The sequence below is a fragment of the Neofelis nebulosa genome, chromosome 8 (genome assembly GCF_028018385.1).
Source record: "Neofelis nebulosa isolate mNeoNeb1 chromosome 8, mNeoNeb1.pri, whole genome shotgun sequence".
Classification (NCBI taxonomy): Eukaryota; Metazoa; Chordata; class Mammalia; order Carnivora; family Felidae; genus Neofelis; species Neofelis nebulosa.
Window position 1 is genome coordinate 67,220,369 of NC_080789.1, and position 72,089 is coordinate 67,292,457.

Here is a 72,089-nt window from a genome sequence, read left to right on the forward strand (position 1 = left end):
ATGTATATTAACTAATTTAATGCTCTGAACAACACTATGAGATAGGTACTATTATTTTCCTCATTTTACAGACTTAGAAACTGATGCACAGAGAGGAAAAGTGACTTTCCAAAAGTCAGTGGGAGAGCTGGGATTTAAACCCAGGCAGTTTGGGTACAGAGTCTATGCTCACAACTGCAAGGCTATACTGCTTCTGGGATTTATTCCAAAGAACGTTTGTCAAATTCACTGTTTAGAGTTTTCTTATTGAAATGATTTCTACTAAGAGTCTCCTATTAGACTCGCTAGCCTAGCTGGTCTCTAGGTTTTATCTCTTGTCCCCTGCATCAAGCTGGTTAGGGTACTTGCTTAGCTTCTAGGAATTCTGCTTTCATTTCATTTGTGAGTTCTGAAGAACCAAAAATATCATCTCGGCAACCCATTAATTTTTTGTAATTTAGCATATTAATTATTTAAGATTGTGAGACAATTAATCAGCTATACTGTCAGAAATAGAAGTTACCTCCTCAGTCAACAGATCTTGATACTTTCCATGCCCACCAGGCTAACCCAATTTCTGACCCAGTCCTCTCCTGACTTCCAGACTTGTCATCAACATCTTGAGTATCTTATGCTTTATTAAGATACCTTGTTTTAAATAAAATATTTCAATAAAATATAACTGTATTATATTGAGCTATGACACTCATAGTAATTGTTTCAAAAATATAAATTTATCCTTTGGAGTCAGCTTCTAGTTTATTTTGGAGGTAGCAAACTGTCTGGATTCCTTCAGAGGAAAAGGGCCTTGGTAAAGAACATAACCAGTCATGTGTCTCATCTAGAATATCTGATTTCCCTAGAACTTCATCTTTAAGAAGCTGCCATCTGAGATATATTTAGAAAGTAGCGTTAAAAAACTTGGTAACCAATAAATCTGATGAATGAGGGAAAAACAAGAATCTTATTTCATTTGGTTTGGGTTAATATGAACGATTTCATAATTATGGAATAATTAGAATTTTTGTCAGGTTTTTCTATTGTAAATGATATTGTAACCAATATCTTTGTACCTAAACACTGGTTTTCATTTTAGGGTGTTTCATTAGGATAGATTTCCAATAGTAGATTTACTAGGTCAAACTGTATTAATGTGCCATCTTTATAGCTTCTGGCCATACCAGGGCTTGAAAGATGGAGTCATATAAACCATAACCAAAAGTATCTGGGGGAAGGAGGTTCACCTACTATTGAATGTTTGTTCCCTCCCTCATGACCTGCCTTTATGGGAAGCCCTAGGGGTATTTCTTGGCTCTCTAAGCAGGTCTTCTCAGTTCCCATAAACTGCCAAAAGCACTTGCATGGAAAGTATTGAAATGGCCCTACCTGCTAGGGCCAGTACCTGGACAGAATGGATCTTTTTGCAACATTCAGGATTCTGATCTAGGAAAATGAAATCTGTATGCACTGAGATTTTCTACTTAGGAAACAGGTGATTTTTCTTTTCTTTTCTTTTCTTTTCTTTTCTTTTCTTTTCTTTTCTTTTCAAGTTTATTTTGAGAGAGAAGGAGAGAGAGTGAGGGAGGGGCAGAGAGAGTGAGAGTGAGTGGGGTGGGGGGGGGGGAGAGAGAGAGAGAGAGAGAGAGGGAGAATCCCAAGCAGGCTCTGCACTGTCAGCACAGAGCCTGATGTGGGGCTCAATCTCATGAACTGTGAGATTGTGACCTGAGCCAAAATCAAGAGTCAGATGCTCAACCGACTGAACTACCCAGGCGCCCCAGTGATTTATCTTCATACTGATTCTATGTATTTCTTATCCAGGATTAGTCTCAGTTATTTTATTTTATTTTATTTTATTTTATTTTATTTTATTTTATTTTATTTTATTTTATTTTATTTCATTTTATTTTTATAGATAATGTAAACAAAATCTTTTTTTATTATGTCTTCTAAGTGATTACGACCAGCAAAGAGAATGTATAATAATGAAACTCATGACACGTACCACATACATGATATTTGTTATATACTGACAAGTAAACTTATGCTAATAGTCTTGGAAAAGCACACTGTGTTTTCTTTTACTCTCATACTCACAACACTTCATGGCCAGATGTGTGGGTTTTTTCCCACACCGACCAATTTTCTGCCACCAGCTGGGTGTGCAACTCAATTCAATTCTGATACTGGGGTTAGCACAAACCTGGTTGGTTAAAGGCTTGGTCCCACAAGACTATCCATGCCCTACAGCTTTAGACACCAATCACAAGTCCAATTGTCACTTGTGCTTCTGACCAACCCTCTATAAATTAGATGTTCCCACAATCCCCTCCTGGGGTTTGATAATTTTCAAGGGCAGCTCACAAAATTCAGGAAAACAATTTACTGACTAGATTACCAGTTTATTATAAAGGGACACAACTCAGGAACAGATAGATAGAAGAGATGTATAGGGCAAAGTATGTGAGAAGAGCTACTGAGCTTCAATGCCCATTTGGGGCCCACACTCCTGGCATCTCCACAAGTTTGCTAACCTGGAGGCTCTCCAAAGCCCATACTTTAGGCATTTTTATGGAAGCTTCATCACATAGACATAGTTGATTCACATATTTTCTAGCTCCTCTCCCCTCTCCAGAGGATGGGAGGTAGGACTCAAAGTTCCAAGTGTCTAATCACAGCTTTGTTTTTCTAGTAACCAGTCCCCATCTGGGGAAGCCCACCCAGAGTTGATGTGCCTGTCATTCCAGAAATTGTGAGGGACTTAGGGGTTCTGTGTTGGATGCTCTTATCACTCAAGAAATTACAAGGATTTAGGAGCTCTGTATCAGTAACTGGAGTCAAAGACCAAATACTAGCAACAACAAGGGGCAGAGACTAATATATATATTTATTATTTCACAAGTAGGTACCACACACACACACACACACATACACACACACACACACACACAGCATTGCTTCCCTAACTCAAAAAGTGTATATACTCTTTTAAATTAAAAAAAAAAAACTTCCAATATTATCAATATTCTCTTATATTGTTTTATTATAACATTAAAAAATGTTCACACAAGATGTAACTTCCTTACCTTTATGGCATATAATACACTGTGAAACCAAACCAGTCTTATGAATTAAACTTGCACAATATCACAAAACTTATAAAACTGAAATTAACTACATTAATGGGATAGATACTATCATTTCGTATACCAACATTATCTTTGTTTGGTTTAGTAATACAAAGCTGTATTTGTTTGCTTTATGTTTGGCCAATTTTATCCGTTTGATTCTGAGCATAATGAATTGTCATTTGAGTCACTGTAATTATCACTGTTGTTTATCTTTCTTTTTAACAACTGACTCTCTTTATCTACTATATGCTATTTTAATGAAATGGTCAATTTAATGCTTTTCAGTAAAATAATGAAAAAAACATTGCTTAATGAAAAGTCTTTCATTGATATTTAATAATGCAGATACTGGTGATTATCTTTATTTCTTTCACTGCACTTTGATGTCTTTCAGCCTCCACTTGGCCCAAGAAATGATTAGTCTTCAGTATTTTCTGTCATTTGCCTGTAACAATTAAAATGACCCATCACTGTGGAAAGATCTTTTAACTGTAAATTATCACTGCAAAAGAGAAATACATTCTAATTAGTAACTATTAAAATACTAAACATGAATAAAACAATAGAAGATAATTGTGGAATTTCTACATTAGAACTGCCAACCTAATAGCAGCCAGACAGCTTAACACATCAAATTTAACTTCCATTGTTATTTCTTCTCTGATCTACGGGTTATATGAAGGTACTGCTTATTTTCCAAACATTTAGGGATTGTCTAGCTATTTTGTATTGAAATACTGAAATAACGTTAAATCGACTGTTTCTACTTAACTTGGATAACATCATGTTCTATCTGATTTTGGTTTTTTAAAATGTAGTGAGATTTTTTAATGCCCTGGTATATGACAAACTTTAGAAAATGTTTCAGGTATGTATGAAAACAGTGAGCATTCTGCAGTTATTGGATACAGTGATTCATGTATGTCAGTGAAGTCAAAATACTACTTATGTTTTTCCAACCTTTCACATATTTGCTGATTTTTGGTCTGCTTTTTCTATCAGATTGTTATCAAGGGTGCGATTTGTCTATTTCTTCTTTTAGTTTAATTTTTTGCTTTATATATATATTGAAGCTTTGTTAGGTGCTCTATCAGTCAGCTATTGCTTCACAATAAACAACCACAAAAGTATTTAGTGGCAGCATAAACTGTTTAAGTTTATCATTTATAGGTGAGGTAGCTAAGTGTTAGGCTGAGATCTGCAGATTGGCTGAACTTGCTTCCTGGCTGTAGTCTGTTCCACGTGTCTCATTCTAGGTAGGCAATGCCTACCTGGGGCTATTATTCTCAGCATAGAGGTTAGAAACTCTCTGAAAGACAAATGGAAACATGCAATGCCTTTTAAAGCCTAGGCTTGCAGCTGGCAGTCTGCCACTTGTGCTTACATTCCATTGGCCAAAGCAATTTATTCACATAGCCATAGGGTTCGCAACTTCAATGGAATGGAGAAGTGTATTTCTCCATGAAAATGGTGGAGGAGGTTAGTGGATATTTGTTGAACAATGATCTAGTCTATATGTGCTTACAAATTTAGAATTGTTATGTTCTTGGGACACCTGGCTGGCTCAGTCGGTTAAACATCAGGCTCTTGATTTCGGCCCAGGTCATGATCTTGTGGTTCGTGGGTTCAGGCCCTGCGTCAGACTCTGTGCTAACAGTGTGGAGCCTGCTTGGGATTCGCTCACTCTCCTTCTCTCTCTGCCCCTCCCCTGTGCTCACTCTCTCTCTCTCTTTTTCTGTCTCAAAGTAAATAAATAAACTGAAAAAAAATTTAAAAATTGCTATGTTCTTGTTGGGTTGATTTTTCTATCATTATAAAATGTGTCTTATCTACAGTAATTTTTTTCCCTTAAAATTACTTTGATATTAGTATAGTTTCACAAACTTCTTTTGGTTAATGTTGCTTATATATCATTTTCCATCTTCTGTCATTCTGCAGTCTTTATATTTCAGATATGTCTCTTGTAAGTACCATACAGTTGGATTTTGTTTTTTCATCCAATACGATTATCTTTACCTTTTCACTGGGGTGTTGGGTCAATTTACATTTACTACAATTATTCATATAATGTGGCTTAAATTTACCATCTGACTGTTTTCTAAGTCCCAACTGTTCTGTTCCTTTTTCCTCTCCTCTCCTGCCTTCTTTTGAATTTACTAAGAATTATTATTCTATTTTTCCCTCCATTAACTTGTTTTACTTTTTTTTCACTATTTTTTTAATTTAAATTTTTGTTAGTTAACATACAGTACAGTATTGATTTCAGAAGTAGAATTCAGTGATTCATCACTTACATACAACACCCAGTGCTCATTACAACAAGTGCCCTTTTTAAAAAAAATTTTTTTAATGTGTATTTATTTTTGAGAGAGACAGAGTGTGAGCAGGGGAGGGGCAAACAGAGAGGGGGACACAGGATCTGAAGCAGAGTCCAGGCTCTAGGCTGGCAGCACAGAACCCAATGCAGGGCTCGAACCCATGGACTGTGAGATCATAACCCGAGCTAAAGTCAGATGCTCAACCTGCTGAATCACCCAGGTGCCCTCAAGTGCCCTTTTTAATACCCATCACCCATCTAGCCCATCTCCCACCCACTGCTCTCCATCAACCCTTAGTTTGTTCTCTATAGTTCAAAGTCTTGGTGGTTTGTTTCCTTCTATTCTCTTTATTTCCCCCCTTCTCATATGTTCATCTGTTTTGTTTCTTAAATTCCACATGAGTGAAATCATATGGTATTAGTCTTCCTCTGATTGACTTATTTCAGTTAGCATAATACATTCTAGCTCTATCCACGCCATTGTAATGGCAAGATTTCATTCTTTTTTGATGGCTTAGTACTATCCCATTGTGTGTGTGTGTGTGTGTGTGTGTGTGTGTGTGTGTGTGTGTACACCATATCTTCTTTATCCAGTCATCAGATGATGGACATTTGGGCTCTCTCAGTAGTTTGGCTATTGTTAATAATGCTGCTATAAACATTTGGGTGCATATAACCCTTCAAATCTGTGTTTTTGTAACTTTTGGGTAAATACCGACTAGTGCAATTCCTGGATCATCAGGTACTTCTATTTCTAGTTTTTTTGTTTTTTTTTTAATGTTTTTATTTTATTTTTGAGAGAGACAGAATGCAAATGGGAGCGGGGCAAGGAGACAGGCAGGCACAGAATCTAAAGCAGGCTCCAGGCTGAGTTGTCGGCGTAGAGCCTGACGTGGGGCTTGAACTCATGGACTGTGAGATCATGACCTGAGTTGAAGTCAGACATTTAACCAACTGAGCCACCCAGGCGCCCTGTATTTCTAGTTTTTTGAAGAACCTCTGTACTCGTCTCCAGAGTGGCTACTCCAGTTTGCATTCCCGCCAACAGTGCAAGAGGGTTCCCCTTTCTTCACCTCCTCCCGACACTGTTGTTTCTTATGTTGTTAATCTTAGCCATTCTGACAGGTGTGAGGTGGTATCTCATCATGGTTTTGATTTATATTTCTCTGATGTTGAGTGATACTGAGCATCTTTTCATGTGTCTGTTAGCTATCTGGATGTCTTGTTTGGAAAAGTGTCTATTCATGTCTTCTGCCCATTTCTTCATTGGATTATTTGTTTTATGGGTGTTGAGTTTGGTAAGTTCTTTATAGATTTTGGATACTAATCCTTTATCAGATATGTCATTTGCAAATATCTTCTCCTATTCTATAGGCTGCATTTTAGTTTTGTTGATTGTTTCTTTCACTGTGCAGAACCTTTTTATCTTGATGATGTTCCAATAGTTCCTGTTTGCTTTTGTTTCCCTTGTGTTTGGCGACATGCCTAGTAAGAAGTTGCTCCAGCCAAGGTCAAAGAGGTTGCTGCCTATGTCCTCCTCTAGGATTTTGATTGTTTCATGTCTTACATTTAGGTGTTTCATCCATTTTGAATTTATTTTTGTGTATGGTGTAAGAAAGTGGTTCAGTTTCATGCTTCTGTACGTCGCTGTCCAGTTTTCCCAGCACCATTTGTTGAAGAGACTGTCTTTTTTCCATTGGATAGTCTTTCCTGCTTGATCAAAGATTATTTGACCATACAGTTGTGGGCCCATTTCTGGGTTTTCTATTCTGTTCCATTGATCTATGTGTCTGTTTTTGTGCCAGTACCATATTGTCTTGATGACTACAACTTTGTAATATAGCTCTTTGGGTGAAAATATACAACTAAAAATTGTCATAAAGAAATACAGACATGTCCACTACACCAGAGAAGAATGCCAGATCTAGGAACTACTGAGGAATACTCCATATGAAATGGTGATTAAACAAGGTAATCAAACTCTCTTAGCTTGAGAAGGCTAAAGATAAGAGAACAGTCAGAGGCTCAAAATTAGAGGGATAATGTCCATGTGAAAAGTGGATGAAGATTGCCTCCAATCTGGAAGTACTCCAATTCCAATCCAACAAGCCCTCTTTTTCTTTCTTAAGCTGATCTGAGCTTCTCCTTGCTCCTAAATAATCCTAATAGGATATAAATCATATTTTTATCAAAATGGAAGTTGAGTATCCTTCTTTCTCATTCTTAAAACTTGCATTTATTACTCATATCTTTTAACATAAACTAATAATTTCATCATACAAAAGAGTATAGTTTGAGGGGCGCCTGGGTGGCTCAGTTGGTTAAGGATCTGACTTTGGCTCAGGTCATAATCTCATGGTTTGTGAGTTCCAGCCGCACATCAGCCTTGCTGCGGTCAGTGTGGAGCCTACTTCGGATCTTCTGTCCCCACTCGCTCTCTGCCCCTCCCCCACCCATGCTCACTCTCTCTCTCTGTCTCAAAAAATAAATATTTTTTAAAAAGTAATAGTTTGAGCAATCATTCTTGTTTTGTTCCTAATTTTAATAAAAATGAATCTGGCAATTCACTGTTATGACATTACATATCAGTTTATACTCCATATTTTTTTCACATTATAGCTATCTGTTTTAGTTTTAAAGAGATACTATCAAAATAGGTATCAAATTTTATAAAGTAGATTTTCAGAATTTATGGAGATTCTCATATATATCTTCTTATTGGAACAGTTATAAATTTTCCTAATATTAAACGATCATTACATTCATGAGAAAACCCACTCAAGGATACATCTTTTCAAATAACATTAAATTAAATTAACTTGTATTTGGGAAGTGTTCATATGTATTTTATAATTAATAGTGATTGATATTTAGCTTTCAGTATTTAGATTGTGTTATCTTATTGATTATATATTCAAATCTTGTACAATATTGTTGATTGATTCCCCCCATTTCATCTGTCAAAGACTAAAAATAGCTAGATAGATAGCTAGATAGTTAGATATCAGTTTGCCACCATAATTGTGCTTCTGGCTATATTTCCTTATATTTCCATGTTTTTGCTTTTTGAAATTTTTTCAAAATGTTTTCAAAATTCATTGTGAAATTGTACTATGTAGCATAAAAGATCCTGATAGCTTTGTCTTTATTGTGGATTATACATATTATAAAATGGAATTCTTTTTTGGCTTAATGTTTCTATTTGAATTCACTTTCTGTGATGTTAGTATTTCCACTTGTTCTTTCTATTTAATTTTTTTTTTATTTGGCTATAGTTGACACACAATGTTACATTTGCTTCAGGTGTAGAGCATAATGATTCAACAAGTTTATACATTATGCTATGTTCATTCCAAGTATAGCCATCTGTCCCAATACATAGTTACTGCAATATCATTGACTATATTACTTATGCTGTGCTTTTTATCCCTGTGACTTATGCATTCCATAACTGGAAGCCTGTATCTCCCACTCCCTTTCACCCATTTTGCCTTTCCCCTCACACCCCTCCCCTCTGGCAACCATCTGTTTGTTCTCTGATTCTGCTTTTTCTTTTATTCATTCGTGTTTGTTTTTTTTTTTTAAGATTCCGCATATGGTATTTATCTTTCTCAGTCTGACTTATTTCACTTAGCACATAACAGAAAGCTTGCTAGGGCACCCCCCACCCCACCCCATGCAGAGCACTCAGGAACCTCTCCGCTGACTGCTTCAGATCCAGCCAGCCTGCCAGGGTGCCCCCTGCATGGAGCACCCTGGGAACCCCAGGTCCATGCTTGCATCAGTTTCAGCCACCCTGCAAGGGCACCCCCTGTGCAGAGTACCCTGGAACACCCCCGCTTGTACCACCCTCAGCTCCAGTCAACCTAGCCAAGGCATCCCCTGTGCTGAACACCTTGGGGCACCCTGGCTTGCACCCAGTTCAGCTTCAGCTGTCCCTCAAGGTCACCCTTAGTGTGGAGAGCTTCAAGACAAGCTGGCTTGCAAACAGTTGTTCTTCCTTTCTATATATTTTCACTAATAGTGTCTTTGTCCATCATTTTAGTTTAAACAGTTCTGTATTATATTGTTATATGTACCTTATCTTTAGGCAGCATATCATTAGATTTTGTTTCTTAAATCTGTGCCTTTTTATGAGGATACTTAAAACTTTGTATTAAATATTACTGTGGTTTTTACACTTATGGTCGTAAATTATGGCTTACTTTATTTCTAATGTCTTATGAAATAATTTTTGTTGTAAGCTTCCTGTCTCTACTTTAATTTTTGCCATAAAAACAGACATAAGAGCTACCATTTATCAAGCTATTGGCCAGCACTGTTCTTGTATACTTTAAAGCAATCTTATGTATTCAGTATAGCAATCTTGTAAGGTAAAAGGTCCCTTTTTATAAATGAAAAAACTGGGGGTTGCCAAGGCCATGGACTTACCTGAGTTTACTTAGCCAGTGAGTGGTGGAGTCAGGATTGACACCCAGGAATTCTGCACTACAGAGTCCAAATTCATGACCATTCTGTTTCTCTCCTTCCCTCTTCCCCCTCCCTTTCTCCCTCTCTCCCTCTCTCCCTCTCTCCCCCTCTCCCCCTCTCCTTCCCTCCCTCCCTCCCTCCCACTATTATCTGCACTGAATTGAAAAATAAAAACTTTGAATTTCTGATGTATGTATGTATCTATGTATGTATGTGTGTTTTAAGTAGGCTGCATGCCCAGTGTGGGGCTTGAACTCATGATACTGGGATCAAAAGTCAGATACTCTATCAACTCAGGCAGCCAGGAACCCCTTGAGGTTTTTATTTTAAAAGGGTATACTGGGCACATGATGCAGCATTTCTTCCAAGAAACAAACTTTGGGAAAAAAAATAAAAGGGATTATTTGTAGTCTCTTTCTACCCCACTTAGAAGGAATACTCAGAAGTTTCATTATAGAAATAGTAATGTACTTGACTATGGGATACAACAGAGGTGTTATATACTATGGAGTATATTCCATATATATCTTTTCTGAAGGGTTGAGGCAATCTTAGAAATGGATTAAAATGTAGATGGGTGAGTAAAATTTTCACTAACTTGTACTTTCCTTGTGTCTCCATTGGAAAGGTATCTAAATCTTAGTGTTTTTACATGTAGAAGCCTTTAAAAGCAGTTGACTTGATTACTCATGGAAGGGCTCTAAACTCCATTATATTTTAAGGATACACACACACACACACACACACACACACACACATATATAGTTTATTTGTAAATAAACAATATATACTCATATATATATACACACATATATATACTCACATATATATACATATATATGTGAGTATATATATGTGTGTATATATATGAGTATATATATGAGTGTATATATATGAGTATATATATGTGTGTATATATATACATATATATGTGAGTATATATATGTGTGTATATATATATATATGAAATTTGTTTATTTATTTATTTGTTTATTTATTTTGAGAGAGAGAGAGCACAAGCAGGTAAGGGTCAGAGAGAAGGAGAGACAGAATCCCAAGCAGGCTCTGCACCATCCACACAGAGCCCTATGTGGATCTCAAATTCACAAGCTGTGAGATCACAACCTGAGCTGAGATCAAGAGTGAGTTGCTTAACTGACTGAACCACCCAGGCACCCCTTTAAGGCTTCTTATAGAAGAGAGGGTTACTAATTGTTCCTGTTCTATTTTAAATAAATAAACCTAAGCAGTTTCTTTGTATATACTGAGTGGAAAGGCTCCATGGAGGGAGAGACAATAGAAGAGAAAGAGCATGGTTGATTCATGGAGATGTTCAAAGAGAAGGGTCAGGCTAGGATCCATGGCAGAGAGAGGCACTGACCATAGATGAAAGAGGGCCTTCCCCTAAGGCTGAAGGGGAGAAAAGAAGAACTCCATGTGTGGAGATTAGGAAGTTAGAGGTCACCTGTAGCAAGAACAGAACATTTCCTCTGGAAATTATCAGCTGAGAGTTAGGAGTATAGGGTTAAAGGCATACATAGTTTCAGGAGAGTAATGAAACTATTGAACTAGTCACACTGGGAAAGGAAAGTATGTGTGCTTGGGTAGAGAGAGAGAGAGAGAGAAAGATGGGGTGTTCTCAGAATCCAGGACGAAACAAGTCCTCAGTAGAGTCTCATACACTAGAGTTCATCAGGTCCCCTGTTCCCCTCTTAGCAAAGCAGTTTGTAACCAGGAGCCTTCTGCACTCCTGTGTCTTCCTGAAGCCACAACAGTGGTAGCTTGTCCGTCTCCTGTCTCTCCTATGAGCAGTGAACAATTCCTGGCTCCCAGCAGTGCCTACTCAACATCCCTCTTCAGGGCCCACCTGGCACAAGATTAACAACAAAGTGTTGAGGAGAAACATATATAAGTCACATGAACTGGGCATGAGCTCTCCTCAACACCAAGGGAGACCAAAGAAGAGTAAAATAATAGATGGGTACCAGATTCTTTTAGGTGAGACCAAAAGACTCAAAAAAGCATCAACTGGATGTCTGAACACTTTAGCCTTTCCCTAGAAGTGATCTTGAAGTGAGCTGTTTTGAGTTTGAACTTGACTCCAGACCTAGCATTGATCAGGAACTAAGCCTGCTTTGTGATGAATCCATTTGGAACCCTCTGCAGAAGACCCCTACTGCTAAGGTTTCTTTGACATGTTAGAGCCCTACTTTGGAGGCAGTAGACAGCCTGGCTCAAAGTGCAGGGTGCATTTTGGACCCAGGACAGGCCTGCTCAATGAGTAGGTTAGTGAATGAGAAATACATCTAGCTAGAAGGATCTGAATGGACACTAGTTCTAAATTTTTATTAGAACTAGAAATTGAACCCAAGAAGAGGAAGATTATTCCTCAAGTCACAAAATGAAGTAGTAACTATTCTGCAAGTTTCAGCTCTTTACCTACTTGACTATTTGGAGTTTTCTGTTCTGTTTCTTCATGTCTGGAAGATAGATAGATAGATAGATAGATAGATAGATAGATAGATAAAAGCATTTTTAAGAAGGAGGATGGTTAGAGTCATGAATATGAAAACCAAAGAGGAAGTCTTTCTCCTACTTCTGTTCAAAGATTCCCTAATATATACCTCAGATAAATGAAGAGCCATAGTGATTATAGAACATGTAGGTGGGATGGGGGAAGGCCCACACACTGAGTAGCCTCTCAGTGCCTGTAGTGGCTCCTGTGGCCCTGAGGAAGCTCCATGGAGCCCAAAAAAAGACTCCAGAAAACTTGCACTATAGTCTAGAATCTTAGGAATTTCTAAGTTTCACTGAGGCCAGTATCTGGCTCCAGATGGGATCAAAACATAGCAAAAGTAACTTTTGCAAGAGTATAATGAAGAGCATGGAAGTTTTTTGTTTTGGGGTTTTTTTGGGTTCTTTTGGCTGCTATTTTTAGGAAAGAGGATCAGAGAATTCCTCTTTGCATGAATAAATCCTAATCTTTCATGTCTACCGTCACTTTTTAATTCACCGCCACCAGGACTTCTTCAGATGCTTCAGGTAGGGAAAAAGGAGAGGGAAAACTAGAAGGGTCATCTCTCATATGCTAATTCCCCCACCTCTGTAGAGTTCTGCTTTCAGCCATTAATTGCTCATAGTGCTCAATTCGGCTTTTCCTTTAGTTTTCTCTTCTTGGAATTTTCCCTGGCCCAGAAGTCCCCATTTCTGTTCCAAGAAATCATATCCCTGATACCTATATCTCTGTGAGCATTGAGACATCCTGGGTAAGGAGAAGTTCCAGACAGAGCCAGTGGCCCAAAATCCTAGGACCACCCAATTCCTGTCTGGGTTCCCAAGTTCCCCCAGGAGAAGGCATAGTTTCCAAACCAGGAAAGACTTACTCATAAGCAAACTTCTGTAGTGCTGCAAAGTAGGGAAAACATGGTAATGGGACTCAGAGAGCCTTGGGAGTGAGTCCCAATTCTACTACTTTGTAAGGTCTATGACTGAGTATGTCACTTAATCTTTCTGACCCACAGAAATGGGGTCAGTAATACCTATGTTACAAGATTTTATAAGGACTAAATGAGATCAAAAGCATATACAGACCTTGTTATGGTGCCTGGCGTAAATTATGCATTAAATAAATAATATTATCTTATAAGTAAAGTTTAAGTAGGGGAGGTTGGGATGGAGAATGTGTAAAATGAGATTTGGGGTAAGGAGGGAAAAAAGGAAGGGAATTAAGATTTTTCTCCATGGGGTACAATATAAAATACAAGTTGTAAGTTAGTGTATCCCAGCAGGAGAGGGAGAACATCTGGGGAGAACAAAAGATGAAAAAGTCTTAGAAATAGGTTGGGAGGGACTGGGAGCAAGGGTGCATGTATCCCTTTGAATTAGTGTTGTATTTTTGGGCAAAGAGCTAATAGTGCAATTACTGGATCACCTTGTACTTCTATTTTTAACTTTTTGAGAAACCTCCATACCATTTTCCACAGTAGCTGCACCAGTTTGTATTCCCACCAACAGTGCAAGAGTGTTCCCCTTTCTCCACCTCCTTGCCAACACCTCTTGTTTCCTATGTTGTTAATGTTAGCCATTCTGACAGGTGTGAGGTGGTATCTCATTGTGGTTTTGATTTGTATTTCCCTGAGGGGGATCTGTGATGTTACACATCTTTTCATGTGTCTGTTGGCCATCTGTATGTCTTCTTTGGAGAAACATCTATTCATGCCTTCTGCCCAATTTTTAATTTGGGTGTTGAGTTGTATAAGTTCTTTGTAGATTTATCAGATATGTCATTTGCAATTATCCTCCCCCATTCCATAGATTGCCTTTTTATTTTGTTGCTTCCTTCGCTGAGTAGATGCTTTTCATTTTGAAGAAGTCCCAATAGTTTATTTTTGCTTTTTGTTTCCCTCACCTCAGGAGACATATCTAGAAAGAAGTTGCTACAGTCAGTGTTAAAGAGGTTACTGCCTGTGTTCTCCTCTAGCATGTTGATGGTTTCAGGTCTCACTTTTAGGTATTTCATCCATTTTTAATTTATTTTTGTGTGTGGTGTAAGAGAGTGGTCCAGTTTCATTCTTTTGCATGTAGCTGTCCAGTTTTCCCAACACCGTTTATTGAAAAGACAGTCTTTTTCCCATTGGATAGTCTTTCCTGCTTTGTCAAAGACCAATTGATCAGATAGTTGTGGGTTCATTTCTGGGTTTTTTATTCTGTTCTATTGGTCTATGTGTCTATTTTTGTGTCAGTACCAAACTATTTTGATCACCACAGCTTTGTAATATAACTTCAAGTCTGGAATTGTGATGCCTTCGGCTTTGCTTTTCTTTTTCAAGGTTGCTTTGGCTATTCGGGGTCTTTTGTGGTTGCACACAAATTTCAAGATTGTTTGTTCTAGCTCTGTGAAAAATGCTGGGGGTGTTTTGATAGGGATTACATTAAATGTGTAAATTGCTTTGTGCAGCGTAGTTATAATGAGCACCAGGTGTTGTATGGAAGTGTTGAATCTCTATATTGTACACCTGAAATTATTATTATGTTGACTAACTGGAATTTAAATAAAAACTTTAAAAAAAAGAAAGTGTCTGGGGCGCCTGGGTGGCTCAGTCAGTTGAGCGTCCGACTTCGGCCCAGGTCATGATCTCACGTCCGTGAGTTCAAGCCCCGCGTCGGGCTCTGTGCTGACAGCTCAGAGCCTGGAGCCTGTTTCAGATTCTGTGTCTCCCTCTCTCTCTGCCCCTTCCCTGTTCATGCTCTGTCTCTCTCTGTCTCAAAAATAAATAAACGTTAAAAAAAATTAAAAAAAAATGTGTGACTTAGGTAGTCTTATAAAGATACATGAAACATAATTCCTCAAGATTTTATCATTGTTTCTCAGTTGCATAGATTTCATTTACTTCTTAAACATTCCATAAATCATATTAAATACAACCACAAAATCCAAAAAAATAAAAAATAAAAATAAAGGCTGCTCTATAAGTCTAGGTCTTGAAGTAAAGACTATGTAGTAAAAGAGCCACAGCTATCTTAACAGCCATGTAACATGATAAGTGAATTGTTATTGTTGGTAACCACTGAAATTTTGGGTCACTTATTATCACAGCATAATTGACCTAAGCTGACTGATACGTTAAACTTCCCCTTCTGTAGGTCCATTAGCCTCTCTTCATCTCTGAGCTGCCTCCACTCCTCCTTCATCCAGTATAGATCTTACTGTCAACAGTTAATATTTGTGAGGTCATTTCCATTTCTGGGCTTATAAACTATCTCTAAACCTCTTTTCCTAGTCCAGAAACATCCTAGGTATCCAGTCTTCTGGGGGCCAAGGCAAAGCCTTCACCTGAGTCCACAAATGCCTTAACGCCTCTCATGCACATCTGAATATAGTAGGTAAATTGTCCCTGGGGGCAATAGAGGAAACAGAGAGAGAGAGATTACAGTGGACCAAGAAGTGAATGAGGAAGAGACTACAGTATGGAGTATACTCCTTCCCCCTCAAAAAAAAATGTGGCTATAAAGAGAAGGAAAGACAAGGAAGTGGTTGGGAAATCCAGCAGCCTGGAGTCTGATATGCTTTCTTATATCCTCCAGTTAGTTAGCTTCTCTCTAGTCCCCTGTTACAGAGGAGTAACTTCTAGTTTGTAGAGGTAGACCAAAGTTTTGGTTTCACCTTTTCTTGTGTCTATACTCACCACATGTTTCCTTTTCAAAATAGGTCCTTTCCTGCCACAGTACTGGCCCTAGGAAAACCAGCTCCCTTGGAGGAGGAAGGGCTATCGATTCTGCCCCTACACTTTTAAATGGGAAAAACTTGAGCAACAACAAGTGCTGAGGACCAATAGAGAGCCATACAACAAAATTAGAAAAAGGAACATTTTCTCTGTGAAATAGGAGGCAAGAGCCTGAGCTGAAAGCTAGGGAAGCAAGGGTTGAGAAAGGAGTGTCTTCATAGGAGTAATGACCTTTGAAATTGTGTGGACCTGGCTGTGTGCGTGTGTGTGTGCATGTGCATATTCACATTAAAAACCGAAGCGCTACCAGAGACAAGACAGAAACTTCACAGAACCTCCTGAACCCCTTCTTCCTAATTAGTAAAGCAATTTGTGGCCAGGAGCTTTCTGCACTTGTATGCCCTCAGCCAGACCTCTTTTGGCAATAGCCATGTCAGTAGCCACTTTGTCCTAGGACCAGTGGCCCCTTTGGTTCGGGTTAATGCTGCCTCTCCCATGGGCAGTGAACAATTCTTGACTCTCTGGAGCCTCTCCTCCCCATTCCTCCCCAGGGCCGACCTGGCATAAGATCCGAGGGATTTAATGAAAGAAGAAATACAAGTCATACTAACTGGCCAGGAGCTCTCTTCAAGGATTAGGGAGTAGAAGGGGGAAAAAAAGAAGAGAAAAATCCAAGTCATAAGAGAGCCACCTCCAGAAAGACCTTCACCAGAACACTTTGGCTCTTAACCACTGCCTGTCTGTATCTGTCTCTACTCATATAATTGGCTGGAAAACAAAGTCCACTTTTCATGGGACCTGGCTCTCATCTCCAGCTGTTGGAGCCGCATCTCCTTCCTGCAGCAGTGTCCTGTGGCAGGCAGCCTGGCTAGAAAACCAGAAGACACATCAGACCAAAAGCAGTCCTGCTCAGTATGGTTGGTGAGAGCCTTAGAGGCACATTGATATATGTAACTGGGAAAGATTTGTAGAGACCTCCGACCCAAGCCCCTCTAGTTTACACTGGACCCAGATTAGGGAAGTCACTTTCTCAAGTCAGACATTGCTACTTCCAGTCAGATAATAGTTGAGCTGGAAGATTAAGTCTTCTGCCGTTTGTCCATGTGGGGTCTTCCTATTGTTTCTTTTCTTTTTTTTAAAAAAAATTTTCTTTACCGTTTATTTATTTTTTGAGAGACAGAGAGAGACAGAGCATGAACAAGGGAGGGACAGAGAGAGAGGACAAGTCACAGAATCCGAAGCAGGCTCCAGGCTCCAAGCTGTCAGCACAGAACCCGATGCAGGGCTTGAACCCATGATCTGTGAGATCAGACCCGAACTGGGGTCAGACACTTAACCGACTGAGCCACCAGGGTGCCCCCTTCCTATTGTTTCTTTATGTATCTGGTTCTGGACACACACAAAAAAGTGAGGCTTTTATTTTAAATGGGAATGTGTTATTGGCCACAAAGCCAGATGAAGAGTAGGAAGGAGATTTCCTGGGGCATTGAAAATGAAAAAGACGAAGAACAGAGAGAGATTCGTAGTCCTTTTGGCAATGGAATCCCTAGTTCACTGGGTTTTAGAAAGTTTTTATTAATGAAACCCTTTGCTTCAATGAAATTCTACCACCAAATCAAGTATGACAAATAGATGTAAGAAGAGCTGAGGCAATTGAGATGGATGTGAGGGCCCAAAGACTCCTCTGACTCCTCACTCCCTCACCATTTAGAGTGGTCCCTAAAGCACTACAGCAGAATATATAAGGTTCCATTCAACACACTTTGAAAACACAGCCCTGGTAGTGTTCTGGAATCCTAGGTATGAGGGATTTCAAAAGGGCACCAGTCTTATGTAGCCACATAGAACCAAACTACTGAGATGCCCAATGGTGTTGGGGAAGAGACCACAAAAGAACATTCTTTTTAGGAGTTCAGCTTCCTTTGCCCTGGGGCTTTTCTCTCACTTCAATCCAATTTTCCCTTTGCCTTTCTCTCTGGAGAAAACAAAGCTAGACTGAGAGTTTCCTGAAAGTCTCCAAGTCATTTCTTTATTTAAAAAAAAAAAAAAAAAAAAAGGGAAGTAATCAATGGAAAAATAATTTTACAACATTAGAGAAACTGTTTACAAGAAAAAAATGCCCATAAACCTACTGCCCAATAGAGAAATTATTTCTATTTTCAATATTCTATGTCAATCTTTCTTCATACATACAAAAATTTGATTTTTGCACAGCATATTATGAGCCCTCTGGTTTATAAAAGTATTTGTTTAATTTACCCAATTTTACAGATTAATAAGGTAAGGCTTAAGGAAACTGAGTGACTTTTACCAAATGATACCATTAGAATGTTTGAACTAAGACTCAAGGTTACTACTGTACTCTAAGACTAGTTCTCTTTCCACTTCAATAGCAGCTGACACAGAACTGTAGATACCACTGGTTAAGTATCAGAGCCAAGGAATATTAAAATACAATTTAAGTGAACTCCCTACTAGCAAAGTTCCTTGTGATGCCAAAACCACACAAAATTCAGCTTCTAATAATCAATTCAAAACCACAAGTGTGGTGCACTAGCATATCAGATGAGTTGGAACATCTGGTTTAGTCCCAACCTCAACATCACTTTGCTATGAGAACTTAGGCAATGCATTATCCTCATTTGTTTTGTTTTATTTTTTTAATGTTTATTTATTATTGAGAGACAGAGAGAGACAGAGCATGAGCATGGTTGGGGCAGAGAGGAGGAGACACAGAATCCGAAGCAGGCTCCAGGCTCCAAGCTGTCAGCAGGGAGCCCAACACGGGTCTGGAACTCACAAACCACGAGATCATGACCTGAGCCGAAGTCAGATGCCCAACCCACTGAGCCACCCAGGCGCCCCTATCCTTATTTGTAAAATGAAGGGTTTAAAGTCCACTATGACACCATCCTTAGTTACTGCGAGTCTATGACCTTACTATTCTGAGAAGGAATCACTTGTGCATGGGCTTCCTAGCCCTTAACCATAAAAGGTTTTCTAGGCTTAGCCACTGGGCTCTTTTCCCTTCTTTTGATTCCAGGATGTACCTGACTTGCATGTGCATGGTATTTTTATTTAAAAAAAAGTCATGTAGGGTGAAGGTATAGAGATCATGACAAGATAGTGCTAGTAGTTAGAAAAGAAGGACAAGTGAAGAGATTGTATCTGAGAAGACACTTCCTTATCCTGAGTTTCCTGTTTTGGTCTATAGGTAAGGAGATATATTGTCTGCGAGTAGAAAACTCCTGTTCGCTGAGAAAGACTCAGATCAATGCCTTATCAAGTGGAAAAATCATTCATTCCTTTTGAGGGACAGAATCTCTAAGCAACCATGAAAAATGTCAGTATGATTACTGAGTTTGTCCTCCTGGGATTATCCAGTGACCCCCAGATCCAGACCATGCTCTTTGTGCTGTTCCTGGGGATTTACCTCCTGACCCTGGTGGGGAATCTGGTGATGATCCTGGTGATCAGGGTTGATCCCCGCCTCCACACACCCATGTACTTCTTCCTTGGACACTTATCCTTCCTGGATCTCAGTTTCTCCTCAGTCACTGTGCCCAAGATGCTACAGAACTTCTTATCTCAGAATAAAAGCATCTCAATGTGGGGATGCATCACTCAGAGCTTCTTTTTCACTCTTTCTGGGGGAACAGAAGCTTGTCTGCTCTCTGCCATGGCCTATGACCGCTATGCTGCTATCTGCCACCCTCTGGTCTACACCATGGTCATAAACAGACCTCTCTGTATTGTGATTGTGAGCATAGCATGGACAGTGGGATTTCTGATTTCCTTGCTGAATAGTGTCTTCATCCACAAGTTGTATTTCTGTAGGTCCAACATCATCCTCCACTTCAGCTGTGAGCTACCTCCTCTCTTTCCTCTGTCCTGTACCGATCCCATTGTCAATGAGATTCTTCTTGCGGTGTCCTGTGCATTTCTAGGGCTGCTGACGCTTCCCCTGATCCTCTTCTCTTACTCCAGAATCATTTCTGCCATTCTCAACATCCGCTCCTCTGAGGGCCAAGCCAAAGCCTTCTCTACCTGCTCCTCCCACCTCACCGTGGTGCTCTTGTTCTATGGGACGGCTCTATTCAGGTACATCAGCCCTGCCTCAGGCTCAGTGTTGGAGCGTGTGGTCTCCATTCAGTACAGTGTGATCACATCCTTGCTGAACCCCCTCATCTACAGCCTCAAGAACCAGGAGGTGAAGGCTGCTCTGCAGAGGATGCTGAAGCAACAAAAGTGTGCCTCATGGTAAAATAAAAGCTGCGTGATTCTGCTCAGGAAATAGAAAAAAATTATCTCTAAAGAAGAAAGATTTTTATGGGCATAGAGCACTTGGGGAAATTTCATTTCAATTAAGTTCAAGTATTTGGGGGTGCCAAGGCAGCTCGGTTGGTTGAGGGTCTGACTCTTGATTTCAGCTCAGGTCGTGATCTCATGGTTCATGAGATGGATCCCCACATCAGGCTCCATACTGACAACGCAGAGCCTGCTTGGGAGTTTCTCTGCCCGTCCCCCATTTGCACTCCCTCTCAAAATAAATAAATAAAAACTTAAAAAAAAAAAATAAGAAAATGATAAATGTGAGCTCACCCTATGTCCTTAAAAAAATTCAAGTATTTGTCTGGACTTCAAAGCAAATAAACTATCAAAAAAATGGAGGGTGGGGAAAGAGTTTGATATATAGGCTCCTATCTAGCAGCCCTTTGCAAAATAATCTGAGAGGGATCTTGGCTCCACTGAGAAGATAGCAGGGCTGACACAGATAAAGCGTATTTGGAGCAGAGCAGGGTGTCTGGCCAAATTGATTATTTCTGGATGTGTCTTTGATGATGTTTCCAGATGAATTTGAATCAATGAACTGAGTAAAGATTACCCTCACCAATGTGGGGCATTGTTGAAGGCCCAACCTTCAACAATCGGTTGAGGGCCCAAATAGAACAAAACTGCAGTGGTAGGGAAAATTTGCATTCTCTGAGCTGGAACATCCATCTTCTCTTGACCTCAGACACTAGGGCTCCTTGTTCTTGGGCCTTCAGACTCAGATGGGAATTTACACTACTGACTCCCCTGGTTCTTAGGCTTTTGAGTTTGGATGGAATTACACCACTGGCTTTTCTGGGACTCCAGCTTGCAGACAGCAATCATGGGATTTCTCAGCCTCCATAATCATGCCAGTCAATCCCTCATAACAAATCTCTTTTCCTACACTTGTCTTAGCCAAAAGGCCAAGAAGCAATGTATATCTCTTTTTCTATTCCATTCTATTCTGTTCATTCTATTTTTCTGGAAAAGTGTGACCAATACAGCAGGGAAAAGTAAAAATAATAATTAATCAATTGTCAGAATGAAAATCAGTATATTGTGCCTATTTTATTTTTCTTAAACTCTCTCACCTTGAGGTCTCACATTTAAAAATACAGAATGTGCATTTGATCTAAATATATATTGTATACCAGTATATGGAGTGGAGAATAGACATGATCATTATAGAAACAAAATTAAAAGATTAACAAAGTACCCTTTGGATATACTTAATTAATAAACATAAATATATAACAGCAGCCTACTGAGAAGAATTAAAGAAGACCTAAATAAATGGAGAGTAATATACCATGCTTATGAATTGGTAGCCTGGTTATTGTAAAGATGCCAGTTGTTCCCAAATTGATATATATATTCAGAGTAATGTCAATCAAAAATTCAGAATACTTTTTTTTTTAATTTAAAAAGTTGATTCTAAAATTTATGTTGGGATGAGCACTGGGTGTTGTATGGAAACCAATTTGACAATAAATTTTATATTAAAAAATAGATGCTGGTTCAACATTTGCAAATCAATCAATGTGATACATCACATTAATAAAAGAAAAGATAAGAACCATATGATCCTGTCAATCGATGCAGAAAAGGCCTTTGACAAAATTCAGCAACCTTTCTTAATAAAAACCCTCAAGAAAGTCGGGATAGAAGGAACATACTTAAACATCATAAAAGCCATTTATGAAAAGCCCACAGCTAACATCATCCTCAATGGGGAAAAACTGAGAGCTTTTTCCCTGAGATCAGGAACACGACAGGGATGTCCACTCTCACCACTGTTGTTTAACATGGTGTTGGAAGTTCTAGCATCAGCACTCAGACAACAAAAGGAAATCAAAGGCATCAAAATTGGCAAAGATGAAGTTAAGCTTTCGCTTTTTGCAGATGACATGATATTATACATGGAAAATCCGATAGACTCCACCAGAAGTCTGCTAGAACTGGTACATGAATTTAGCAAAGTTGCAGGATACAAAATCAATGTACAGAAATCAGTTGCATTCTTATACACTAATAATGAAGCAACAGAAAGACAAATAAAGAAACTGATCCCATTCACAATTGTACCAAGAAGCATAAGATACCTAGGAATAAATCTAACCAAAGATGTACAAGATCTGTATGCTGAAAACTATAGAAAGCTTATGAAGGAAATTGAAGAAGATATAAAGAAATGGAAAAACATTCCGTGCTCATGGATTGGAAGAATAAATATTGTCAAAATGTCAATACTGCCCAAAGCTATCTACACATTCAATGCAATCCCAATCAAAATTGCACCAGCATTCTTTTTGAAACTAGAACAAGCAATCCTAAAATTCATATGGAACCACAAAAGGCCCCGAATAGCCAAAGTAATTTTGAAGAAGAAGACCAAAGCAGGAGGCATCACAATCCCAGACTTTAGCCTTTACTACAAAACTATAATCATCAAGACAGCATGGTATTGGCACAAAAACAGACACATAGACCAATGGAATAGAATAGAAACCCAGAACTAGACCCACAAACGTATGGCCAACTCATCTTTGACAAAGCAGGAAAGAACATCCAATGGAAAAAAGACAGTCTCTTTAACAAATGGTGCTGGGAGAACTGGACAGCAACATGCAGAAGGTTGAAACTAGACCACTTTCTCACACCATTCACAAAAATAAACTCAAAATGGGTAAAGGACCTGAATGTGAGACAGGAAACCATCAAAACCCTAGAGGAGAAAGCAGGAAAAGACCTCTCTGACCTCAGCCATAGCAATTTCTTACTTGACACATCCCCAAAGGCAAGGGAATTACAAGCAAAAATGAACTACTGGGACCTTATGAAGATAAAAAGCTTCTGCAAAGCAAAGGAAACAACCAACAAAACTAAAAGGCAACCAACAGAATGGGAAAAGATATTTGCAAATGACATATCAGACAAAGGGCTAGTATCCAAAATCTATAAAGAGCTCACCAAACTCCACACCCGAAAAACAAATAATCCAGTGAAGAAATGGGGAGAAAACATGAATACACACTTCTCTAAAGAAGACATCCAGATGGCCAACAGGCACATGAAAAGATGCTCAACGTCGCTCCTCATCAGGGAAATACAAATCAAAACCACACTCAGATATCACCTCATGCCAGAGTGGCCAAAATGAACAAATCAGGAGAGTATAGATGCTGGAGAGGATGTGGAGAAATGGGAACCCTCTTGCACTGTTGGTGGGAATGCAAATTGGTGCAGCCACTCTGGAAAACAGTGTGGAGGTTCCTCAAAAAATTAAAAATAGACCTACCCTATGACCCAGCAATAGCACTGCTAGTAATTTACCCAAGGGACACAGGAGTACTGATGCATAGGGGCACTTGTACCCCAATGTTTATAGCAGCACTCTCAATAGCCAAATTATGGAAAGAGCCTAAATGTCCATCAACTGATGAATGGATAAAGAAATTGTGGTTTATATACACAATGGAATACTACGTGGCAATGAGAAAGAATGAAATATGGCCCTTTGTAGCAACATGGGTGGAACTGGAGAGTGTTATGCTAAGTGAAATAAGCCATACAGAGAAAGACAGATACCATATGTTTTCACTCTTATGTGGATCCTGAGAAATTTAACAGAAACCCATGGGGGAGGGGAAGGAAAAAAAAAGAGGTTAGAGTGGAAGAGAGCCAAAGCATAAGAGACTCTTAAAAACTGAGAACAAACTGAGGGTTGATGGGGGGTGGGAGGGAGGGGAGGGTGGGTGATGGGTGTTGAGGAGGGCACCTTTTGGGATGAGCACTGGGTGTTGTATGGAAACCAATTTGACAATAAACTTCATATATTGAAAAAATAAAATGTATGAGAAAAAAATAAAAAAGAAAAAATAGATAAATAAATATATAAAAACTAAAAAAAGATAAAAAATAAAATAAAATTTATGTGGAAGCAAAATGGTCCAAAAAATGCCAAGCTACCCTTGAAGCTAAAAATAACAAGGTAGGGGCACTTGTGTGGTTGAGTTGGTTAAGCGTCTGACTTTGGCTCAGGTCATGATCTCACGGTTTGTGGGTTGGAGCCCCACGTCTGGCCTTGTGCTGACAGCTGGACCCTGGAACCTGCTAAGGATTCTGTGTCTCCCTCTCTCTCTGCCCCTTCCCCTGCTCTCTCTCTCTCTCTCTCTCTCTCTCTCAAAATAAATAAACATTAAAAAAAGAGCAAGGTAAATGATCTTGTTTCACCAGACATCAAGATTTATTATAAAACTGTAACTAAGATTTTCTATTACTAACACAGAGACAAACAAATACACCAATGGACAAGGAAAGAGAACTCAGAAATGGGCCTGAAATACAGAAATGGATACTGAGATCATAAGACATATCAATTCATTCAGGATAGACTTTTCAGTCAGTAGGGCTGGGATGATTAGTTATCCATGTAGAAAATTAATGAAATCTTATCCTCACCCACCATATGCAAAAACCAATTCCCATTAGACTGAACTACTAAATGTGAAAGGCAAAACTATAAATCTTTTATAAAATAGTACAGGACAATGTATTGATGATAGAGAAGGATTTTTAAAAACAAGATATGAAAAGCACTAAGTATAAAAAGTTGATAAATACAATTATATTAAAATTATGAACTTTATCAAAACTCTCTTAGGAATGAAAAGACAAGCCACAAAGTGGGAAAAATATTTGCCACACATATGAATACCAAAAATCCTAATATCCTACATTATAAAAAGAAAAAAAATCATTCTGATAGAAAAATGAGCAAAAAGAACAGGAACTTGATAGAAGAGGAAGTCTAAATCTTTAAGTTTCTCAGCCTTAATAGTAGTCATGCAAATTAAAGCCACAATGAAAAGGACCATTAAACAGGTATCAGAATGGGAAAAATTAAGGAGTCCAATAAAATGAAGTATTGGCAATAATGTGGAACAATGAGGACTCTCATTTTAGGAAAAGTTTCAGTGACCCATTATATGGTAAAGTTAATTCAGCCCAGAATTCCACTAGGTATTTATCCTAGAGAAACTCATACTCATTGCACCAAAATAAATGTACAAGAATGTTCATAGTAGCACTGTTTGTAATAACCAAAATCAGAAAATAACTCAAATGGCCATGTATAATAGAAATAGATAAATTTTGATATATCCATACTGTGAAGTGAATATAATCAATGAAAATTAACAAACTATAGTCATATGGAATAGCATGAATGAATCTTGAATATAATATTGAACGAAATTATATGTAATACATTATCCTATTCATATAAAATTCAAGTAAAGGCAAACAGGACTATTTTATTTAGAGATGCATTATAAATGGTAATACCATAAAGTAAGCAAGGAAATCAGGAAGAATGTTAGGGCAGCTTGGGTTATCATAAGAGGGGAAGGAACAAGGTTCATATAATGGAGTGGTATACATTCCCAGTGCTGATAATCTAAAAAAATGTTAATTTTTTCTTATAGTGTTCACATAGATCTTTGCTTTATAATTATTTGTTAAACTATACATATATGTTACATGTACTTAAATCTTAAAAAATCTTATATAGTGTTTACATAGATCTTTACTTTGTAATTATTTGCTAAACTATACATATATGTTACATATACTATTCAGGATGTATGGCATATTTCAAAATTCCTTAAAAACTGTAAACATCAAAATAAATGGTGAAATACTGAAGTAATTACTATTAAAAGCAGAAATTGGGCAGAGATGCCTGTTTTCTCCACTATTTCCTAATATTGTTTTGAAGATTATAACTAAGGTAATAAGACATGATGATGAAATACTTAGAATGATCGTAGAAAACCAGTTACTTATTCTTATATGCAGATAATGTGATTATATTCATAGATAATTCAATAGGGTGGGGTGAAAAGTATGAGAAGTAATAAGAGAAACTAAGTTGGCAACACACAAAATAAATACAAAAAAAAATAGCCTTTTACTATCCTGTCAGTAACCAATTTGAACTGGAAATGGAAAAAAAATCATTCATTCACATTAGCAACAAAATCACAAAATAACTTATAGTAAACTTAACCAAAAAAAAAGTACAAGGGCACCTGGGTGGCTCAGTCGGTTAAGTGGCCAACTTTGGCTCAGGTCATTATCTCGCAGTTCGTGAGTTCAAGCCCTGCATCGGGCTCTGTCTGACAGCTCAGAGCCTGGAGCCCACTTCTGATTTCTGTGTCCTCCTCTCTCTGCCCCTCCCCTGCTTGTGCTCTCTCTCACTCTCTAAAATAAATAATAAAATGTTAAAAAAAAAAAAAGGTACAGAATTTGTATGAATAAAACTATACTGAGTGACATGAAACAAGCTCTGAATAAATGGAAAGACATACCACATGGCTGTCCTCAGCAAAATATTAATAATTAATAATAATAACAATAATAGAATATATTTGAAGGAAATTGAGCATCTCAAGAAATCAAATAGAAGGCTGAAGATCCAAACTTCGGGCAGGTCAGGAGTTAGAGTACCTGTGGAGATCTAAGTCATGGAAATTAATGAATAATCTCTTCAGATTATCCCCCTATTGGACAACCATAACCTTTGATAATGAAAATGCCTGAGTGAAAGGGTCCAACTGGCCTAGATTAAGTCACCTTGTGCTTGAGAAAGGGCATATAATGCCATTTTCCTATCTAACCCAACTTTTTAACCTGCCCTTTAAAAGGATCTACAACTCAGCAGTCACAAGAAAGACAACAGCACTCCTGTTTTAGTGAGCATGTGGTTGGCTCAATATATAAACTTGGTTTGGCACCTGAGTCACAAGGTCAGACAGATATGTCCATAAATTATTAAAGCACAGTCCTATGGTGTATAAGTACTTTTCCTTAGCTTTAAGGCTTATTTCTACATCATTGCTTTGATTCTTATTGGCGATATATATTGACCTATTTTTCTCAGCCTGCCTGGGTAGTCACTTTTCTTGAAGTGATCCTGATGGAAGCCTCCTTGAGTGGCCAGGACAGGCCACCTTCACCTTTCACTGTATCCTGACTTTGAGCTCTGAACCATTCTGAAGGTTCTCTTGGCCTTTCCCCTACTCTCCAGGATTAGGCTTCCTTAGCAGGCCACCCTCCTCACTTCCTACTGGTGCATTTATTGTGTTAGTCCTACTACTTGCATGGGCTCAGCAATCTTTGAACTCTCGTTGGCACAAAGGCAGTCAATGAGCCAAACTCTGCAGCCTTCTTCTTGCCCAAATTCAAGATCCCTTCTCTGTCTTGAGACTCATGTGCCTCTAAATGGTATGATCTGATGACAGAGTTAGCCTTCCCAGCCCAGGTATGACCAAATGTGATGCACCCTATTGTAGCCCAAACTGTGATTTTTTTTGCTTCACCTCTGATCTTTTTCTTTTCTCTAATACCCTGCATCCCTAAGCCATGTGTTCAAATTTGGATTCTTATATCTCCTTTTACCTGATACAGGCTTAAAAGTTCTTTTGTATTTTTCTAGAAATGAAAATACCATTTTCTGGTGAAGCAAACATGAAAAATCAAGCTTGGGTGATTGATTGTGATTGTGATTGTGATCTACTCTTCCACAAACTATTGCCTTGTATCCAAAGTTTTTGCTAAACAGAGATGAGGTCTGGAAAATTAAGACCTTAACCCATGGACCTCTGGAGCCCTATGAGGGTTAGAAGGCATTAATAGATGAAGAACTTGAACTGAACTGGGCAGCTAGACAGGCTATGCAGGTTGAGTCAGCCCTGGCTACCAATTTTGCTACATAATCACCATATACCATTGAAAAGTGAAGTTAAAAGGTTTCATATAGTATGGGTCAGTTCTGATAGAATTTGGGCCTTGGAATTGGTGAGTTAACTAGATGGTGACTTTGTGAAAGTTATTGGACCCATGTGATCCTATATTCTTATATGTAAAATTAACTTAATAAAGGATCATTTTACTTTTGCTTTCATTCTCTCAACAGTTTTATGTTAAACATCTGCCATTTACAGATGGGAAAACTGAGGCTCAGAGGGGTTATTTAATAGCTTATTCCTACAGAGCAGAACTAGGTCTAGGTATTTTGATCTCAATACCTGTGTTTATCCTGACTTCACCACACTTCCATTTCCAAGGCCCTGATCATCCCAAAGCACCTATTGCTTAGATAGAATTCTGGATAATCTTTTTATTTAAAAAATACATCTTCCTATTGTTATTTTGGTGATATTGTAATAAGTAAAATTTGGGGGTAGTTGAAAACAAGAAAGAGAAGGAAGGAAGGAAGGAAGGAAGGAAGGAAGGAAGGAAGGAAGGAAGGAAGGAAGGAAGGAAGGAAGGAAGAAAAAGGTAAAACGGAAGGGAGGAAGGAAGGAAAAAGGTGTGGGTGTGGGGAAAGAGGGAGGAAAGGAGGAAGGAAGGAAAGAACTGCCCCTAGAAGAGTAGGTATTATATTTCCCATATTTAAAGAAAATAAATGTTATAAAATAGTATTAATTAACAATATGATAAAATATATTTGAAATTCATATTTTATATTTGTTTTTCATCCCAATTATCAGTACTTATTTTATTAAAAAAACATTTAATGTCTAATGTTTTGGACCAAGAACAGGGAATAAGGAGCAAGATGATTGGCATATACCTTAGGGAGATTTCCACTTTCAAGGATCTTCATTCAACATTCAGTGGGCCTGATGTATTAAGTATTCAATACTCAGTGCTTGGTTTCTGGGATAAAGGTTGGGTTGGTTAATATAGTTACTCCCATAAATATTTTACCATCTGCCTTAGTTTTCTAGGGCTACCATTAATAAAGTACCACAAGTTGTGTGGCTTAAAACAACAAAAAGCTATTGTCTCACAATTCTGGAAGTTGTTAATTTTGTGTCTCCAAAGTTGGTTCCTTCTGAGTGCTGTAAGAGAGAATTGTTCTAGGCCTCCTCCCATCTTCAGTAGCCTTGGACATTCCTTAGACCCTGTCTTCCCATTGCCATCACTCTAATTCTCTGTCCTCACATGGCATTCTCCCTGTGTCTTCATATTATAATCTTCCTTCTATCCATGTCTGGCTCTGTGTCCAAATTGCCCCTTTTCCTAAGGATACCAGTCATATTAGGTTAGGGACCACCCTAATTATTAACTTGATTGCCTCTGTAAAGACCTTATTTCCAAATAAGATTGTATTCTGAAGTGCAGGATATTAAGACTTCAACATATCTTTTTTTGAGAGACACAATTGCAATTCCACCCATAACACCTTCTATCTTTCCTTTTTTTCCTGTAAAGTTTGACAAATTAGTTGCAAACCAAGTGACTGCTCCAGTTTATTCTGATCAATATGATTTTTCATATTGCCACTATGCTATAATGAAAACTCATTTTTTTCTTTTATTATACATTTAAGAAATGCCTAGAAAAGTAAATTCAAGTAGAGGTTATACAAAGATGAAGAAAAATAGAGTATTCCTAGAAATAAAAGTATCAGCTTTGTAAAATATGAAAAAATGAAGACAAGATATTACAAAGAGTTAAGTTGTATCTGCTCTAAGGAAAGTCCTCCAGATGGTGAGATTCCAAAACCATCATCCATGGGCTGCTGGATTGCCATATTGACTGTCATCATATTCTACTCAGTTTTGCTTCTTTTTTGGGGGGTGGGAGGGGGCAGAGCGCAAGCAAGGGAAAGGCAGAGAGAGAGAAAGGGACAGAGGATCCAAAGCAAGCTCTGTACTGACAGCATAGAGCCCGATGTGGGTCTCAAACTCATGAACCATGAGATCACAGCCTGAGCCAAAGTTGGACACTCAACTGACTGAGCCACTCAGGTGTCCCTACATAGTCTTGATTCTAATCAGAGAGTTCATTTTCCAGAAAAAAATTATGAGCAGTGTGCTCATGCCAATGGAATTTATTGGTTTTACCATATTCTCCATCACCCTGACGCTGCCATTATAAAATGGAAGAATGGCCTTTTGAAATCTCATTTATCATGGCAGCTGAGTGACAACACTTTGTGGGATTGAAGCAGTGTCCTACTGTAGCAGTTCTCAAATTATTTGGTATCAGAATCCCTATTACACCATACACAAAAATAAACTCAAAATGGATGAAAGACCTAAATGTGAGACAGAAAAACATCAAAACTCTACAGGAGAAAGCAGGCAGCAGCCTCTTTGACCTCAGCTGCAGCAATTTCTTGCTGACACATCCCCAAATGCAAGGGAATTGAAAGCAAAATGAGCTATTGGGACCTCATCAAGATAAAAAGCTTCTGCACTGCAAAGGAAACAATCAACAAAACTTAAAGGCAACTGATGGAATGAGAAAAGATAGTTGCAAATGACATATCAGATAAAGGGTTAATATCCAAAATCTATAAAGAACTTCCCAAACTCAACCCCCAAAGAACAAATAGTCCAGTGAAGAAATGGGCAGAAGACATGAATACACACTTTTCCAATGAAGACATCCAGATGGCCAACAGACACATGAAAAGATGCTCAACGTCACTCATCATCAGGGAAATATAAATCAAAGCCACACTGAGATACCACCTCACACTGGTCTGAGTGGCTAAAATGAACAACTCAAGCAACAACAGATGCTGGTGAGGATGTGGAGAAATGGGAACCCTCTTGCCCTGTTGGTGGGAATGCAAACTGGTGCAGCTGCTCTGGAAAACAGAGTGGAGATTCCTCAAAAATAGAACTACCCTATTACCCAGCAATAGCATTACTAGGAATTTATCCAAAGGATACAGGAGTACTGATTCATAGGGGCACATTTACCCCAATGTTTTTAGCAGTGCTTTCAACATAGCCGAATTATGGAAAGAGTCTAAATGTCCACCAACTGATGAATGGATAAAGAAGATGTGGTTTGAATATACAATGGAATACTACTTGGCAATGAGAAAGAATGAAATCATGCCATTTGCAGCAATGTGAATGGAACTGGAAGGAATTATGCTGAGTGAAATAAATCAGAGAAAGATACCATATGTTTTCACTCATATGTGGATCTTGAGAAATTGAACAGAAGACCATGGAGGAAGGGAAGGGGAAAAAAAATAGTTACAGAGAGGGAGGGAGGCAAACCATAAGAGATTCTTAAATACAGAGAACAAACTGAGGGCTAATGGGGGGAGGGGGAGAGAGGAAAATGGGTGATGGGCATTGAGGAGGGCACTTGTTGGGATGAGTACTAGGTGTTGTATGTAAGCGATGAACCACGGGGATCTACCCCAAAAACCAAGAGCACACTTTACACACTGTATGTTAGCCAATTTGACAATAAATTATATTTTTTAAAAAAGAATCCCTGTTATATTCTTAAAACTTATTGAAGACTCCAAAGGTATCTTTTTAATGTGGGTTATACCTATTGATATTTACTGTTTTATAAATTAAAACTGAGAGGGGCACCTGGATGGCTCAGTCAGTTCAGGGTCCAACTCTTGATTTTGGTTCAGGTCATGATCTCACCATAATGAGATGGAGCCCTGAGTTGGGCTCCATGTTGGACATAGAACCTGCTTAAGACTCTCTCTCTCCCTCTTCCTCTGCCCCTCCCCCACTCACACTCTCAAAAAATTTTAATTAAAACTGAGAATTTAAAAAATGTTTTTCAATTCATCTAAAAATAACACTAATAAATCCATTATGTGTTAACATAAGTAGCATTTGTTAATGTTTTATTTTTATTTATTTTGAGAGAGAGAGAGAGAGAGCGAGCACAAGCAGAGGAGGGGTAGAGAGAGAGAAGGAGAGAGAATCCCAAGCAGGCTCCATGCTGTCAGTGCAGAGCCCGACTCGGAGCCTGATCTCATCAACCATGAGATCATGACCTGAACCAAAATCGAGAGTCAGAGGCTTAACCAACTGAGCCACCGAGGTGTCCCAACATAAGTATCATTGTCACTAAAATAATTATATTTTCTGAAACAAAAAGATGAGAAGAGTAGCATTGTTATACATTTTTGCAAATCTTTTTAATGTCTGACTTAATGAAGATAGCTGAACCTGTTTTTTCTGAAGTATATGAAGAATATCCTGCCTCAGACAGATAGATACATTATTGAAAAGGGAGGAGCATTTTCAGATCTGAAACTATATCAATGATTGTTTCATACTCTGTTAAAATACATTGGTCTATATTGCATTTTGAGTAGAACTTTCATCCAGGCATGATTTTTAAAATACCATGCATTGGTCATATGAGAAATACTGGTTCCCTGATGTTCCAAATATGTATTATACAGATGTTCCAAATATTAACTTAGTTACTTAGATAATATAAAAAATCACATCCAAAAATATCATCACCAATCTCAGAATGTTACCACTAGCAACAAATAATGTCAGTTTTATTTTTCTCTGTCATGCTTATTTATGTTGATTTTAAGAAAAAGTCTGGCAAATATTTTTTTTAATTTAAATTTTAGTTAACATACAGTGCAATATTGGTTTCAGGAGTAGAATTCAGTGATTCATCACTTACATACAACATCCAGTGCTCATCACAACAAGTGCGCCCTTCTTAATAACCATCACCCATCTAGCCAATCCCCCATCCACTTTCCTCCATCAACCTTCAGTTTACTCTTGTGGTTTGTTTCCCTCTCTCATTTTCCCCCCAATTCCCATATGTTCATCTATTTTGTTTCTTAGAGTCTACATATGAGTTGAATCATATGGTATTTGTCTTTCTCTGATTGACTTATTTCACTAGCATAATACATTCTAGCTCCATCCATGTTACTGCAAATGGTAAGATTGCATTCTTTTTGATGGCTGAGTAACATTTCATTGTATATATGTGCCACATCTTCTTTATCCATTCATCAGTCAATGGACTTTTGGGCTCTCTCCATAGTTTGACTATTGTTTATAATGCTACCATAAACGTCAGGGTGCATGTACCCCTTTGAATCTGTATTTTTGTATCTTTTGGGTAAATACCAAGTAGTGCAATTGCTAGATCATAGGGTAGTTCTATTTTTACCTTTCTGAGGAACCTCCATGATGCTCTCCAGAGTGGGTGCACCAGTTTGCATTACCACCAACAGTGCAGAAGGGTTCCCCTTTCTCCTCATCCTTGCCAACACCTGTTGTTTCTTGTGTTGTTAATTTTAGCCATTTCTGACAGGTGTGAGGTAGTATCTCATTGTGGTTTTGATTTGTATTTCCTGATGATGAATGATGTTGAGCATTTTTTCATATGTCTGTTAGCCATCTGGATGTCTTCTTTGTAACAGTGTCTGTTCATCTCTTCTGACCATTTTTTAACTGGTTTATTTGTTTTTTGGGTGTGGAGCTTGATAATTTCTTTATAGATTTTGAATACTAACCCTTTATCAGATATGCAAATATCTTCTCCCATTCCGTACATTGCCTTTTAGTTTTGTTGATTGTTTCCTTTGCTGTGCAGAAGCTTTCTATCTTGATGAAGTCCCAATAGTTCATTTTTGCTTTTGTTTCTCTTGCCTTCTGCAATGTGTTTAGTAGGAAGTTGCTGCAGCTGAGGTCAAAGAGGTTGCTGCCTGTGTTCTCCTCTAGGATTTTAATACTTTCCTATCTCAATTTAGGTCTTTCATCCATTTTGAATACATTCTCTCAAGTAAAAGTGCTATTCTATTTTTTTCAAAAAGTAATTACTTCAGTTCACAACTGAAATTACAGATGCTTTATCTTAAGACAACCATCCTGCTTTGTTTTTCAGCACAAGAGATTTATGCATACTTCCCATTTTGTTACACAGAAAAGTAAAAAGATGTATACTCAAGTGTCAAGATTTAATAAAATTAACATTTTTTGTTGTTTCACCAAAATGTTCTCAGTGTTGCAAAGCTATTCTCCTATGTTTTTTTCTAAAGACACTAAGGAACAATTTGGAGATAACATATCTTAATAATAGTGAATCTTTCAATCCATGAACATGGTGTATCTCTCCATGTATTTAAACTTCTTCAATTTCTGTCTGCAGTGTTTTCTGGTTTTCAGTATACAAATCTTACACATCTTTTGTTAAACTTATCTCTGAGTATATCATATTTTAAATATCATAAATTGAATTGCTTTACTTTTATTTTCCCACTGTTTGTTGCTTATTTATAAAAATATAATTGATTTCTGTATTTACCTTGTATCAGGTGACCTTCTTGAATTCACTTATAGTCTAGTAACTTCTTTGTAGATTCCTCTAAATTTTCTATGTACATGACAAGGTTACTTTTCTTTTCTAAACTATGTGGATTTTATTTTTTATTTTTGCCCTTTTTTGCACTTATTAGGGCCTCCAGTACAATGTTGAAAAGAAACAGTGAGAGCAGACACCCTTGTCTTGTTTCCAATATTAAGAAAATTTTTTTAGTATTAGGATAATTATAGCCTCCTTAAATGAGTGAGGAATTGTCCCCTTCTCTCTTTTCTTTGTAGGTAGTTTTCTTTGTAGGATTAGTATACTTTTGTTTAAGTTTGGTCAGATTCACCAGTAAAACTATGTGGACCTTGAAATTCCTTCTGATTTATGATTACAAATCTAATTTCTTTAGTTGATATATTTAGATTTTTATATTTTCTTATAATTTGATAATTCTTTCAAAGAACTTGTCCAGTTCATCTAATTGTCCAAGTCATTGGCATAAAATTGTTCATAACAGTCTTTTATTAGCTTTTATTAACTTTTGAGTCTATGAAGAATCTGTAGTGATGCACTTTTTTTATTCCTGATATTGGTAACTCATTTTTTCTTTTTGTCTAGTGGAGGTTTATTAACTTTATTTATTTTTTTAAAAAGCTTTGCGACAACTTTTGCAATTTGGCATTATCTAATAAAGATGAATATTCACATGTTCAGCAATTCTAATCCTAGGGAAACTGTTGAACAAGTACACCAGAAGTAATTTACAAGGTGCTCACAGTAGCTTTGTTCAAGGAGGCAAAAAAAAAAAAAAGTAAATAATTCATTTCCATGTACAAGGAAAAAAAAAATAAGTGTAGTGCCTATGCATGCACAATCATAAAAATGAAAAGTGGGATACATAGTGTATTCATTTTCTATTGTTGCATAAAAAATTACCGCAAATTTAGTAGCCAAAAACAACACAAATTTATTATCTCACAGTTTCTGTGGGTCAGAAGTCCAGGCATGGATCACTTTGGTACTCTGCTCAGGGTCTCATCAGGCTAAAATCAAACTGCAAGCCATGCTATGATCTCACCTGAGACTCAGTGGTCTACTTCCAAGATCACATGGTTGTTAGAATCCAATTTCTTGTGGCTGTAGGGCTGAGGTCCCCACTTGCTTGCTAACTGACAGCCAGGGAATACTCTTAGCTTCTATGGGCTGCCTTCAGTTCCTAGCCACATGGCCCCCTCACAGTATGGCAGCTTTCTGACTTTAGGAAGTGCCCACTCCTATGGGCTTACCCCCTTAGATCAGGGATACTCAAGATGATCTCCATTTTGATTAACTCAAAGCCAACTGATCAGTAGATAATCATGGAAATGAAATTCTGTTGCCATGCACAGAACAAGAAGTTCTCAGACACCAGACTGAGCGGACGTGCAGGACTGCCTCTGCGAGAGAGCAGTAAAAGCAGGAGACTTTTGGGCTATAAAGACATAGCCTTTATTTCATATTTTATCAGATATAAGTATCCAAGAGTATCAAAGTATGGAAAGAGAACACAAAGGATTTTCAGACATACATCTGGTGACAACGTGAAGGCATGCAGGGAGTATGTACAGTTCCAAGGAGTGTCAGGAAATTGCGGTGGGTTCTGTTTCTTAACTGTCCTTGGGGGGGATCATGGGGCTTTGTATCTCATAATGCTATCGCGTTCAACAGCCTGAGACCAGAACACTGCTGACGTTTCAGCTATTGCCCCATTCACCCTCCAGGGCTCACAATACATTCTCTAGTAATAACTCCACAAAAATTCTACCATATTCACAAGTCCCATCCATATTCAAGAGGAAGGGACTACAGAGGACATATATGAGGGGGTTATAATGTTAGGAGACATCTTAAAATTATTTTAGCACAGCCACATGATAGGCGAATAACTCTAATCTGAGGGAAAACAACTTTGAGCCTGTATTATCCCAGCCATTATATGCTATAGGCATTTATAATCTCAGAAGAACTTTTAAAGTCTAACTCTTTCTGCCATGGGGTATTAGATGATGCCAGGTATTTCTCTAAAATGATTCAGAAATCTGGCCTACTTAAAATATAAATTAAGAGGTAGAGATAATAGAATTAAAGATTAGGTTTTCAGTAACTTATAAATAAAATGTGTTGTAAATAAACAGATAAATTAAGAAACTATACTATATCAATGAGAAGTCTGCTTTGAGTAAGCTTTTGTACTATAAAAAAAAAAAAATGACAGTTTGAGATTACACCATTCCAAAGCTGTCCCAGTGTAATATGATATTTCACAAGTGCCATGTTGACCCAGTCTTGATGTCATGGCTAATACTCTCAATTCTCCTTCACTGGCAACTTATCAACCCCCACCCCAAACTACTTCCCTTATCAGGCTCTAACACTCCTGGGTTACAATATACACATATCCAACTGCCAGAGGCCCCCAGATACCTACACTCAGGAACAGCTACTTCTTTCTTAGGCCCATTGAATTATTTAAAATATCTGATCCCCAGGAAGCCTGCCTGGGAAACCTACCTAACTCTAGCCTGTTTGCCATACATAAGCACCTTCCTACAGTTTCAGCTTACTGTTACCCTGTCCTCAAGTGTAACCTGCTATGCATCCCTGCACGACAGACTTCTCTCTTTGGAGCTGTAATTAACAAAGAGTTCTGCCTTTTTATCTATCTGAGTTGTGTCCCACCATCAAAAATCTCCTTAAATTTTATAAAACATCTAGTCTTACCCTAATTGTAACACCAGCTGTCACTAACTGACAGCTGCCTGCACTTGGTCCACTATTTGCACTGACTACAAATTATTTCTGCCAAGTAATACTCATTGCCAACATCTTGCTTTTGAATAGTGCTTTATAAATGTTACACCATATGCCTATATTTTTACTTAATTTATTCCTCACAACAGCTTTTAAGGAAAGGAAGAACAACATTATACTAATTTGATAGATGAGGTTAAGGCTCTGATCTGTCACCCAGAGGCACAGCCAGAATTAAAAAACAAATCTTTTGGTTCTTAATTTAGCACTATTTCTAGCATACCCTTGTGCCCACTATTTAATTTAGCACTGTCTTTTTAATTAACATGTTTCTACTTCAAGAGTACGTGAAACTATTAGCTTCTATTAAGGCCACTCCTTCCCTCCCTCTCAATATCAAGGACAGTAGGATTTGAGTGTAAGCCACAAAACTTCTTAGGCTTTGATACGACTACCACTCATTGCCAAGTGTGGTTTAGGGGATCCTCACAGGCCTGGAACTTCTGGAAAGACAATCCCTCTAGCCTTAACTCTGTCCAAAACAGAACTGAAAGAGAGTCCACAGAGCCCAGCACACTCCTTGGTGAGACCTCACACACCTCAAGATGAGGCACACACACCTCATCTTACTCAACCCCAACCAATCTTTATACCTCACCCCTCTACTGACAAACTGACTAAGGGACCAGTCCCAAGAAGGAGGCTATAATTAGAACTGATTATCCACCCCTCCCCCTCGCCTGAGAGAACTAATCCCATCATGCCCTATATCTCTGCTTACAACACTCACCTTAAGAATCCTCAGCCTCGGGGCGCCTGGGTGGCGCAGTCGGTTAAGCGTCCGACTTCAGCCAGGTCACGATCTCGCGGTCCGTGAGTTCGAGCCCCGCGTCAGGCTCTGGGCTGATGGCTCGGAGCCTGGAGCCTGTTTCCGATTCTGTGTCTCCCTCTCTCTCTGCCCCTCCCCCGTTCATGCTCTGTCTCTCTCTGTCCCAAAAATAAAAAATAAAAAATGTTGAAAAAAAAAAAATTAAAAAAAAAAAAAAAAAAGAATCCTCAGCCTCCAGATCATCTCTCGAAATAGAGGTTCTCACCCTATTACGGTCCTCTACATTGCCTAATTTGAATCAGACTCCAACTCCCAAAACAACCTCTAAATCCTTCCATTGTGACCTTTGGTATTCAGGGTCTTTCATCAACAAAACCCCCTTTCTATAGACTGAATGTTTGTATCTCCCCAAAGTTCACGTGTTGAAATCTAATCTCCAATGTGATGGTATTTAGACGTGGGGCCTTTGGGAGGTGATTAGGTCATGAGGACAGATGGCTCATGAATGGGGTTAGTGGCCTTATAAAAGAGGCCTCAGAAGAGAGCTCCCTTACCTCTTCCACAGTGAGAAGACATCAGAAAGCAAGTTCTCACTAGACACTGATCTTAGACTCCTCAGCCTCCAGGACTATGAGAAATAAATGTTCAGTGTTTATAAGCTACCCAGTCTACAGTATTTTGTTACAGCAGCCCAAACGGACCAAGACACCCCTATATCCTTCAACGTCTTTGATAGACGTCTCTTTATTTTCTTTATCTAGTCAAAACCTGGCTGTCCCTTAACAAAGCACGCTTCCTATGCAGTCCTCTGGAGAGGTGGCTATGTTTGCGCCTACCACTTACATACCAATGCATTTCAAATGATAAACTGCAATCCATTAGTGAGTTGTGAAACTAATTTAGTGGGTAGTAAATGGAAAACTTTTTAAAATAAAGTAATAGAATAGAAACCAACAGCATACATTGCATGTGGTTAGGGTGAGTATTGTTTCATGAAAGTTTTGTTTCAGCTATATGAATGATGGCTTTACACTATCTACGGCCAGAAGTAAAATGTTCTCTTTGCTTTTCATGCTGCCTCAAGTACCATTTCCCTCCTTCCTTCATAAATAATGTCCTGTATCTTTGAAGCACTTGCCATCAAACCATCTTACGCAGCACGCTTCCTTGTTATTATGACCTAACATATCCTGGTCATTCTCCTTTTTTCATCAAAGCCTCCCTCAACCGGCTTGCTGTCCCACGCTCCATAACACCATCATCATTCCTGGCGACCCCGATATCCATGTGGACAATTCCATCTTATGCCCTGGGTTAGATTGCACAAGTGTGATTATTAAAATACTGAAATATTTTCATAGTCGCTGGTGCCTCCAGGACCAACGCTATAGGCTACATCCATTTTGATGGATCCATGTCCATGCTAGTATTGGTAGTTAAATACTTTGAATACTATTCCTGCTGACACCCTAGCCTCTCAGCTCCTTGGCTTTCTCTTACCTGAAATGACTTTGTCCACCACTTTGGCCATTCACTTTCACAGTCGTATCCTATACCTAGTTACTACCAACGACTGCAACCCCCCCCATCTCCAATTCAAGCTCCCCACTCTACCACCTGCACCTTCAGCTCATTACATTCTAACCAATTTGTCTACTTCACTAAGACTCTGGAATAAAACTGATCTTTCATCTTATGTTTTCCCTATCCATCACCTTACTAAAGTCCTCTTTTCAGTCATTATGCAGCTTCAATTCTTAGGTCTTACCATTTATTGCATTCTTACTATGCATTCAGTTGTTTATCTACGTCATCTCATCCTTCACAGCAACCCCACCAAGAAGGGGTTCATTTTGGCATTCATAATGGCATTCATTTTATTGATTAGTAAACAGTTTTATTTACATAAATCTGCCCAAGAATATAGAAAGTGGAGGTTCTACAGTTTAAATGTCTGAACCACTATTTCCTTAACCATAGACTAGGAATAACTTATCCCTCTGAGTTGTGAAGATCACATATACAAAAAGTACTTTGTAAAATGTAAAGTGTGCTACAAATGTTAGTTATAATTATTAATTACTGGTTAGGAGACCCTTAACCTTTCTCTACATAGGAGCCCTAATCTGAAACTTCCCTCAACCCTTCTCTCTTGTTTATAGTCATGGACATAGAGGAAGTAAACATCCCCACTGACCTGTTGGTAGAAAATTCATCTCTGACACTAGTCTTCAAAACTTTGGATGGAAGAAAAGCAGTGTCATAAGTGGTGGTTAGGTTCTAGTTAGCAACAGAAGGTAGGGCTTCATAATGGCCGAATAGGCTTTTATAAGCCAAGCTGATAATTCATTACAATCAACTGACTGATAAAAGAACTCTTATAACACAGTCTTGAACTGGTAAATACCTGCATTGTACTTTCTTATTCAAACCACAGCAGAACAGGATTTCAGAAGTGAAGAAGCCAAGACTGATAGGAAGAGACTGAGTCTTTTAAGGTCTTTCAAAGTCTATAGAGAACTTGAAACCGTAAGTGCCTGGGAACTCTCCCTGAGGCTCAGAAAGAACACTGCTGTGTCCTAAGGAACTCTATATTCCACACACTAGAATCTGGCTATGGGCCCACTTCATCCCATTCTGAGGTTCTGAACTCTATCAATAGGGCAGCCACAGGCCACCACATTTCCTTAGAATGACATGATTAGACCCATCAGGTATATTGCTTTCTTGTAATACTAAATATAATGACTCTTTATTACTTGACATGGCAAATAAAAAACCCCACATTCTCATCTTTCTATCAATTTCCTCATCTCAATTCTCCTCTACTCTAGATAGACACCCCCACATCTGTATTCTTCATCCCACAGCATGCCACACAGCAAGTCCATTTGTGTCTTCTGATTCTATCCAAGCTGTTCTTCCTACATTTTGCCATCAAGACTGATCTTGAAACTTTTCCACCAGAACGTTTTTAAAAGATGGAATTATCTACCTGAAACTCACTGCATATTTAATTATTCCACCTTGTAACATTATATAGGCATTTGGATTTGTCCATATATTACTGTGAAAGCTAAGGTCTACTCTGGTGTACCAGGGTATAAGTCTAAGCCCAGGGCTCAATTTCTAATTTTGCCTTTTGGCTCACTTAATACCCCAAACCCATGCTGAGATGATATCTACACTTCACAGTTTGCTGATTGATAGGTAAAGAGATGGCACATCAAAGCATAATATAGAGGTGTTTTACATTTTTCCCTGTGATGTTTAAGACAAGGTTCTGACATAAAGTATATGTTTACTAATTATTAATGGCCCACTATCATGCCATTGGGCCAGAGCCTATTTTGCCTCCTCCCCCCTTTTTTTTAAAGCATACAATCTTACACTGGTTTGTTTCCCAAAGAAGAGAGGAGAATCTGGGCTGCCTCTTCTATCTATCTATCTATCTATCTATCTATCTATCTATCTATCTATCATCTATCATCTATCTATCTTCTAGCTCTCCCCAAATATCCCTTTTAAGTAAAGTCAGGTCTAGGTGCCTGGTTATGTTCATTTTGTGTGGCAGAGGCAATATAAGTGTCCATTAAACCCCATTTCCTTTTCTACTAGGCACAAGCATTTTACTTCCCAGCCACCCCTGCAGTCAGGTGGGACCATGTGACTACACACCTGAATTCAGTCTAAGGAATGGGGTGAAAATGACGTACTTCACTTCCAGGCTGGCCCCGGATATCTCCAACAGGTCCACCACAGTTCTCCCTTATCTGAGGCCCATAGATTGGACAATTACAAGGCAACTGGTGATGGTGGAGCCACAAGATACAAGCCATGTCCTTCCATGATTTCAAGGAGCAGATAGCCCACCCACTGGCCCCAACCAACCCACTACACCTGACTTATATGAAACATAAGTCTTTATTATGTTAAATCACTGAGATAGTGGTTTTATTAGCCTACCCGATTAACACACCTTATATTTATCAACAGTGGTAACATAATGAAAAGAACCCCTGGACTTAGTTCCAGAACTCCAAGATACAAATCTTGGCTTGACCACTCCCCCCACATACCCGGTGATTGGCTCTAGAGTATACTCTATACCCTTTCCCAATTGCAGGTCTATCACATTCTCTTCTTCCTCATTATGGAGCCCTCTCTACTCTTCTGTGCCTCAAGACTTCTGTGAGGCATTCTCTGACTTCCCTCCCATACATATTTATTTCTTTGTTCCTAATGTGGAGTATACTCCTCCATTTTAGCATCTATTACATTTAACTGCAAATATTTGTTGACCTATGTTTCCAAAGACTGAGTTCTTGAAACACAAACAATTCCTTTGGGATCGCTGACTGCCAGCAGTTAGTTTTAGTGCCTGGCACATAGCAAAAACTAAATATATATTAAAGGAATGATTGTCACTCATGACCTTAAAGTGAGTCATTTATTTTTTAAGTCTATAAAATTGTACAGAATTGTTGTGATAATGAAATAATGTGATTTGTAGATTATAAATAGGTTCTAATGGTAACATAGTTTATTCCTTCTCATCTTTCTCAAATTCATCTTAACGCTTCGAGGTAGCTCTGTCCAATACAAAAATAAGCAAGCCACATATATAATTTAATAATTTTAGTAGCCATATTTAAAAGTGAAAAAAAGTAGGTGAAATTAATTTTAATAATGTATTTAACCCTATAGGGTTACCTGGGTGGCTCTGTCAGTTAAGCCACCGACTTCACCTCAGATCATGATCTTCCGGTTTGTGAGTTTGAGCCCCCATCAGGCTCTGCACTGACAGTTCGGAGCCTGGAGCCTGCTTCAGATTGTGTCTCCTTCTCTCAGCCCTTCCTCCGCTCACAGTCTGTCTCTCTCTCTCAAAAATAAAAACATTAAAAAAAAATTTAAGAACAAAGTAATGTATTTAGTCCTATATATACCAAATGCTGCTTATTAGCTATTTGACATTTTGTTAATTCAGTCTTCCAAACCTGGTGTGTGTGTGTGTGTGTGTGTGTGTGTGTGTGTGTGTGTGTGTGTTACAACACATCTCTATTTGGACTAGTCACATACAGAGAGTTCAGCAGCCACATATGGCTAGTGGCTCCCGCAAATTGGACAATGCGGCTGCAAGGCCTACTTCAGATAGCACCTTGTCCTTGAAGTCAACCTGACCATCTCTCAAGCAGCATTAGTGACTCCTCCTCAATGCCCTCTCAAGCCCCCTATCCATGCTACCTTGAAACCTACAAGTCAAGCTCCTTGACGAATTCCAGATTGTTGCCTGAGAATTTGCTCTCACAGTGATTGTCTGGCGTACAACGATCGGTTATTAAATGTCGGGGTAATTAATGAACCCGTTGTGCAAAGAACCCCGTGGGAGGCCGAAGGCCGGGACCGAAAATGGTCAGTCAGGGAGCGGGCGCGGGTGGGCGGCCACCGTAGGCTGGATCCGGCGTCCCGGGGCGGCGGGCGCGGAGGTCCCCGGCTCTACCCGCCTGAGCGATGGGGGGCGTGGGGGCCACGGTCCACCCCCTCCCCCTCCCCCTCCCCCTTGCCGCCGCCGCCGCCGAGCCCCGGAAGCGGGCGGGGATTTCCTGTGCCCGCCCCACCCGCGCCCGCCCGGCAGCCGTCTCCGCCCGTCGCTGGCTCAGCAGCCGGCGGCTCCGACGAAGCGGAGGGCGGAGGGGAGGGGCCGGCGGCGCCCAGGAGGGAGGCACGGGCCGCAGGCCAAGCCGACCGGGGTGAGTGGGGCCGAGCCGCAGTTAGTCGCGGCTGGAGGGAGGGACGCCCGGCTTCCCGGGAAGGCGGGTGGGGGCCCAGTCACCCACGGGGCGGGGAGGAGGATCGACGCGGCCTCCGGTCGCTGCCTTAACCGGGGGGTTGGCCCCACTGACATTCGGTGTCCGGCCTTCGCTCAGGCTTCCCCGTCCCCAGCGTCGCTGTCAGGCCCCGCGGTTCCCGCCGCTGTCACTCGGGCACAGGTTACCCCGTGGCTCCTTTCTCTTGACTTGCTCTTGCCCCAGTTCACGGGAAACCTGTTTTCTGACCTCACTTCCCCTGCCCCGGCTCAGCCTCTCGGATTCTCTGAAATCTGACCCTCTCCAGGGGCACTGTGACAAGAAGAAGGGAAGAAGCAACCTTACTCCGGAGCAGGCGCCCGTCCCGCCCATGCCCCACCCGGGGCGGAGGGCAGGGTTCTCTGACAGAACGGGAGAGACACGTCCTCGTGCCCTTGGGCCACTCATTTTGATACACCGCCTTTTCCCTATTCAACAGCGCCCGCTGCAAAAACTTCTGCAGGTGGCTTGAGCCCCGGATATATGAGGAAAAGTGAGAAATGCAAGCCCTAGAACCCAGACTCCAGCAGGCCTGGGAACATCCTGGAGCCAGGAGAAACCTGGTTAGGGCTGACACCTTAACTGCCCAGGTGCTGTCTCTGAGAGAGTGAACATGTAGGAAATGCAGTGTGAGGATAAGTAGCCACCCCCTTGCTGCTGAGATTTTTGCCAGCACTTCCACAGGTTTTCTGTGGAAAGTAGTCTCCAGTAGTCTGGAGAGGCTCACAGCTAGCCCAGCAAGCTCTGCAGAAGGAGGCTTCCCATCAAGGGACTGTGCTGCTGGGGGGATGGAGAAATGAGTTTGAGACAGGTGTTCAGATAGTAGCTGTAGGTAAAGCCCTGAGGGAGGATGTTCAAAAGGAGCTTGAGAAACAAGGAAGACCTCCAGTGAAGGGAGGGAATTCGCACCTTATATGTTAAAAACGAGGCAAATACAGGGGCTGGAATTCAGAAGAGAAAGCTAAAATGGAAGTTTCCCTTTATTGCTTTATGGGGAATTTTCCTTTCTCATGAGAAGTCTCTGAAAAGGAAACCTCCTAAGCTGGGAATCAGTCCAGGATGCTCCCATGAGGCCCTGAGACTCCTTTGGACTTCTGAGATGAAAGGATAATTTGTTCCCTTCCTGTGCATTGGGCTTAGGGTTGTCACCTACCTCTTCTGTCAAAGACAAATAGGCAAGAAAATAAATGACTTGACATCTGTCATTACCTATCCTGGGCTTCTGGGTTCTTGCAAATGTCATTGAATGGGTATGAGTGAGCCAGGATAGTTCACCAAGGTTCTGACCTGTTTTTGGAAGCCTTTCATTGGCTCTGACGGCTTCGGTACTGAATAAAAATCACACCACACACACACACACACACACACACACTGATGTTGCCAAGTAGAAGGGCTCTCTGTGCCATCTCATAGACTGTTTATCTGCGAGGAGGCAGGGAATCCCTTGTCAACAACACGTGAGGGGTCAGGACCCCTAAGATGTCCAGAGAGGAGAAAAGCCCACAGCCTGGTCCTACGCACCACAGGATTATTATTAAGAATATTTGTTATCTAACTCAAATCTCTTCTCTTGGCAATCAAGAGAATAGACCTGTACACAGAGATAGAAACCACTTCTGTTTTCTCCCAGACAGGAGAAAACTATATCTGTTGCTTTTAACTTTTTCCCAATGGCCATATTTCCCATCTCTTTCTCCACTTTTGTTTCTTCTGATGGAACATACTCTGGCTTCTTCACACCCTTCTTTGAAATTGAATATATTTTTCTAATGAGATCTGACTGGATCTTTCCTGTCTCAGGTTCTTTCTTATGTTTCAACTCATAGGACTTTGAATTCACCGCGAGGTCATATTAGCAGCAACTATTTCCCCTTTATCCACTTTTGGTTCAAACACTTTCTCTTCTTTTTTACTTTTCTCCATCAGACATCGACTCCCCGTTGACTAACAATTTCTCCTATCTGTCAGGGTTGCTTGGGAGTTTTACCCCTGCTTTCTGAGTTATTGGTCTTTGTACCACATTTATTACCAGTTCTCATTTTCTGCATCAGAGAGGTTGTGTCCCTTTGTTGAGGCTTAAGTGAGGTGTCATTTGGTTTAGTCTCATAAGGGAGGTGTGTGCTCCTGACACACACATACCTTTGCCTGGGACTGCCACCTATAGTAGTCATTTCATTCTGAACCAATTGATGAGAATGGATTTGTGGCAGAAAATCTTACATGTGATTATATCCATTTTTGTTGAGTGGAAGTCAGTGCATATTCTTTCCTGCATGTGTCCAGATTGCTTACTTTATTGTATTTTCAGTGGTTGAAATTAAATGAATAGCTTTTGAATTTCCAGGATTGTTCTTTTTTTTTTTTTTTTTCAAATGAAGTTCTTACAGCCATCAGGGATATTCTGTATCTACCATGAGGTCCCCAAAATAACTGTTAGTGACTTTGCTATTTAGCACCTGCTCATTTCTTAATTTCTCCAAGAAGCCCGGCCCAGGCTTAGTTGATTGGAACACACCAAGCTTTTAAAATTCATCTTCCATCAAGCTTCTCGTACCCAGTTTCATCTTTTATCCCTAGGGCTGTTTTCCATAACTCCCTTGGGAGTATTACCCCTTTACATTTTTAATGGGCACAGCTGATAATGAATTTGTTTCAGGTCACAATTTGGGTTTGCAGCAAAGATGCTTTCAGAACAAACAGCAGTCCTGGGGACAGGATGGGAGTCAATGAATGTCCAGCTGGATGGAACAGAGCCTCAGGTGGAAAGGGGAAGTCAAGAAGAGGGGCCATGGAGAACAGCACCAGGGCCACTGGAGCACCTGTGCTGTGACCTTGAAGAGGAGCCACAGTCCCTTCAGGAGAAGGGTAAGAGCCTGGAGGGTGTGTGTGTGTGTGGGTTTGGGTAGCGGGGAGGGGAGAGCACAGTACAAAGAGTAGTCTCTTAATCTATGTTGAAAGCAGAGTTAAAATCCCCAAATTGCCATGGACTGAACACCATAACCAGTACCAGGACTAGTCCATTCTTCCTGAGCCCTGGTCACAGAGTATAAGGAGCTCCTGGGTTCTGTAAACCATGAAACTGGGTTTCTCCCGTTTCTTGCATAATCATTCCCTCCACATGCTGCAAGTGCATGGTTAGTGGTATTGTATGTGGGAGACAAAGGAAGTGACAACAGCTCTGATTACTGTTGAGAACATACCCAGTGAGATGCACTTTACTAGGTGAAAATTACATTCAAATAATATAAATTCAAACCACAGCTAGTCCAGTAGAGATGGCTGACATATAAGTTCTACTAAAAACCACTCAATACCCTTGCAGAATATTTTGAGTAAAGGTCTCTTCCACTAGGTGTATGCATTTGAATTTTATCAGTGGGCAAAAATACAGGACAATGTGACCTTTAAGCTCCTTTAACATGGGGCCCAGTCTCTTACTGGCAAAGGGTGGATGGTCCATCTCTAGTGGTTCCTCTTTCCTCTCTTCAGCTCAGTCGGCCCCCTGGGTTCCTGCCATTCCCCAGGAGGGGAGCACCGGAGATTGGGAGATGGCAGCTGCACTTCTTGCGGCAGGATCACAGGTGGGCCGTGTGCTTCCCTTAGCCTCTCCCAGGGTCTCATCAAGACTGCCTTTCTGTAGCCTCAGCATCACCCTATTGATTTGTTATTTCGCATGATCACTAATAGTATCCCCATCTTATAACTGAGCAGATTCTTTCCTTTCCAAGGGGCTCATCATACCCTTGAAAAAATGAGTGGAGGCTTGACAAGAAGAGGGTGAATTCCTAGAGGTTAATTTGTTTTTAATGGATGGTTGTGCTATCCCTAGAGGGATTTTAAGAACAATTTATTAATGTCTTTTAAGAAAAAAAATCTGGAAAGATTAGGAAAAGATGACCTGAAGGAAGTTTGGAAGAACGTAAAATAGGCAGGACTGGGTGGACAGTGGAGCATTTATGGAAAAAAAGAGAAAACAGAAAGATGTAAAGAGGGGCAAAGCCAGAGAGATTTAAGATTCAGAAGGCAATGGAAGAACCACAGAAGAACTACACTCCCAGAATGCTTGCCATACTGTGGTTCTCTAAACGCTTTACGTATACTAACCCATTTAATCCTGAGAGAAACTCAATTATGCCCATTATACAGATGAGAAAATAGGGTAGGATAAGATTGAAGCACTTGTGTACGGCCAAACTGCTAATAAGTGGCAGAGCCAGGAGTCATTTGGCTCAAGAATCTGGGCTTCTAGCCACCCTACTATGCTACCTCAAAAGATAGGGATATGGCATGATGGGTGGAGGGCAAGAAAGAATGTTTTATCTATATGATTTTGTGCTGATACAAAAGGAAAGGTCAAGTGGAGGAAGGAGATGTTAGTACCCAATTTCTGCAATGAAAACAATAAGGCAAGTGGGAAGCACTGGGCAGACACCGTAATTAAACAGAGGGAGCAATGAGCAATGAGGGAGCGTGCCTCCAACTTGCCATGGTCCCAGTGGGAAACTCCTCAAGAGACATTATCCTTACTCACTCACTGACCATTACTTTTACACCTCTGTTCATTTACCCTTCACCAAAACTGTATGCCCTATCTCTGGGAAATTCTCTTTCTAGATGCTCCTGTGCCTCTCTCCTCTACTATCTCAGCATTTTATACTGAGATCACATTTTCCTTAACGAACAATTACTAACAGATGATGCTACATTTTGTTTCAGGGCCTGGTAACCATCAAGGATGTATCACTGTGCTTCTCTCAGGAGGAGTGGCGGAGCCTGGATCCTTCTCAGACAGACTTTTATGGAGAATATGTCATGCAGGAAAACTGTGGGATAGTGGTCTCTCTAAGTAAGCATAATCTTCCCTAGCCACTTTTATAAGATTATACTCTGGGAGGATGGAGCCATCTGCTCTAGAGCTGATGCTCTAGAGTGTCTGTCTAGGGTACTTTCCCTGGCTGGCAATATGTGTAAGCTTTCACCAGAGAAAGAGCATTAAGCCTAATTCAAGGAAAATGGAAGTGAGGTGTCATTTTTTATTTTTATTTTTTAATTTTTTTTAACGTTTATTTATTTTTGAGACAGAGAGAGACAGAGCATGAACAGGGGAGGGGCAGAGAGAGAGGGAGACACAGAATCCGAAACAGGCTCCAGGCTCTGAGCTGTCAGCACAGAGCCCGACACGGGGCTCGAACTCACAGACCGTGAGATCATGACCTGAGCCAAAGTCGGACGCTTAACTGACCAAGCCACCCAGGCCCCCCGAGGTGTCATTTTTTAAAAACAACAGCAAAATAATGCTGAATTGTGGAGAAGAGAACTTTAGGCTCACCTTGGTTGGGAATTGGGAGATTCTTAGAAAGCAGAGAGGACATTTAAGTGATAGAACTGAGTCCTTGGAAACTCAACGGCCACCTAGGGTAAGATGGGAGTCTGGGGGTAGGACGGCTCTAGTAGGGCTAATTAAGTGAAGTTAAACACAGTTGTGCTAGTATTTGAAATTCGAGTGGAATTTGAGTAGAAGAGAACAGACACACTAGGGAAGAGAATGTGATTTTCTAAAAGAAAGAAGAGGGACTTAAGAGAAATCACATGGGGGCTTGGGGAGAGAGGCCTATATCTGGCCTTCTTTTATCTTCAGTTCCAAGGAGTAATCTAGGAAATAGCTTTTTGTCAGAAATAGATAATTACAGTTGAACTCATTGACATCTCTGTTTTCCTTTCCCATGGGCAGGATTTCCAATTCCCAAGCTGGACATGCTTTCTCAACTAGAAGGAGGGGAAGAACAATGGGTCCCTGACCCCCAAGACTTAGAGGAGAGGGACATCCTGAGGGTCACATATACAGGTAAGCACCTACAATAGACTTTCAGCCACTTCCTTCACCCCTCTTGGAGTGTCATCATTACATGTCCGTCTAATCCCTCCTCTGCTCAGTGAGTTACGGAGTCAAAAAGTATAGAGATATTTTTCTTCAACAGCAAGACAGTGTAGCAGAAAGGTTTAGAAGGCAGGCTCTAGAGCCAAACTTTGTGGATTGTAATCTAGGACCACACCTGGGGGACCTTGGAAAAGAAATTCACCCCTCTTTGGGTTCCTCATCCATATGTTACTGTGAGATTTAAATATGTTAACATAGTAGAACAGTACCAGGCACATAATAAGCACTCAATAAATGTTAGTTGTTGTTGTTGTTATTGTTGATGTTATTGTAAATGCTTTCCAAAATGTCTCTTGTATTGCTGACAGGTGGTCACTCAGCCAGTGAGGATTGCAGCACATTTCTTAACTCTCTCCACCTATGCTCATAATAATAAATAAATAGCAACAATAGCATAGACCATTTACTAAGTGCTCACTATGTGCAGGTACTCTACTATCTATCTTATAACATTTATCTTATAATTATTCCCATTTTACAGAAGAGAAAATGAAGGCTTACAGAAGTTAAGTGGGAAAGCTGAGATTCAGAATTGGGTAATCTGCTTCCTAAGTCTAGGCTTTTAACCTCTGCACCTCTTGCACTGTCTTATACAACATTAGAGCCTGTTCTCTCAGCCCTTGTGGGGTAAGGTTTAGGCCCTAACAGGAATCATACTACCTCACCTATGACTTGGGTCCTGGGGTACTCTCTTGTGACTCCCCTCTTGGGGTTGGTATTTTCCCTTCTCCACAGGAGATGGCAGTGAGCACGAGGGTGATACCCCTGAACTAGAAGCAGAACCTCCCAGAATGTTATCTAGTGTGTCTGAAGATACTGTTCTCTGGAACCCAGAGCAGGATGAGAGCTGGGATTCCATGCCCAGGAGCTCCAGAGGAATGCTCCTGGGCCCACCTTTTCTTCAGGAAGATAGCTTCTCAAACCTTCTATGTAGCACAGAGATGGATTCCCTGTTAAGACCGCACACATGCCCCCAATGTGGGAAACAGTTTGTGTGGGGCTCCCACCTTGCCAGGCACCAGCAAACACACACTGGGGAGCGGCCCTACAGCTGCCTCAAGTGTGAAAAGAGCTTCGGGCGAAGACATCACCTGATCCGGCACCAGAAAACCCACCTACATGACAAGCCCAGCAGGTGCTCTGAGTGTGGCAAGAATTTCCGATGCAACTCCCATCTAGCCAGCCACCAGAGAGTGCATGCGGAAGGCAAATCCTGCAAGGGCCAAGAGGTTGGAGAGAGCCCTGGGGCTAGGAAACGGCAGCGGGCCCCACCAGTGCCAAAGTGCCATGTGTGCACTGAGTGTGGGAAGAGCTTTGGCCGACGGCACCACCTGGTGAGACACTGGCTGACCCATACTGGGGAGAAGCCCTTCCAGTGCCCTCGCTGTGAAAAGAGCTTTGGCCGTAAACATCACCTGGACAGGCACCTGCTGACCCACCAGGGACAAAGTCCCCGGAGCAGCTGGGACAGAGGGACATCTGTCTTTTGAGATCTGTTTCTGCTGCAGCTGTGGTCACATCTATCAGCAGCTGGTGCTACCAGGAGTCTCTCCCAGAGTTGCCCCTCTCCTGCACCCCAATGGCCAGAATCATGAGCCCTGGCTCCATGCCTGGAAAGATGAGGTTCCAACATTGGCCAGACATTTCTCACCAGTTCTGTGAGATACCACACAAGATGAGTTCTTTGGGCAAAACTTTAGGAAACAGTGCTTACTACATGGGCTGATATTCAGCCTGAGCCCATTCTCAAGGGAGTTTATTACTGAGGTCCAAGCCGAGTGGTTGGAGCCTATGCTATCCCAGTTAAATATTTGAGTACCACCTTTGTATACTGTAACTATTATATCCTCTCTATATATAGAGAGAAAGACCATATTAGCATATTAAAGACTCTGAGAACTTTCTGGGTACAGGGAATTGTTAAGCCTCTTTTAATGCAGTGTTTCCTAAATTTATTTGACCTCAGTATCCTTTCTATCTTACATCCCACAGAACTGGTGACTCCATGAAACACACTGGTGAACACTGGGTTAGAGAGTAATGAGGAAACAGGAAAGAAATAGTGATCAGGTACCCAGAGTCCCCCTTTTTTTATCCAAATGAAAGCTGAGGGGCAGACCTCATTCCTGTGTGGGTCCATCACCCTTAACCAGATCATCGAAATATACATCCACACCTCTTACCCCTACCTCCTGAAAAATAGAAACAAGAACCTTTTCACCCCCTATTCCTACTCTCTTCATCCTCTTCATACATATATCCAGCTGAGAGATCACCCTACATACAATGCTAAGAGATGGACTTATACCCACAAGTAACCCAGGCCCACACGGAAGAAAAAACTTTATCCCCTTGAACAGACCCCTCTTCTCTTATCTGTGTCTTTATGTGTCTATGTGTATCTGTGTGCAGGGTCTTTGAATTCAGAGAGCATGCAAAGTGCAAACTGTACAAGCTAGATTTTCTAGGGGCTGTTTTCTGGGGATGAGGGTAGTAGGGATTGTATGGGAGTTTTTGTTTTGTTTCAAGATAGGAAGTAAGCTGAGCAATTAAGAGAGCCCTCATGGAAAGGGTTAAGTGATGGGTTAAGTTGTGGGAGTTGAGATATAATGTCTTCCCCAGTATTAGTGAGATCAAGACAAACGTGGATATATATGTCTAGGTCTGACTCTCCTGGCCACAGATTCTTTTGGGCTGGGAGGAGAAAGAAAGACCCATCCTCAGTGAGGTGAGCTGTTTCTTGTTGATTTCAAGTAAGTTGCATATAGAAGCTTCGTGCTTAGTGGGTTTCTTTGTCTTGTTTTAGTGCTGGGAAATTAGGGCAGGAATCACAGTGCTTGCAGGTTGTTGTCATCATTCTTATCTGACCTTGATTGCCTCATCAAGGAGACAGTTTTTCTTGGGGATCTCATTCTCCCAGAAACAGAACTTGAGGGAAATGGCTATGGTTTAGCTTTTCAGCTGATGCAGGGTAATGCATTGGGTTTTCTTCCCAATTCTGGACAGGTATCCACACTAAGACTCTTAACTCCAGGACTTACATAAGTATTCTAGCATCTGTTGGTTGATAAGTTGGTCATTGTTTTGCTTTATTGATAATGTGTTAATACCAAGCTTATAATTTAAAAATGATCTTGTATGAAAGAGCAGTTTGGGGTTAGGGAGAGAAAGGAGCAAAGTGGATGAAAGTGGGGTAGTTTCTCTTTAATGCTTAGACTCTGGTTTGTCCTTAACTTATTTCTCAACCACAATTGGTGGAATTAACTAGAGAGGCAAGAGGAAGTAAGCTGCAATGATCTAGTTTAGTGACTGTCCCATTTGCTTAGGAAAAACTGGGTGAATCACAGCTCTTCAGAGTTCTGGACCCAGATGGAGCTGAAAATAGGGCCATTTTGTTGACTTGGCTTCTTAGAGTGTATATGAGTTGAGCAGCCGAGCCCCTGCCTCCCTTCTGCTGCTCAGAGCAGCCTTCCTTCTTTGCTTGGAATGTACTGTTCTTGCTTACATTCCTAGTAATAGAGCAAAATGACCAGCCCTTTATAAAGTCCTCAGAGAAAGGAACATTTTAGGATTAGTATTAGGAGATACCCCAGGGACTAGGAGAGTATTGGATTCCAGTGGTAAAACTGGGCTATACCATTTCTTTTACCCTCCCACTACACCTCATTCATTAATGCAGATCAGCTCTATGTAAGCAATGGTTCAGAACCTGTTTTAGATCATAGACCCTTTTGAGAATCTGATAAAAACCAGAAACTCACTTTTTGAGAATAACAGACATTAGCAATTCACTCTGCTTTATATATACATTTAGCAGGTTCAGAGCCTATCCATGGAATCACTAATCTGGGATCATAGGGAGTTACCCTGACCCAGTATGGTCGTTATATATTTGTGTCAAGAATTACAGGGCAAGGATCGCTAAATATTTTAAGGACTAAGATATCAGAGGCAATAGGGGATAAAGACAGAGTCTAGTCTTTAATGACTACAAGAGTATTGCTTACATTCTACTTATATTTTTTAAAACGATGACATGCTAACAAATCCAGCTCCTCACAAACTTCGTTTTAAAGACCTGTGGGAGGTGACTCCCTGTACTATCAGATTACACCTCTTAATAACCAAATGTTAACCTCCAGCCTTTGATCTGTTTTAGTAAATGTAAGGAGAGTAAGCGAAGCCCCCAAAGTGAGGGGGCAGTCGTAATACCCAAATGAAAGGCATCATGGAGTCTAAGGGCCTTCTGCAGAAAGGACATCTTAGGGCATTTCCGGTATACCACTGTCTTCTCTACCTCGGTCCAACACCACTTTCCTTGGATGAAAAATAAAATAAGCAACAGCCATCAGATGGGTGAATAGATTTGAATGATTTGTCCCATAGGGAATCAGTCTCAAACTCCCATCTTTCTCCCAACTTGCTTTGCCACGTGTCCACCCATCCCCTTTAAATAAAAAAACTGTCTCTGTGTTCTCTCTGGGCAAATGTAAAATGGGGAAGTCCATCTTCAGAAACCTGTCACCTTTTCTTTCTGTGGTGCCTCTACCCTGTTCAGGGCCCAAGTGTCCTCCCCTTTCTATTCCATCAAAGTATGTCTTCAAAGAATCCCTTACACTGGAGGAAATAACTCAGTAGTAGCTTTTCCCAGAGTCATTTACATTTTAAGCCTTAGCTCTGATAGTAGAAGTGGAAAGAAAAAGTTTTCCCTTGTTTAGCTCCTTCCGGGAGCTAAAGGGGTGATAATTTGTGACAAAGTCCTTTTCTTTCCAGCACTTCTGCACTCAAACCACTGTTTCCTTATTTCCATCAAGGGCAAGGTGAGCCCTGACTCAGAACCAGAGATGCCAGAAGATATGTTCTTTCCATTCCTATTCAGATGAATGCACTGGATGGGGGTGAGTGGAGCTGGGCAGTAACAGAAAAGTGAAATCTATTCCCATATACCGCTTAGAGATCCTGAGCTGGCAAAATTTCCTTCTATTCCTGGAGTGCTATATTAGGCCTTGGGTCTCAAAAGGTGGTCTCTGAACCAGCAACATGGACATCACCTGGGAACTTGTTTTAGAAATGCAAATTCTCAGGCTCCATCCCAAACAAACTGAATCAGACACTCTGGGAGTGGAGCCCAGCAATCGGTCTTCACTTGCTTTCGAGAATATCTGATGTATACTAAATGATGTATACAGCCCAAGCCGGTCTTCACTTGCCTTCGAGAATATCTGATGTATACTAAAGTTTGAGAATCACTGGCTAGGAGATTCAAGTTCCACTTCAATCAGTGGTACCTCACCCTCTTCAAATGGGGAGAAAGGGAGGGAAATCTTTAAACTCCTGCTGCCAGATTTATTTTCTGCAACCTCTCCAGGCTAGTTTCTCTTCATTTCTGGTTCCCTTGAGTCCCAAGGTCTTCCCGCACCCTTAAATCGGTGAAAGGACTGGGTTAGGCAACAATTTTAGAAATTGTGTGTTTGGGGGCGGGGGGGCAACTACCAATGTGCCGTGACTTACTGGGGCTAGAGCTTCTAAAATGGGCCCTGAGGATTCACGGGTCCAGAAATCTGAAAGGATAAAAAGGAGAAGATACCTCAAAGAAAGGAAATCCAATGTAAAACTGAAAAACTAACATCCAAGGAAATGGTCCTCCTTTGCTAGTTAGTGGTCCTTCTCCAGGCCTAATAAGTTGCCCTGGAGGCTTGCAAGGTGGATATTTAGCACAGGATAGAGGGTATGGCCAGCTCTCCCAAGCCCTTAAGGAACCAAGTTTTCCAAGCTCACAATTGCATTGGAGACCAATGAGGTACCATGCAAGGGATTTCTAACCATGAATTGGCATACCCTGTGGACAAGGGCAAGAGAAGTACTGGAGGAGTCCCCAGGACACAAGAAAGAACCAGGCTCATTTAGTAATATGTGACAGAAGTGAGATTTGAACCCAGACTCTGTTTACCAGGTAGAGTTGTAATCAGTTAAGCCATGGCACCTGTGTCAAAAATGCATTTCCTGCTTGAAGATTCTGTCCAATTCAGGCTGCAAGAAGGGGCCTGTCTTGCAGGCCCTGGTCCTGTCACCTCTAGCTCCTCTTCTAACCAAACTCATGAGGACAGACTGAACGAAAATGACCACTCCTGTGGGGCTCTCCAAGGTCAAAAGGTTGGAGTGAACCTACGTTTCTTTGGAGGTGATCAGCTCCTCTCCCCAAGGTGGAGAAGCTTAGCTACAGTTTTCTTCAACTCCAGTCTTCAGGGTCTCTCTCTCTTGCTTTTCCAGTTACTGCCTTCATTTTCCCAATAAATGGAGCTCCTCCTCCATTCTTCACTCCCATTTCTCTTTTTCAGTTGGTTTGGTTTAGTAGCTTTTCGTTTTGTTTTGCCTGGGGAATGCTTCACCTTCCTAAGGATATATGTTCTTCCTAATCCCTATCCTTCTCTTTCCATCATAGTTATTGTCTTTAGGCTTCTAGCTAGTTCCGTTCCACCGTGAGCCCCTCCATCCCTCTGCCTGCTGTCCAGTTTGTCAGCTGTAAGCCTACAAAGCAGGGTCAAGTACTCATACTTCCCACTTTCTTCCCTCCAGTCCTTGGCTTGGCTCTAGCAGCTCAGCTGCCATCTTACCACCCTGCATCTCTTTCTCTCTCTCACCCTTCCCCACATCCTAACCTGGCTAAGAGGTTGTCCATACTGCCAAGTCCAGGCCCTACACTCCATTCCCTACAGGCTCTTCTTCCCTAGATTTAGCTTCCAAAGTGGGTTTCTACTTTTTGCTACTCTAATTTACTCAATCTCTTCCTGTCTTTTGTGGCTCCTGAGAATCCCTCTCAATTTTATAAGCCATTTTTGGCAATCTCACTATGTGCCAGGCACTGGCTCTTCCAGGCCTGGGAAATCAAGTGTGACCATGGTCCCTGTACTCAGCATGTTCCTCAACTGAGGCCTCCCCTGGCACCACTTTCCTGCCATGTCTCATGATACTGCACACCAAGGCACACTCTTCCAGGAAGTTTTGGGAGTGTATGCCCACTTGCCATCCAACCCAACTGCTCTGTGCCTGCTGGATTTCTAGCTCTTGTCTGACTTGATTCCCTCTGATGGACTGTGAATTTCCCATGGGTTACCCACTGGGGACCTTTGTCTGTATCCTTAGGGGTCTCTAATATGCTCCCTATGGTCCCTGTCAGTTGAATAAAGGTCTTATTGGCTGTGTCACTGATTTCCTCTCTCAGTCCTCTCCTCTACTCTTCCCTCCATTCTCAGCTCTTCTCTCATGATCAAAAGACTGCAACAGAGTGGGAGACACCAGACAGCTCTGGGAGGAGTCACACAGTCATGCGTGAGCCCCTTCACTGCTTCTCCCAAAAACATAAACCTTGAGATGCCACAAATTAGGCCTCCCCATCTCTCTCTTGGTGTCCTGGCTTCCAGATGTCCCTCCTCTGGTCTTCACCCGACCTGGAGCTGGGAAAAGGAGATTGCTGAGCAGGACTGGGCCTAGGGTAAGGCAGGTAAGGGTCTAGGGAGCAAATATAAGAAGGCCCTCCATCTCGGGGTCATTCAAGTGCTGACCCTGCTCTTGGGAGACCCTTAAAGTGCTGAACCTAAGTCTGGAAACTGAGGTGATGATGGTGACTATGAATTGACCCCCTAGGCAAATTTACAGTAATTGGAGATTTGGTGTGGGGAGCCAGAGGAGGCATGCACAGATGGGGTTAGGCAGGAACTGAGTCCACCAGACATACTCATCCTTGTGGATAAAGAGGATGAGCATATGGCAAAGGGGATCAAGAGAATAAGGTGAGAGAATAAAGTTCGTGTGGGAGTAAACATGGGAAGCTGGCATGGACACCACTAGCCTCTGATCCACTGACACAACCTCCCACCTATGGAGCTTCATGGGACATGGGGAAGAAGGGAAGGAGCCGTTTCCCAGGCCTTGAGTGCATCCCAAAGGCTTTGCTCTTCCTCCGTGGGAGTTGCCTTAATGGAGCTTCAAGCCTACTGTTTAGGGGACAATCTGCCTCTGCAGCTTTCTGAACACCAGCCAGACTGTTTTGGCACCTACCTCAGTGCTTCAGGTTTCCCTATTTTCTTATGTTCACTCTTAACTTCCCACTGTCACTTGGAGTAATACTCTTGACAAGTCTGGTCTTTCTCCTGACCAGAAAAGGAGGAAGGAAGGAATTGACAACAGGGGGAGGAGAAACCCAGCTGTGATTGTTCACTGAGGGCCCTGTTCTTTCTGCCGGCTCCAGTGGTCTATTGGAATCCTGACTTCCTCTCCTTACTCCCCTCTATCAGTGCCTTTCCCAGCCCATCCACGGCCTCATGCTGAACCCCCCACCCCGGTCTTCAGTTCCTCTCTTCCAAATCCTTTGGCTTTTCTCTTTTTCAAACTCCCTTTCTGACATGGTGCCCCTACATTAATTTCCCAGAATGTCTTCTTGTCCTTGCTAGGCATTTCTAGCCCAACCACACTGCCTTGCCATTTCAGAGCTCCCCAGAGGAGCAGGGACAGGAGAGAGCTACTGCTTTGAGACCACTGACAAATGGAGATGCTTGCATGTTCTGAAAACCCCACAATGTGTTTAAGAACACCCTCCCCCACAAAAATCCTCTAAGTTACCAAAACGCTCAATGTAGAAGTGAATCCTAACTTCTGATCTTTACCTACATCGAAAAGATATCTTGGAGAGTTACTGAGTAGATGATGTGGCCCCATCTGACATCAATAATTGTAGACAAGAGAGTACTGGATTCACAGTTAAAAGTCAATTTCTAAAGTGCACATTTTCTAAACATTAGCTTTTTCACTTAAGATCTAAGAGACTGAGGTGAAAATGAAATGAAATAATGCATGCAAAAGTACAAACCATCTTATAAATGAAAAAACTATAACAACTACATGGAATTTTCTACTTTATTTTTGAACAAGTTACAATTTACTTGATTCCGAAAACAAATCCAAAAAAAAAATATAGTAAAGAATCTCATTTCTACATATCCTCTACCATTCCCATCACGTTCCCCTCACAGTAGAGAAGCAGTTAGTTTTTTTGTGTGTATCTTGCCAGAATTTTATACAATTACAAAGAGGTATATTTTCCTCCATTTTACACAAAAGGTAGTATGGTATACTCAATGTCCCAAATTGTTTTTTCACTTAACATATCTTTGGGAGCTTGTCATAATACAGAGAATCCCCCCTTTTTACAGCTGCATGCTATTTCACTTCATGGAAGCTTCAGTTTAACCAGGCCCCTGGTAAAATTTAGATTATTTCCTTTTCTGTTACTGCAGTGCTGTACTGAATATGTTGGACATAAGTCTTTTCACAAATGCATTTACATCTAAAAGATAAAGTGGTTCTGCTGGGTCAAAGGATATTTGCATTTGTAATTGCAAAAGGGAAATTCCCTCCATTTACACTCTCACTAGTGTGAGTGCCTGTTCCCCCACAGCCTTACCAATGGAGTAGGTTCTCAAAACCTTTGAATTGATTAAAAATGTTATCTTATTGTTTTAATGTGCATCTCTCTTATGAGTAAAATTGTATCTTTTTCATATTTTTAAAGGCCATTTGTATTTTTTGTTAACTGTTTTATCAACAACCATTGAATAGTTCATGCTAAAGGGCATCTAAGCTTTGTTACAACTCTAAAGTCCAACAATTTTCTGATCATCATCATCGACTAGGCAGTTGAAAGCAAAGAATTGAGGTCAGGGATGTTCCATTTGCTCTGACTAAAGTTAAATACCCAAATATGGCACTAGAGTGTGAGCAGTGAGAAGTGGGGATTATGCTTTATCCATCTTTATTCAGCAAAGCACCCAGAATCTTGTAGGCATTTAGTTATTAGTGAACACTTGGGATGAGATTACCTATTCTTGGGAATTCCTTTCACAGAAGTACCCAGCTAGCATTATAATCTAGATAATCTGGATAGCTTGCCAATGAGTAAAGTCATTTCTTATATTTCATTGGAGTACAGCCACCCAAAAGCTTATGAATGAAAAATAATCTGTAGTGACCATTGATAGCTATTACAGTCAGGATCTGACACTTAATAAATTCAATAAATGTACTGACTGAATGGATGGAAATTTGCTTAAATGAAATCATCACAATACAAACAGAACTGTGATGGTTCTTAGGAAATCTAGAAAAATGTTTGCCCCTGTTTTGCATCCCATCTTAGGAGAAAAGGCATCTAGTTCTAGATCATCTGATTCTTTAGGTAAAAACTTGCCAGGACTATAGGGGCATCTGGGTGGCTCAGTCAGTTAAGCACTCAACTTCGGCTCAGGTTATGATCTCATGGTTTGTGGGTTCGAGCCCCACATCAAGCTCCACACTGACAGTGTGGAGCCTCCTTGGGATTCTCTCCCCCTCTCTCTGCCTCTCCCTGATTCACACTTTCTCTAAAATAAAAATGAAATAATAAAACCTCCCAGGACTATAAAGGGGCAATACATCTGGCTATCACAAGGACATGTGATTAACTTTGTTCTAATTGTGTTCAATAGACGTTTTTCACAGCCTCTTTTCAGATGGCTCCCTATTCTCTGATTCCGTTTGCTTCATTCTGCTACTCACAGACAATTCAAGAACACAATGAACCTAATTACAGCAGGGGGAAATTTCAAAGTTCAAATCATCTATAGATGAGATATACTTCAAGCATTTTACTATTAGCTTTGCATAGGTTTAAAGTGGTAATTCTTATTTAAGGGTGTGAGAGGGTGATTATTAGCATCACTTAAGCTTTCTTTTCTTCTTGTGTGGTTGTTTTGTTTTGTTTTGTTTTTTGTAAATACACATACTCTGTTCCCCCTTGTAGGTGATATCAGACTCTTGGCAAAAGCTTGGTCAGGACACTCTGAAAAAGCTCCCCAGGTTGTCCCAACACCTTCCCACCTCCAACGATCACTCTCACCTCTTTTCAAGAATAAAAAGCACCTTCCCAGTTGTTCCCTTTCCCCTATTTGTTTGGCTTCAGTTGGAAACCGCGTCATTTCCCTGAACCAGCAACTTTGATATTTACTTCCCTAGGGACCACTTCCGTGTCCTGTCATGACCTATGGCATGAGAACTACTCCCATGCTGCTCTTAACCTTTGCTTTCAGAACTAAAAGAAATCATACATTTGCTCCATATTTGATATATAGTGTTCAATGCCTGTTTTTTTTAAGAAAAGCAAAAGACTTAGCTATTCATTAGCCTTCCCCATCTTATATTTCTGATAAGCATTCTATAAATCTTTGTTGCTTGTTTTGCATTCATAAATCTTGATAATATCCTCTCTTATAGTTAGTGCTTTCCCAGTTGATAACTCCTTTACTGAATTTTGGCAAGAAAAGCCTATGTCATGATATTTTAAGTACTTCTTATTTTACTAACACTTAAAATCATCCTACCCCAATTACAACTCTTTTTTTACAGAGAAGGAAAACCAAGCTATGAACAGGTAAGTAACAACTCAGCCAAGGTCAGAGTGGCAGAACTTTGACTAGAATCCTGGTCTCATTAAGTACTGATCCTGTATAGTTTTCTGCTATAATCATTATTACATAATCACAAATTATTTATACTCATTAAAATCTCAGTAATGAGCACCTACCCTGTGCCAAGCTCTGTGCTAGATGCTTTCACACTCTCCTTTAAGTGAAGATTAACATATAAGACAAAGTTTTAAAGTTAAGATTATCAAGTCAAGCAAAAACTATAAACCCATTACAATTTTGGGAGAAGGGCCTTTTTCCTAAAAGGAATTTCAGTTAAGAACACTTTGGATCAGTGAGACCACTCAACTTAAAGGTTGTCTATTTTCTTGTCCCAACGATGCCCCCCACTTTGCTCTTTACATGCCCTTCTCCCCAAAACTCAATTTGGATTTGATAGGGTATCTAACGTTAATTCAGTACTTCTATCTAATCTCGTCAAGTTGCCGCTTTTCTACTACCTATTTTCTTTTTTCCTTCTGAAAGGCATTTTCCCAGGTCCTGAAGCAGGAACAGAATCCCAACATCTTGTCTCTTCACCCCATATGCCTCTGCTATAGGTCTCACATCACCACCCACCCTTACCCTTCCTGGTACAGCAAAGACGAAACAGACACAATGTAGTGGAAAGGTCTTGTGTATAGTTTTGTCCACTTCAGTGTGTGAGAGCTGCTCTCATTAGAGCCTAAGGGGAAAGGCATCTGTGCCTGGAGGAAGGGAAATTGCTCCCACACTACAGGCTCCCGGCTGCATACGGAGGACTTTAAGCTTTAGTAGAAGTCTTTGTGCGAACAGCCCTTGGGTCATGCATGGGTCTTCCCCTGACCGCTAAAATTTAGGTCACTTTTAACCAAGGATGTCTTCTGGATAGTGCGTTTTACCAACGTCTCCTGGTCCTGCTGCTTCTCTTCCCTGGGCTTCGAGCTTGGCCTCTTCTCTCGGGTCCTAGGCCTGATGTCTTCCTTCATGGTCCGACCTCTCCTCTGATTCATCACCTTGGCCCTTGCTCCCTCCTTGGCTTTGGAACGCACCGAGTCCTTGGCTCGTGGCCTGACCTTCCTCATCCTCGTGTTTCCCTTCGTGCTCTGTCTCCATAATTCCCTGGCCTTCTTGGCCGCCCTGCGATGCGTGCTGCGCCTCCGTGGGCTCCGTGGCCTAGGAGGAGTCCTCCTCGAAGAGCGCACGCCCCCCTCCAACCTCGGGCGTCCAGGCTTTCTCTTCGGCTTTGGACTCTTCCAAACCCTGAAGTAGCCGGAGGCATCGCTACCGCTGACTCGGAGAAGCGTGCCCTTAACATCTGACCTGGGTGCTTCGCCTGAGTGGCGGCACTTCCGGCGCACTTCGTAGCCAGCATTTCCGAGCTCCTTCTTGAGAGTGGCCAGAGTCAGCCCTTTGTGTGCTGTGATGGCTCGGAGCAACAACTGGGACACTTTGAGCACCGAGGGTGGACCCCGCCTTGGCGGTGCCCTGAGGGTTTTTTCCGTGGCCTGCTGGGTTTTAACTTCAGTGCCTTTGGATTCACCAGTGGGCCCAGGCACCTCAGCCATGGCCCCGCTCCCGCCTCCGCGGGGCCACTGCTCTGGGCCTCCCCAGCCAAGGCGGGAGCTAAAGCTGAGACTGGCTGGACCACGTCACAATGGCAAGGCCCCACAGAGATGTTCAGGTCCTGGTTAGGGAGCAGCCACCCAGGTAGGGTGTCCAATCAGACTTAACTTTCTTCTAGGTCTAAACCAATCCAGATCCTCAGCGCCTCTGCACCCATAAGAATCACCCTTATGATCCCAGGGTGTGTTCGCCCCGCCCCTTATTGTGCTACCACTTCTTGACCTTGATCTCAACCATTTACTTAAGTTCACTATTTTTCCGTGGTCCTGAATACCATTGACCCACATTTCCCTAAGGTGAAAGAAGCTGCCCCCAACTATCTAAAACAGGTCATATGATGCCTTTAAAAAAAAAAAAAAAAAATGTGGTAGTCTGGCAAACAACCCCCGACCTAGAAACTCCCACCTTTTCCGCCCACCAGTTAGAGATCTATGGTCATGCCTCCCTGATGTGTCTCATGACACGGTGGATTCTATGCAAGAATATGAAGGAAAGAAGGAACCACTAAACCACTACCCTAAACAATGATTCCTACATCTGAAATTCAGATGCCTCATTCGGTTGGATTGGAACAGTCCAGTTTACAAATAGCCTAAGAACTCTGGTATAATCATTATTCTTTGAGCAGACTTTGCTTTTCTACCTCTTGTCCTTCTTCTTAGATTGCCCACCCCTTTTCTCTGCCCAGTATAGCCTGCTCATCTTTCAGAGTCCTGCAAAATACCTTTTTCACTGAAGCCCCCTCATATTCTTTTGGTCAAATGATTTCTCTCAACTACCACATTAAAATTTTGCAATGCTATACTGCATTTTCTTTATTTTAAATTAATTCGGTACTAGAGGATACAATGAGGCACAATAGTTTTAACAAGAAAACAGCCTAGACTCAGAGCTGTAAGACATAGACACATACCCCAGCTCTTGAACAGCCATGTGGCATTGCTAAATCCCTCCATATCCTTGGATCTGACTTTTTTATCTTAAAAAAAAAAAAAGCCAATAATACGTTCCTACCAACATCACAGAATTATTGCAAAAATTCAGAAGAGGTGATGGTAGATGACAAAGGACTACCCAAATATAAGGCATAACATTAACTTTACCCTGAATGTTTATGTCTTTCCAACTAAATTAAAAGGTCCCTGAGAGCCAAATAGCCTTTGAATTTCTATGGTCCATGCTGCACTCAACATTATTCTTTTATTCTTTATTAAACACAGCAGGCATTTAATTGAGTCTGTGTAAGCTCCTCTCTGGTGAGGAGACTTTCTCTGGATTCAAAGGAAACTCCCAGAAAATCTGGAGAAAGGAGCAGGATGAATCTCAAAGGGTTGAAAAGGAAGCTAGTTGCTCAAGGACTTATTATTTTGGACACAGTTTAGTTGGGAATTATTCAGAGAACACTTCAAATTGCAAAGCATATCCTACTTCTCCAAAGGACATTCACATATACCCAGCAGTCACAGGCTAGACTGTGACATAGTTTCTCCCAGGAATAAAAGTGCTAGAAAGTAGCTTAGACCAGTGCTTCTTAAACTTTAATGTGTACTTCAGAAAGTACAGATTCCAGTACATTAGGTCTGGAATGAGGCCAGAGGTTTTATCTTTCCAACAAGCTCCTAGGTAGTTCCATCTGGTTATAAAACAACCCTTAGAGGGAATGGGGAGGAGACAGAACGGGAGAGGCAAGAGATTAGATTGGAAAGGTAGGTTAGGGCCAAGGTGTGAAGGACATAACATAAAAATGACACAGCTATAAGTAGTCACACAGCAGTAAGTGGTAGAGTGTGGATTCATGCCTAAGTCTACTGAATTCTAATGCCTGAGTTACTAACTACTGAGCTAGGTTTCCTTTTCTCCAAGGTTGACCCTCCCCACACCTTTATGTATCTCCACCACAAAGCAAGAGGAAGTTTGTCTCCACAATTACAGCTCAGAATCAAAAGGATCTACCAGCACTCATTGTACCTTCTCCCAGTCTTTAAATTAGAGCAGGGTACTGTGGATCTCTAAGAACAGGAGAGTAACACATCAGCACAGGGACAATGCATGAATGAAGAGCTGCCAGATGGAGAGGCAGAGCCACATGGAGCAGGATTTCTCTCATTCGTGTAGTCTCTTGGTCTGGCTATACTTCCTGTTTACAGAGGTCAGTGGCCAAAGGATGGGGCAACCACTAGAGATAAAAGGGCAAAACTGTTTGCTTTGAGAGTAAGAGGAAGGTAAACAAAGTCTGACCTTCATATCAACTGGCTCCAGGTAAAAATAGGTTGGCTGCACACAATGGTATCATCAGGAGAGAAAGACAAGAACCAAATCAACCATGTTTATTGATACCCCAGTGATGAGAAAAGAGGCCAAATAGAAACCTTTGGGAGAGGGTGAAATTAAAGGGAAAGAAATATATGAAAGCAAAATAAAATAAAACATTTTCACTTATATATAACCATTCATTTATACATAGATTTCTGTATAAATATACTCTATGTAATAGAGGAAAAACAAAAATGAGAGGTAGGAAACAAATGCCTTACTACCACTCAGCCGGTTCAGAGGTTAAGAAAGCCAGCTAGCTGACAGAAACTTTCTATAGCACCAATCCCTTGGAGTTACTTTGTTCCTCTTTGGAATAAATCTACTTGCCAGCCCTCTTATTCTGATGCCCCAAAACAAAAAGACATTTCAAAAAAAAAAAAAAAATAGAATGCATTAGGAAAAAGATTTCATTAGGAAAAGATTCACTACAAACCAGCATCATACCTCTAATTAGGAGACACCAACTCCAGCTCCAGAAAGACAAAACTGAACCATCTTTTCCAATTTTAATGGTCTATGATTACAAACCAGAAGTTACCACCTAGCACCACCCTGTTGTGAAAAAGATCAATAGCTCTTAATTTCTGGAAGCTTTGGAGTTAAGGGGGTGGGGGCAGAGGAGAAAAAAGGATACTTGGGAATAATGTTTAGCCTAAATCCTTCTGCTTCAAGTTCCAGAGTAAGATCATATTGTTCTCTGTTGGTAACAAGACTCTTCTATGATGGTCATGATTCTGTGAGGTCTCCAGAGAACTTGGTTGCCTTAGACAGGGCTATCTTTAATTACTTACAAAATTCTAGAACATCAGATTTCATTAATCTCACTCCCTCACATAGAGTTATGCAGCTCTGACTTCATTAAGGATAACTCCATGTAAGGGTACACCAAAATTTAGTAGCACACTCTGATCTAACTTCAATCTATACCTCACTGTCCCTCCTTGATCCACAGGCCTGCGGCCCCAAGGTTCTAGGTCTCACTCAAGTATCTTGGATTGACTCAATTAATCTCTCCCAAAACCAAATGACATTAACCTGTTCAATAATCTATTATAACTCCCCCACTGACCTTAAACTGTTAGTTAGTTGTTTTTCCCCAAAAGACTCCTTTCCTCTCCTGAACTACTGCTATGTGCCTGGCACAACAGTCATTTCAGCAAATAAACCCACCAGTCCACTCATGGCTTTTGGGAGGACTAAAGTAGTTCACACAAACGAATGCAAAAATAAAATATCAAGATTCCATAAAAGCATGGAAACAGACTAGCAATTGGGCATTCATCCTTCTAATCCTCAGCATAATTGTTCATAAGAGTCTAGACAATCTAGATCCAGGTGATCTTACTGGAGGAACAGGAAAATCTCTCAGCAATTATATAAAAAATAAGATCTGGTCTCCCTGACTCCTCCCAGGAAGCTCTAAACACCTAGTGTAACACACCCCTCCCCACAAATATAAAATCTATACTCACCCCTCCAAAAATGACAAGAGAGAAATAAGGGCTTTGGTATTAGCAAAATCCTACCCAAGTTATTTTTCTCACCCAAAGGTGTGCTATATAAATTAAATCTCTCATAAATTACATCAAGGCATCATTAATAGTTAAGTCTTTCCATGATCCCACAATGTGGGACCTCTAAGAACCATTCTGCTATAGTCAGTTAAATCTCAAAACTGAAAACCCATTTCTCTAAGGATTTTTACTTTCAATATGAGGCTTAGGTCATCCCTAGACACAGATAAGCTGCAGTCCCAGAATAACACTACATGCTGGGCATCATTCATTTCTGTTATAGTAACTCCCAGCCATCAAACCCCTTTGTCAATTCCCAAATTACAGTATAAATGAAGCCAAAGCAGAAACACAAAAAAATGGCAGAGTAAGAAATCAGTTACCATAGATATGTAACTCTTGTAGTCTGAAAATTGAAATATCTCAGACCTATAACCACTACAAGGAACCTTACTTCTATCCTAATCTTTGCAAATCTAAAATTCTAGGAAATCCAAATTCACTAACTAAAAATTTCTTTCCTCCAAATTAAATGGTGTAAATAAATGCCCATGATCAGGAATACAACCAAGAGCAAGACTGATTTGCATTCACAATTCACAATACACTTCCTGGAATTATCCTGAATAATTTCCCCCATTTTTTCCTTCAAACCTGCAGTTCTAAATATTTCATTTCAAAAACACTTACCTCTCCATTTCCTGGGAATAATTACATCTAATTTTCTATTTTAATCCTACTCTTCTTCCTGGCTTTTTCTCAGCTTTTGATCCATCTAGGGAAGAAGAGCTACTTTTTATTGAAGGCCTATGGATCAGGTATTATGTAGAAGTTATTACTAATTCTTTCAACAGCACTGAAAACTGGATAATATTATTCACATTTACAGATGACAAGGTAAGTGGTGTACTGAAGGAAAAGTTTGGAATAAGAATTCTCTACACCTCACAATTAAGCCTACCAAGGATTCCTATTTTTCATTTTCCACTTAGAAAAAAAGAAATTGCCACACCAGCTCTTATATCATTTCACTAATCAAAGCTTTGGGCAAGCAATTCAGATTCCCCTTTCCTCACTATACCTTCTACCATACTAGTTATGCCAGTTGCCAAATTATTGCTTTTGTTACCTGAATGTGAAAATGGATCTGGGCCTTTTAAATATTTTTCCTTTTCCAGCTGACGTGATGTTAAGCTTTATAAGTAAAGGGTACTGCAGAGACTTTGCAGGAGGAAAGGGTTTTCCCTTTCAGTTTGGTTCTCTGGTCCTTCACCAGGTTGCTAGAGCAGAGGTTGGAAAACTGTGGCCCATGGGCCAAAACCAGCCTGCTGCCTATTTTTGTATGGTGTGTAAGCACAACTCATGTGGACTAGCACTTTGAGCTGCAGAGAACAAGACATAATGTCCCCACCTCATTTCACAGTCCACTCCCAACATATGCTTCTCTGGCCTGGGCCGTGCCTCACCATGGGCCAATGCTGGCCCCATACACAGTCCCCATTCTCCACTGGTGGCAAATGAAAAAAAAATTTATATCTTTTTTTTTTAATGTTTTTTTAAAAAATTATTATTTATTTTGAGAGAGCACACGAGCTGGGGAGAGGCAGAGAGAGAGCAGAAAGAGAGAGAATCCCAAGCAGACTCTGCACTGTCAGTACAGAGCCCAGTGTGGCGCTCGACCTCACGAACTGCAAGATCATGACCTGAGCTGAAATCAAGAGTTGGACACTTAACCAACTGAGCCACCCAGGTGGCTAAAAGACCTACCTTTACCTTTAACAAGGTAGGAGTAACTTTTAATGAGAAAAATGCATAGAATACAATAGTTAATAACTTGAAAATTTTTAAGCACAATACTCATGTTTAACAACACACTAATAAAACTGAGATGGATCAAAGAGTTAAACATATAAAATGAAAGCAGGAAGAAGTTTATGTATTTATCTGATTTTAGGAAGAAGAAATATTTTCTAAGTATAAAATTAATGGAAGATACCACAAAGGAAATACTGACATGATTATATAAAAATCTAAAAGTTTTGTGCATTAAAGGATTAAGACAAGAGTGAAAAAGCAAACTGAGGAAAAATCTGCCAAAACAGTCTCAGAGTTATTTCAAAATTAAGAGTAAACCCCCAAATTAAGCAATATATAAATGAAAATAATGGTTAATATGTGAAAAAACAAGCTCTTCCCTTGACTATAATAACATTACAAAGTAAGTAATAATTTTTGACCTATCAAAGTAACAAAGATTATTTTTTAATAAAAACAGAGATAAGAGACTTCTATTTCCAGATAAGATAATCACTTCCATTCAACCTCTCCTATAAATAAAAACCTTGGACTAAAATATATAAAACTACCAGAAGCCTCTAAAAAGCAGATAAAAGCAGGCAGACTGGCTCAGGGTCTCAGGACTTAGGGGACACGGTAGCTGCAAGTTCCTTGAGTTTTCTTTTTTGCCTCATATATATTCTGGATGCTAGAGCAGCCTAAAAACCAGAACTTCCAATGGCCCAGACAGGAAGAAAAAAAAAAAAAAAAGGAGAAAATTCTATTCTGTCTAGCTATAGGACTGGCAAATAAGAAAGGGAGGACCATGGGATGGAATCTTTCCAATTTTTACCTATCCTATTGCAGGTGGTTATCCTCAAACTAGCAGCACTCCTTCCCCTCCTCACAACCAGTGAGGTAGCCCCTGAAAGGCAAACCCTATTTCAGCCTTCTACTCTATTCCAGGGAAGTGCCAATAAAGAGGCAGAGCAACTCCTCCTCCCCACTGTGCAGCAGTAGCAGATTCCGCATAACATAATCCTACAGCAACACTGTAGGGACTCAGCAGAATGGAGATAACAGAAGAAAGAGTCACTGAGCTTGAAGATTAAAAAAAAAGTATTCAATATAAACAAGGAAAAAAAATGAAATGAGTGGAAAATAGTCTTAGAGACCTGTAGGACAATATCAAAAGGAACAATATTCATGTCACAGAAGTTTCAGAGGGAGAGGAGAAAGAGACTGGAGCAGAAAAAATACATAATCATACATACATATAAAATAGTTGAAAATTACCCAAATTTAGTGAAAGGTATAAATTCACAGATCCAAAAAGCACAGCAAAACCCAAACAGATGAACTTAAAATTATAGTCAGACACATCATAATCAAACTACTTAAAAAACTGGAAGAAACAAACCTGAAAAGCAGACAAAGAAATACAAGACATTACATTAAGGGGAACAAAGACTCAAATCATGGCATTCAGGCCATTAGTTAGTGGAACATTTTTAAATGACCAATTATTGGTCCAGATGGCTTCTAAAATCCCTTCTGTGGGTTGCAAATTGAATATGGTGTTTGCATGTAATTGAATGGACAACTGTACACACACATGAAAAGGAGATACTGAATAATTCACTAAAGTGTACTACCTTCTCTGCATGAGAAGGATTAGAGAGAAAAAGAAAAGGCCTTACTGTTCCCTAGGGCACTGATTCTCAAAATGTAGTCCTTATACCCCTGGGAAAGTCAAGACTTTCAGGGGAGTATCATGAGGTCAAAACTTTTCATAATAATCCTTAGAAACTATTTACCTGTGTTGACCTTGACTCCAATAGTGCAAAACCAATAGTGGGTAAAACTGCTGGCCTTTAAGCATGAATCAAGGCAGTGGCACCAAACTGTACTAGAAGACACTATATTCTTTACCACTACATACTTCTAGAAAAGAAAGGGAAGAAAAGTTTTACTTTAAATATCGTTGATGAAGCAATAAAAACTAATTTTATTAAATCCAAACCCTTGACTACCCTTTTTTTAATATTCTGTGTAGCAAAATATTTATTTTATATTTATTTTTATCTTTACTTTTTATCTTAAATATTTATTTAAAACTTTATATTATTTTTATTTATATTTATGACTGTATACCTAAACCAATTCTACTATGTACTATCCCAAAGAAAACAAGGTGAGCAACATTTCCCCTGCTTATTCTACCTTCGTCCTGTTCACGTCCTATAGTGACCACGTAATGAGTCTCCTGCCTCTTCCCTTGCTGTAGAATATTTGTGTTCGGAAAGCCTCCATTTCTGGATCTGCTAAAATTGTTCTTCAAAAATTTGCAAACTTCCCCACCTCCGGAAGTGAAGGTTCACAAACACACCTGGCAGGGATGCAGGCATAAGACTCGCCAGGGAGGTGGAGGGGCCCTCAGAAGACCAGAGGAATCCAAATTAAAATGATGGTTCACAGATAACCTAATTCAGAGAAAGGGCACAGCCTCCCCAGGCTGCCCCGCCCTCTGACCTAGAAAACCCGGAACTCACGAGCTCAATAGTGGCCAAGCCCAGGAATTATAGTGGGCGGTGCTTCGCTGCAAGAACAAAACAAAACAAAACAAAACAAAACAAAACAAAACAAAACAAAACACCTCAAACCTCCTCCCAGGAGCCTCTGCGCGGTGAGAAAAGCAAATGTTAGCCAATGAGAGCAGCTGTTCCGTGGCTTTCCCGCCCTATACCCCAAAGGCTGAAGGAAGGCGGCTCTTTAGAGCCAGCGGGGAGTTATAAAGGACCTCGGTAGCTGCTGCCAGAGAGCACCTGCCCCGCGTGGGATAAGAGGAACAAAAAAAGCTAAATAATAGTCAAAGGAGGAAATGCGACCATTATTAGGTAAGGCCTGGGAGCGAAAGGAACACTGAGAATGAAGGTTACTTTGTGAGGCTGGGGAGAGGAAAATGCTGGCCAAGTGGATGGAGGAAGAGACTCTTGGAGGTGGGAAAGAGTTGCTTGTGAAAGGTTTAGACCCGGCAGAGAACAGGTAACAAGGCATTTAGTCAGAAAGAATGGTATGGGCAGGGCCACAAGACGTCCTTTCTCCTGCACCTAGACCAGGTATTTCTGAATAGTCCACAAAATATATTCTTTCCCTTCCTGTGTTCACCTGCAAGTGTTTCCTTGTCCTCTGAAGAACTTTCCTACTACAGGTGATGGTGTTTTGGAGTGATGGTGGGGCTCCAGAACTGATGGCCAAGAAAGAATTCTTGAAAAGTCTTTGGTGCAAAAAGGTGATTTTATTAAAGCACAAGGACAGGACCCGTGGGCAGAGAGAGCTGCACTGGGGTTGTGACGGGTAACTGGTTATATACCTGCAGGTTGGGAGGGGTTTAGGGATAGAGTAA

General features: G+C 40.5%; 3 protein-coding genes and 1 long non-coding RNA gene across 4 annotated transcripts; 2 read left to right on the forward strand and 2 right to left on the reverse strand.

Moving 5' to 3' along the window:
- Positions 1 to 3,300: 3,300 nt before the first annotated feature.
- LOC131519696 (uncharacterized) lies at positions 3,301 to 40,795 on the reverse strand. Its single transcript, XR_009265743.1, has 2 exons — positions 40,391 to 40,795; positions 3,301 to 3,555 (listed from the first exon to the last, which is right to left on the reverse strand). It is a non-coding gene; the product is annotated as an uncharacterized LOC131519696 (long non-coding RNA).
- LOC131519691 (olfactory receptor 8S1-like) lies at positions 19,456 to 20,385 on the forward strand. Its single transcript, XM_058742981.1, has one exon. The coding sequence runs from the start codon at positions 19,456 to 19,458 to the stop codon at positions 20,383 to 20,385; it is 930 nt and encodes a 309-aa protein (XP_058598964.1).
- A 3,017-nt stretch (positions 40,796 to 43,812) lies between the features above and the next one.
- ZNF641 (zinc finger protein 641) lies at positions 43,813 to 54,453 on the forward strand. The gene is made up of 6 exons (XM_058742977.1): positions 43,813 to 43,943; positions 46,696 to 46,904; positions 47,529 to 47,620; positions 48,756 to 48,885; positions 49,771 to 49,884; positions 50,713 to 54,453. The coding sequence occupies exons 2-6, from the start codon at positions 46,721 to 46,723 to the stop codon at positions 51,465 to 51,467; spliced, it is 1,275 nt and encodes a 424-aa protein (XP_058598960.1). The 5' UTR covers positions 43,813 to 43,943; positions 46,696 to 46,720; the 3' UTR covers positions 51,468 to 54,453.
- Positions 54,454 to 62,093: 7,640 nt separating this feature from the next.
- On the reverse strand, positions 62,094 to 63,174 carry LOC131483854 (testis-specific H1 histone; the record flags this gene model as incomplete). The annotated part of the gene is given in 2 exon segments (XM_058682236.1): positions 62,094 to 63,048; positions 63,051 to 63,174. Coding segments are annotated over 2 exon segments (897 nt in total), but the record flags the coding sequence as incomplete, so codon positions are not given.
- Positions 63,175 to 72,089: the final 8,915 nt, after the last annotated feature.

Bases quoted from the DNA above. Each gene is read 5' to 3' on its own strand.
- ZNF641 (XM_058742977.1), top strand. From the start codon at position 46,721: ATGCTTTCAGAACAAACAGCAGTCCTGGGGACAGGATGGGAGTCAATG. The intron at 47,621-48,755 runs GTGGGCCGTGTG...ATTTTGTTTCAG, and splicing joins TTCTTGCGGCAGGATCACAG to GGCCTGGTAACCATCAAGGA. The intron at 49,885-50,712 runs GTAAGCACCTAC...CCTTCTCCACAG, and splicing joins CCTGAGGGTCACATATACAG to GAGATGGCAGTGAGCACGAG.
- LOC131519691 (XM_058742981.1), top strand. From the start codon at position 19,456: ATGAAAAATGTCAGTATGATTACTGAGTTTGTCCTCCTGGGATTATCC.